This window comes from Balaenoptera physalus (genome assembly GCF_965194825.1).
Source record: "Balaenoptera physalus genome assembly, chromosome: 3".
In the NCBI taxonomy this organism is placed as follows: Eukaryota; Metazoa; Chordata; class Mammalia; order Artiodactyla; family Balaenopteridae; genus Balaenoptera; species Balaenoptera physalus.
The window spans coordinates 81,737,199-81,809,287 of NC_138890.1; the positions used below are offsets into that span (position 1 = coordinate 81,737,199).

Consider the following 72,089-nt stretch of genomic DNA (forward strand, 5'->3'; position numbering starts at 1 on the left):
ACCACTCCATACCCACTAAGACAGCTGCAATTTTAAAAAATTACAAAATAAAAGTTGTTGGCAAGGATACATTAAAATTGTAACCTTAGTATAAGTGAAAATCTGTACTAGTACAGACACTTAAACAATTTTGCATTACTTCAAAAAATTAAACATAAAGTTATCATAACCCCCAGCAGTGCTATTCTTATGTATATACCCAAAAGATTCTAAAATACAATGAGGTATCACCTTCACACCAGTCAGAATAGCCATCATCAAAATCTACAAACAATAAATGCTGGAGAGAGTGTGGAGAAAAGGGACCCCTCCTAGGCAAACAGGCCTAGGCAAATCCACAGATAGGTGGTAATGTAAGTTGGTGCAGCCACTATGGAGAATAGTAGAGAGATTCCTTAAAAAACTAAAAATAGAGCTACCATATGATCCACCAATCCCACTCCTGGGCATATGTCTGGAGAAAACCCTAATTCGAAAAGATACATGCTCCCCAAAGTTCACTGCAGCACTATTTACAATAGCCAAGACATGGAAGCAACCTAAATGTCCATCGACAGAGGAATGGATAAAGAAAATGTGGTACATATATACAATGGAATATTACTCAGCCATAAAAAGGAATGAAATAATGCCATTTGCAGCAACATGGATGGACCTAGAGATGATCATACTAAATGAAGTCAGACAGAGAGAGACAAATATCATATACCACTTATATGTGGACTCTAAAAAGATGATACAAAGGAACTTATTTATATAACAGAAACAGACACAAGACAGAGAAAAAAATGTCTATGCTTATGCTTACCAAAGGAGAAAGATGGGTGGGGAGGACAAATTAGGAGTTTGGAATTAACATATATATACTACCATATATAAAATAGATCAACAAGGATGTACTGTATAGCATGGGGAACCCTACTCAATATTCTATAATAACCTATATGGGAAAAGAATCTAAAAAAGAACTGATATATGTATAACTGAATCACTTTGCTGTACACCTGGAACTAATACAACATTGTATATCAACTATACCAGAATATAAAATAAATTAAAAAAAAAAGATGGTCATAAAAGCAAGTATACATGGATATTCATAGCAGCATTATTTATGATAGCCGAACACTGAAAATAGTCCATTATAGAAAAATAGACAATATGTAGTACATTTAGTGGAATGTTATACAGCCATAAAGAATAAAGTACTGACACATGTTGTTACAACATGGATGCATCCTGAGAATATTATGCTAACTGAAAGCAGATAAAATCCATCTACAGTATGGTTTCATTTATATGAAATGTCCAGTAGAATAGGCAAATCCATAGAGAAAAACTAGTGGTTGACAGGAGACGAAGAGACCTGCTATTTCTTTTGAGGGTGATAGAAATATCCTGGAGTTAAACAGTGATGTTTGTGCAATATTATGAAAATAATAAGAAAGCCAGTTTTATCAAGTATTTATTTATTAAATATTTATGTATTAAAAAATGACACTTTTATTAATTTTATCTATTTTTTAAAGGCTAAGACATTATATTTTTTCCCTACAACCTAGCACAGTGCCTAGTATATAGGATGTACTCAAATATAAATATACTGATAAATGAATCAAAGATAAAGTCCAAAGAAGTAGAACAATTTAGATTGAGTTCTACACATACTGAAGTTGTACCTGCCAAAAAAACAGTCCTGGGAGACTAGATTAGACAGAAAGAACCCAGTGGCGTGCTAGTAAAGGTTTAACAGCCGGTCTTCTTTGGGGGGAAGAGCCCTATTTGCAAATACTCCCAACTTGGCGGCCACCTGCCATCACTGAACATGGCGTTAGGAGATGTGCACAGCGTTGTCTTTTGTGAGCCACCTCCAACACACCCCTGGAAAAACTCAAAGTCAGGGAGTGGAAAGAGAAGCACTGGTGAGCAGTGTTTGGTGAGCTTACCTCCTAGGACTGAGGCACTGTTTGCACAGGTGTGAATTATAATGAGAAAAACATCAGACTCCTACAGGCATGTGCTGTTCCTGATTAAGATGCTAGGACTTCCTCACAAAGAGAGCATGGGAAAAAAAGAACAGCCACTACACCTTCGGTCACTGCTGCCTTGATCCACATAGACACCTGCTGGCGGACACCTACAGATACATCACAGACAGTTAATACAAATTAGAGCTCTGCTTTCAGAAGAGCAAACTCACTTGTAGAACACTGTGGAAGGAGCTCAGGTCTCAGGGTACAAGTGAAATTTCTCTGTTGTGTTTCAAGTTAATTTTATACTCGTCTGTCCTGAGCCAGTGGGTTCAAGCTGCCTATTCCACACCTGCTCATTTATGGCTCCAGGTGGTTAGGCTTCCAGATCACCATCTGAACTAGCTTGGAGAAAGCAGTTTAAATGCCTGTGTAACATCTTCTGAATGTATTAAAATTAATACATTCTCTCTAAGTCTCATAAACGTCTCCAGAAACTACCAAACGTGAACAGGGAACTGTTGGCTCAGAGTAGAAGGGTAACGTGTATCCCAGAGTCATTGAGTGAATCAGTGGTTTGGGATGAATCAGTCTGGGCAGTACAATCACAGTTCTAAGCACAGTAAGTGATTTGTGATTAGGAAAAAAGTCCTTTTGGAGGCTAAGTCCCCATAACCTCCAAAACACACACACACACACACACACACACACACACAGAGCGAGAGACCCTTGCTCAAGCATATTTATCATGAATTCACGCCGCTGATGAATTTCAAGATATACCTCCTAATACAGCCAAAAAACACTGCATGGGATATAAGCTTCTTCTCCACGTTTGTGTCACACCACTTCCTCCACCCACACACACAAGGGAAGGTGGGAAAAAAAAACAACGCTTTTTGTATATAATGCACATTTTTTATAAGACCACAAACACTGCAGTAAAATTCTTCCTTAGTTATTAATGAACTAAACAAAGTTGACAATGGGATAAGAAGGGAAGAAGGACAATGATAAGTTAGAAGACACGTTAATTAATGGCACATCTTTCTTAGGATGTATTGCTGTTCTGCATCAGCATCTTAAATAATTGACCCAGCTCTGGAGGCAGTCTTTGGAGGCTGCTTTTTTAAACAGCACCAGTGTTGAAAACAATTAAAATGAGCAGTTCTACTCAGTGGAATGGTGTGAATGTAGACTTCGAAGCCACAAATTAATAGTGTTTCAACAAGGTGAGCAGAGCTGCAACTAAGTGGATGGAATTTCCTGACCCAACTGTGCAGAAAGACAAATCCTGCTTATTTAGAATTATTTAGAACCATGTTGTAGCAAAATAAAGCAGGGGCTTAACTTACGCCAGCATGTCCCAATTCATGCTCCCACAAAAGTCATTATTCCTCAAAAACCATTTGGGTTAAAAAAGTTTGGAAAACACTCCATGCTGTATTTTCTTTTTAGAAATGGAGGATATTAAATCTGAGAGATTGTATAGAATTACGAGTCTATTACATCATTTACCAAACTTATTTTTTTATATACACAGTCATATCTAAAGGTATACTAGCATTTCTCAGAGTACAGTTTGCAAAACCGTGGTGTAAGACACTTTGAGGCATTACACAATAGCAAGTTTTTGTAACCTATTGCAAGTGTACTTTAAATGTAGCTCCGCGACGCTTACGCCCAAGGGAATCCAGTAGAATACTCAACCAGTGAGTGATCCCAATTCTCCAGACAGGCCAATAGGAAATATAATGCCCCACAGGGACAAATTTTATTTACACTCGTGTGTATTCCACGTGGGCAGTGACCACAGAAATGGTCCATCATATCATGTAGAGCCGGTGAAGGCGAACTCTACTGTGGAGGACCAGGTAGTATGTATTTCAGGCTTTGTGGACCACAGAGCCTTTGTTAAAACTACTCTGCCTTTGTAACACAGAAGCGGTCATAGATGATACGTAAACAAATGGACTTGGCTGTGTTTTGATAAACAGGCCGTAGACGGGACTTAGCCTGTAGGTCATACTTTGCCCATCTCTAAAGTAATATATAGTATTAGCTACTGCCACGGACGGACTGGAATCAAACTTGCTAAACTTAGACTGCCCATTCATTTTTTATCATGTACAGTATAATGTATATTTATATATATGTATATACATATAGACACAGAAACAGCTTTTTGATTGATCGATAATAATCATTTCCTAAGAACTGGGCCACCCAAAAGCATACCATTCTAGTTATTTAAACAAAAACTCATTAATTGCCACCTAAGGGGTGCTTAATGGTGTTATGACCATGTGTAACAGGGAGATTTCTAAATTAGGACTCCTACCAAAAGTTATGCTTCTTGTAGAACACACATTTTTTTTATTTTACCTTTGTGTACCAAAATGAACACATGAGGATAAAGAGATCACAGGCAGGAGAGGACATCAGGTAAGAGAGACGCTTTGAGACCAGTTAAGTGGCAAAAGCTATTCTTGGTGTTTAACCAACAAAGTAAGCAACCGCTATTTTATATGAGTAAAGCTTTGGCAAAGGCTGTACTCAAAATACACAAATGCAAAAAGTAAAGCAACTAGGGACTTCCCTGGTGGCGCAGTGGTTAAGAATCCATCTGCCAATGCAGGGCACAGGTTCAATCCCTGGTCCGGGAAGATTCCACATGCCATGGAGCAACTAAGCCCATGCGCCACAACTACTGAGCCCACATGTCACTACTACTGAAACCTGCGCGCCTAGAGCCCGTGCTCTGCAACAAGAAGCCACCTGAATGAGAAGCCTGCACACCGCAACAAAGAGTGGCCCCCGCTCGCAGCAACTAGAGAAAGCCTATGCGCAGCAATGAAGACCGAACACAGCCAATAAATAAATAAAATTATTTTTAAAAAAAAGAATTTCAAGAGAGTATGTATATACCCACTCATCTTTGCAAGTTGGTATCTAATTTTAAGTCATATATTACAAATAATATATGACCGTGCACAGCAATGAAAGACCCAACGCAGCCAAAAATAAATAAATTTAAAAAAATAAATGAAATTTAAAAAATAAAGCAACTAATGTTTCTCAAAGTGTGGTCCACATGCATTTGAATGATCTAGGCATATCGGTTAAAAACACAGCAATTTGGGCCCCTCCCAGACCTATTAAACCTGCATCTCTGCAGCTGGGGCCAGGAAGCTGAAATTGTTGGGTTTTTTTTTTTTAAATCAAGATCTCTAGATCATTCCAAGGAACACTATCACTTGAGAACCACCAAACTAACAGGGAGGCAGTAATAAAAATTCTACATCATCTTACAGAGCAGCATAGAGCAACAATGACCTCAGCTATAGAAGGGGAAACCCAAATCTCAGACAAAAAAGAAAAACGTACAGATGATATATAGGAGAGCAGCAACTATGCTTCTTATCACCTTAAGGTATCTGAAGGCTTTTTTTTTTTTTTTTAACAATTTTTTTTTTTAATTAAGTACACTCATTTTTTTTAATTAATTTATTTATTTATTTATTTTTGGCTGTGTTGGGTCTTCGTTTCTGTGCAAGGGCTTCCTCTACTTGCGGCAAGCGGGGGCCACGCTTCATCACAGTGTGCGGGCCTCTCACTATCATGGCCTCTCTTGTTGCGGAGCACAGGCTCCAGATGCACAGGCTCAGTAGTTGTGGCTCACGGGCCTAGTTGCTCCGCGGCCTGTGGGATCTTCCCAGGCCAGGGCTCGAACCCGTGCCCCCTGCATTAGCAGGCAGATTCTCAACCACTGCGCCGCCAGGGAAGCCCCTGAAGGCTTTTTCATAGGGAAAACCTGAAGTTGCTCAATGTCCACTACTACACATGTGGGTGTGTTTATAGATGTATACATGAAATGTTAATTAAATGTATACTATGCTAATGTTGATGCCCTGTAAAATGCACAGAGTTTGGACTCTCAATTGCTTCGTCCTCATCTTCAAAGACAAAAACATTCCTACTGTTTGATGTAGATGCCCGAACTGAGGGCCCAAATGAGAATCAAGAACTCTCTCTACCTCCTAGAATGGGCTTGTTGCGCTAAGGGCCGGGGCAAACACCAGCAGTGTCACCTGGTGCAAGCTGGAACTCGAAGGAGAGCCCTGAGAAGGCGCACAGGTCTCCCTGTAGGGAGGGGTGCCCGGCCAGTAGAGGTGCGCCCACACAGGGCCACCCTCGAGGTATGCTCCGTGAGAGGAGCCCACCCCACTGCTGCTCTCCCTTTCCCTAAGACCAGTGGGAGAGTAGCCTTGCAAGCGGCGGACAGGCAGCCTGGGCCAGGCACCTGCTTTTCAGGGAGCTACTTGGGAATGCCAGGTGCTGGCACTTGCTGTGAAGTTGAGTTAACTGTACCCCTTCCATTCAGGGAGGAAAGCTTCTTGTCCCGTGGAAAGCTGAGTTGAGGTGTAGCCCCTCCCTGAGGTGAGCCTCTGTTCCCAGCTAACTCATGACCTAACATATGCAAAAAAGGTGACCGTTCCTACTCCAGGGCATTCACTGGTCACCCTCTCCACAGGGCAAAAAGTCCAATAAACTTACAGAATGCTGTCTAAGCACGAAAGAATCCTATCTCAAGGTTAGATATGTGTTCAGAAGCATACACACCTGTGCTTACACACCCACACTCCTTTCAGGATTTATCTGTATAAAACGTAACAACAGGGGCTTCCCTGGTGGCGCAGTGGTTGAGAATCTGCCTGCCAATGCAGGGGACACGGGTTCGAGCCCTGGTCTAGGAAGATCCCACATGCCGCGGAGCAACTAGGCCCGTGAGCCACAGCTACTGAGCCTGCGCTCCGCAACAAGAGAGGCCGCGACAGTGAGAGGCCCGCGCACCGCGATGAAGAGTGGCCCCCGCTTGCCGCAGCTAGAGAAAGCCCTCGCACAGAAACGAAGACCCAACACAGCCATAAATAAATAAATAAATAAATAAAATTAATTTTAAAAAATACTTTAAAAAAAAAAAAGTAACAACATATCTTTCCCCAATTCCCACTTTTTTCTTGTGTTTTGAACAGGTTAGGTTGACGCAAGGGCTAGACTTGGTTGTCCAAGTTTAAGATGTGGCGACAGGAAAAAGCATGACCCCAAGGTCAGGAGACCGAATGAGTCTTCCGCCCTTCACTTCACTGCACCCAGCCTCAGGGCTGCAGGCTAATGACTCTGCTGGCTCCTATCACTCAGTTTTCTCATCTAGAAATGGGGGTGATGGGGTGTGTGATAAGCATTAATTAACGTTTGTGAAGCATTCTGAGATCCACTGATGAAAGGGACGAAGCATTATTTTTCTCAGCATGAGCAAACAACCACTCGGTACAAATCCAGCTAAATCCAGCTAAATCGTGCTGAGTTAATTACCTGTAAGACTTAAAACTGTTGTCTCAAATCTGTTTTGCACTTTCCTGCCCCAGGCAGATTTGCACCTGTTGTGTCTTACTGTGAAATCACCAAGAGAAGTAAGCAGACAAATTGGGTCAAAGGATATGACTGTAGTTCATGTAGACTCCTGTTTGCCCGAGATAACTCTTTGAGTAGCAACAACAAGAACAACAAATTTTAATGTGTGATTAATTTGGGGTTATATAGGCAACCTGAAGCAACCAATAGCAAGCCTATTATTTCAAGTAATAAAAGTGAAAGTAAAGATGTCAAACCATAAAAAATGCATTCTTTTACTTATCCCAAAGATTATTAGGTTGTTAACTTAAAAACATTTCTTAAAAGTCCCAGACCAGCTAGCTATTTGATACAACAAACACAACTTCCCAAGTAACGCTGACTTGTATTTCACTTCCTACAGAGATGAAAGCAACGCATTGCAGCCTCTGAGTAAGGCTGTTTAAATATCATTTGTTAGCCAGTGGACAGCAACACTGGAATTCAGACAGCGCAACAAGAAAACCCAAGCAAAAGAAAAAGAATTCTGGGGTAGAGGAGTAGCAGGCTACCAGTTACCCTTCAGAGCTGCGATAAAACAAGTCATAGTTACCCCTCCAATTAAAAGTGATTCAAAGCACAATTCGAGACTAAAACATTTAACCAAAAACACTTACCAGCTCAAGAAGAACTTCAGTTTTGTCTTACAGAAGGTGGGCAGATATCTCTTCACGTCCTTTGGGGGGGTCAGAGAACGCTGGTTTTGATGTAAGACGATGGGAGAGAACGCCCGCCGGAGAAAGACTCAGGCACCTTAGTAGAGGGCAAGGCAGTGGTTTTTAAAGTGCGTGGACCCGGATGCGAAATCAACATCACGTGAAACTTGTTAGAAGTGCAAATAATCAGGGCGGCTCCAACCTACTAAATAGGAAACTCCTGGGACTGAGGCCTGGCAATTTGCGCATTAACAAGCCCTCCAGGTGATTCTCATCTGAAGTCTAAAAAATTCTGATTTTAGCCTGCTGAAGTTTGAGAATCAGTGGTTAATAATTGCAAATTGGTATCACCCTGAATGTGAATAAGACCTATAATTCAACTGATATAAATTATGGGAAAGTTAATAAAGTGAGAAATGTAAGTCAAGCAAGCCGATACCCATGAGACTTGGCTTTCTTGAGTATGAATGTTTAGTGCACAGAATCTGTAGCAAATAAAGGGGGGATACTTTTTTGCTAATGGAATCATTCTCCCATCAGCATACCAAAAAACAATAAAAAGCTGTAAGCAGTTAAGGCAGAGCCCTCTAGCTGTCCATCAAAATACACTCTCCCCTTCTCTGGGGGCACAACTACATTTCCCGGCCTCCCTTGCAGTTAGGTGTGGCATGTGGCTGAACTCTCTCCCTGGACATATTAGTGGAAGTGATGTGTGCTCCTTCCAGACCAGACCCATAAACAACATCCAAGCGTGCTCCGCCACGCTCTTTCCCCATTCAGACAGACTGCAGTGGCAACACTCAGGACCACCTGGAAGCCACACGTTAAAGACGTCAAAGCAGCCAGCAGCCTTGATTTCTGAATCAAAGCATGGAGGAGAGCTTCCCTACATCTGAATTCCCAGCCTGAACCTAAGATGAGAAAGAGATCGACTTTTTGTTCTTTAAGTGACTGAGCTTTAGAGATTTTTTTTTTTTTTTTTTGGCCATGCCACGCGGCATTTGAAAGCTTAGTTCCCCAACCAGGGATCGAACCCGCGTCCCCTGCAGTGGAAACACAGAGTCTGAACCACTGAACTGCCAGGGGAGTCCCCTAGAGACCTTTTTTTTTTTTTTTTTTTTTAAACCTCAGTTTACCTGTCCTAAATAATATATTGGTTCTCAGGTCCATGATCTATCTTCCCACAACTAATACTGAACATGAACATGTTCTTACATTTTAAAAGTATATTCTGAAAGTTTGATACTTATATAAATCTTTCCCTAGAGAACATGCACACATCAGTAGAGAGGATGTAAATATTGCAGGCCTTACTTTAAGCTTATGTATATTCACACTTACATTAACAAAACAAGACATTCAGTCTAACACATGACTTTTCTTTAACAATCGTGATGTAAAAACATCTCTGAAAAGAAAAATGTGTTATATCAGTAGCTTTATATTTACTTTTTCAAAAAAGAGAGAACCAGCTATAAGTATCTTGCATAACTGATGTAATATTTACTCATCTAATTTCAATGCACCTCCAATTTAAAACACCAAACTTGGACTTCCCTGGTGGTGCAGTGGTTAAGAACCCACCTGCCAATGCAGGGGACACAGGTTCGAGCCCTGGTCCGGGAAGATCCCACTTGCTATGGAGCAGCTAAGCCCGTGCGCCACAACTACTGAGACTGCACTCTGGAGCCCGTGAGCCACAACTACTGAGCCCACGTGCCACAACTACTGAGACCCGTGCGCCTAGAGCCTGTGCTCACAACGAGAAGCCACTGCAATGAGAAGCCCACGCACCGCAATGAAGAGTAGCCCCCGCTCGCCGCAACTAGAGAAAGTTCGCACGCAGCAACAAAGACCCAGCGCAGCCATAACTAAATAAATAAATGTATTTAAAAAATAAATTAAAAAAAAATTAAACACCAAATTTAAGTTTGTTCAACATAACTGTTTTTACATGTAGCTCTAACTCCTGAAAAAAGGGCCTAACATATTCCTGTCGACTGGGTACATTCATGGTGTATCTTTATTTGAGGTTGTTTGGTCTTGTTCTCACACAGGTCTGGGAGTGACTTGCCAGGTGACTTCAGTGAAGTCAATATACCTATAACACCATGTATTCAACTACTAAAAGGGAGATATATTACAGCCACTTCTGCCTGTAATGTAAACGTTAGTAAAATAACTGGTGACATAAATTTTGGGTTCCTTGGAAAAGTAGAGAGCTAGGCAAAGTGGATTCTGCACCTCCCAAAGACAAGGCAGGTAACCACTGACCAGGTTTCCCTAACCAGAACAGCACCCACTTCACAAAGTTAACTGCTCTGCAGTAACTAACATCACACCCTTACATATGTAGGGGGAGTTCTGGTGTCATCAAGGTTCAGAGGTCAGGCAAGCTTGGGCTTGAGTCTTGGACCCACCACTTAGTAGCTCTGTGGCCCTCTCCTGGAAGTTTCTTACCTTCTCAGGAGCCTCAATTTTCTTACCTATAAAAACACACTCCCTCTTAAATCCCTCAGGGCCTCCACACCATCTTCAAGAAGTGAAATGTTCTTCTAGTGGTAAGCAAGGCTCTTGATGATCTGACCCCAGTTCACCTTTCTAACCCATCACCTCCTTTGTCCCCTTTAGGCACCAGGCAAAGCTCCTCTTTCTTCCTGAATGTGCAGTGCTCCACTGACCTACTCCTCTGCCTCTGGCAGCCCTCCCCATCCTCCTGAATACTTCCTGTATTTAAGGAAAGGAATGAAAACACCACCTGCTCAGCAAGGCTCTTCCAAATGCCCCTGGGCACTCAGTTCCTTTGCTTCTGTGATCTCATCGCATGAGGCACACCTTCTCTTTAAGATTACCCTCAACGACAATGATTTATAATTACTTTGTTTGTTTATTAGTTTTTTTGCCACAAGAGTGTGAACTCCTGGAAGGCATTGTCCTTACTCCACCTTAAGGCCTTTGGACCAGCTGTTCCTTTGACCTGGAACATTCTTCTCTGAGAGATCCTCATGGCTCACTCCCTGCTTCCTCACATCTTTGCTCAAATGTCAGTTTGTTGCTGAGGTCTCATCTGAAATCCCTGTTTACGTGTACAACCTGGCTTTCCTCCTTCCTTGAGCCCCTTGGCCAGGCCCCTTGACCTTTGTTTTTCCATTTCAATTAACACCTCTTAAAACACAATATAATTTACTTATTATTTTGTTTATTGATGATGGTTTATCTCCCTACCTAAAATATAAATTTTATGAGTGTAGGAGTCTTTAACTGTAACTTACTGATAAAGTATAAGCACCTAGAACTGTACCTGGCACGTAATGGGGTGTTCAGGAACTATTTGACCAGGTGAATGAGTGAATTTTTTGTATCTTAAAGGACCTAGATGTTCAATAACTATTGATGGATTGAATGAATGCATAAATGCCTGTCCCAAAGTTGTCTTCATGCACAAGAAAGGGAACCAAATGAAATTAATCAGGAGAATATTTTTATTTCCTTTCTCTTTTCCTTGAGAGAGGCATGGGCTAGGAGCATGCACTCTTAGAGCAAGACCTGGGTTCAAATCCCAGCACAGATGCTTTGGTACCCTTTAGCCCCTCCTGATCCTGAGGGGCTAAAGGAATGGAAAATGGGTTTGGTAATATTATCTACCTCTTGGGGCTGCTGTTCAGATATTACACTGTAGAAGTCCTTAGCCACAGGCTGCAGCACATTGCAAGTGCTCTGTAGGCAGTAACTGCTATTACGACTGCATGCTCGGTAACGAGGAACTCTTCTTATGACACACTTGACTCCCAAAGACCTACCTGTGAGAACAAGAAGCCCGAGATCGGGATGGCCACAGCCTCACTCTCTGCTCCTCGAAGCGTGGACTCGCATCTCTAGGGTAGCAGAGAAGGAGGATGGTCACACACACAGTTCTTCCACATCTGCTTCCCTGACCGCCCTTTTCTCTTCTGTCTACCATACCACCTCCCAAACAACAGCAAAAACAACACCCCAAAACTATGTGCTTCCAACTAATGCACCAAATCAAACTGAAACCTTCTAATTTTATTCAGGCAGTGATATTTATTCATTTATTTTTTATTTCACTCCTTCACTTAGTCATCCACTCAACAGTATTTACAGATGCTGGCCCTTACCGCTAAGCACAGGGTGTTAATATCAGCGGATCAATGGGACGAGGCACCTGCTATCAGAGCTTCTGATCTAATGGGGGTAGCAGGCAATAAGCAAGCATACAAATATAGAATCACAGGCTATGATAGATGCTCTGAGGGTTATAAGCAAGGTGTGCTAAGAGATAATAACAGATGGTGAGGACAGAGCTAATTAAAATAGGGTGGAGAAGGGGAGATTACCTTTAATCCTGAGTAATGTAGCATATAATATACTGCTAGATTTGCAGTTGACTATTTCATACCAGTCTCTCTGCTTCTCAGCCAGACTGCAAGCTCTTCAATGGCAGGGAAGGGTCTTAAACTAGATCTACAAGTTCTACACTATCTGACCAGGGTTGCACATACCTTAGGGGCATTAAATAGTGTTTACCGAGTTGGCTTTTACTGAGCTTTAGTATGTTCAGGAGAGAATGGAAAAACGAGATGCCTAAAATCTGTAATGTTATAAATGCTATGAAATTTTAAATATAGTAGCTCATCTGATTAATTTCTTTAAAACCTCTTAACTTTTAGCTCAATTGTTATAATTTTGCTTCTCATACTGAAAATAGAGCCATCATTTCTTTTATGTCTATGACTGTGGTTAGTTATTAAGAGTGTTAAATAGATTGAACAGGGAGGAATATGCTCCAAAAGAAATATAAACTCCTAAGCTTTGAGGAAACTGACCTTAAATGAAGTTGACATAATAAAATACTTTCCTATGACTATTGTTATTTTACGTAACAGATAGACTTGCGTTTATAGTTGATGTTTTATGAAATGAGACAGGGATCTTGGCAAGGTTTGACAATGTTTTTAAGATCAGCTTCCACAAAAAGAGAAGAAAAGAACAAAGCCCAAGAAATAGGACAATATGACCACTGGCATCTTTTGTCTTTTTTTTCTCTACTGAAAATAAAGACAAAGACAATTGGGATCCACTGGAAAGAAAAACTGCCTCATACTGTTCATTCATGAGTTTTTAACTGTAATTAAACATCGAATGCTTCAGATGGCTAAGTATTCAAAATTAGTACATTTCAGCTCCACTGAAACAGTTTATTTTGAAATGTTCAAAATACTATCCAGCGGTGCTTAACAATTGAGCAAAGGAATCTTTCAAAACTCTGAAAGGTATGTTAGAATTTCTCATGGAGAAATTCATAATTCAATAATACTTCCTTACCATTTTCTTCTTTTTCTCCTATTGATCTATCAGTGAAAATTCTTTAAAATTAGATGTGCATGTTCTTATCTTGCACATAAATCCCATCCTACTTTTAGAATCCCTAATATTTGTCAGCTGAGAAAGCAGTGTCTTGGTCTCAAGAAGTAGAGTGTATTTCCTTGCCTCTTGATTTTGGATCTGGTTGTGTGATTTGTTTTGGCCAAACAGCCTATGGGCAGAAGTAACAGCATGCCAGTGCTGGCCTAGGCTTTCACTACATCATGTATTTCTGCTTGCAATCTCATGCCTCTGCAAGTGCCATGAAAAAGGTCCCTCACAGAGTAGCTGATGTCCCTTCATGCTGTGCCCCAAAATGAATATTCAGGCAGCAAAAGTAAGCACAACCCATATCAAAAACTCATGTCCAGCTGGACCCTCAGTTTGAAGCAGAGTTGCCTAGCTGACTGCGCTCAGCCCCTATCAGCAGATCCCCAGTTTGACAGCAGACACATGAGTGGAAATAATTATTATATTAAGTCACTGAGTTTGGGGGTAGTTTGTTAGGCAGCACTACCTAACTGATACACTGTCACAGCCCTATTCTCTGAGGTTGTGGGGGAAGGAAACTGGAAAGAAAAATATGCAGGCTACATAAAAGAAATATCAAAAATTATTATTTTGAGAATATTTGTCTTACAGCAACCCCCTCAACCAATTTTAGACTTCTTGGGTCCAAAAAAGCTTGTTATTCATCTTTGACACATCAACAGTAGCCGCTTAAAATTCTGTTGACTTGGTTTTATTAAAAATTCTTTGGTGCAAGTATCAGTACAACTATTTTCTTAAACAGAGACCCATGGTCTACCATTTTTCTCTTCCCTGCAAATCCTTTTTGGACCCAAAATTTTAGAGAGGGTCACTTTTTTTTTTTAACATCTTTATTGGAGTATAATTGCTTTACAATGGTGTGTTAGTTTCTGCTTTATAACAAAGTCAATCAGCTATACATATACATACATCCCCATATCTCCTCCCTCTTGCATCTCCCTCCCACCCTCCCTATCCCACCCCTCTAGGTGGTCACAAAGCACTGAGCTGATCTCCCTGTGCTATGCGGCTGCTTCCCACTAGCTACCTATTTTACATTTGCTAGCATATGTTTCTGCTAAATGAAAAATTTGGTTATGTGACTAAGCACTGTGACTGTTTTGTCAAACATTCATTTATGGTATTACCTACCACTTTTCTACTGGACACTTCATAAATGATTTCATTATGTATTTAGAACAATATCGTGAGGTAGGTTGTTGTCACTTTCAAATTAGTGAGTGGATTCATAATGTTAAATAACATGCTCAAGGCAACATAGGTAGGTAGAGTTAGGAGTCATACCAGGACAATTGAGCACTTGTATTGTGGCATCTTAATGTTAATTCTGAAACCAACAGACACCTTCTCATGTCCTTTGGAGAGAGGTAAGTTTCTTTGAGATGTATGTTGTCTTCCAAATGGTCAGAATCACTTTCTGTGTGCAGAGTGAATAACTCTGCAATTACATACTTTATTTGTAGCCCATTTATTTAATGTCGATCTTCATATCAAAGAGTAAGCTTCATAGAACAGGGCTGTGTCTATTACATGCACTGTGGTTTTGTTCAGTACACTACTGACACACATAAAAATTCAGTGAATATTTGTTGAATAAAAATGAAATGGATAGCTTCTCAAAGAATTCACCTAAATCTCTCCTTCTCTGCCTCTACTCATTCCCTAGCACCCCACGGATACAAGGACACTGCCCTAGAAACTCATTCCAGTGTACCCCAACCTAATTTAAGATCTGTTTTCTCTATTGATTATATCTTACCTCAATCTGCACATTGCTTCTTTCTCTATCCAATTAATTCATTCTGATTTGATCATTTTCAACCTCTCAGCCTACACCAAGAAAATGCATTTCACTGAACTCTTACAACCTGCCCTCAAACTTATCAACCTTCATGACAACCTATACAATTGAAGAGAACTGAAAGAAGAAACCACTTTCGAGTTAAAATTAGCAAAGCTTCTTATGCCATGGAAGCAAGTAGAAGAAAAAGGAGAGTGAGAAATCTGAATAGGGGAGCCACATATTTTATTCTTAAGCCACCTGCCTCTTTGGCTTTAGAATATAAGTTGAAATATAGAACATTAGGACAGTAGAGGACATTCAAGTTTGTTAGAAAAAGAGAACAAAGGCAGAAATCCTTGAATGGAAAGAAGTCTTGGTTCAGTACCTAATAGCAGTTGCCTGAGGGGTAAAGAGCAAAAGAAGGATTTGGATGTTGAGAAGAATCACATGGGGTACAAGAGCTCAGTGGAAGAGAATTCCTGGACAGGCATTGACTGATCTCTGTAGCAACTGCCCACTGGAACAATTGGGGGGAAATGTGGACAGGAATCCTGCTTTTTATTACTTTGTAAGTTTTAACCACACATTGATACTGCTGTTCATCTCTCCCTCTGGGGACTCAACCACTCTGGAGCTGTGCCTTGTCTTTTCTCTCTCTGCAGTTTCTACCTCTGCCTCATTATGTAGAGATGGGTGTGTGTGTCTCTCTGGGTAAACTACATGTATGTAGTGGTCACAACAAAGAATGGTCAGGGGGACCATTACAGATTATAGGTGAAGGCTGAAGGGTGGCATGGGGTGGGGAACCACAAGACTTCTCTAGGGTAGAAAATAAGGTAGATTCTTTCGTGAAAGAGGCAAGGAGAGAAGAAATATTGAAAATTATTAATTACAAAGAGCACTGCATCAGAGGTTATCTAGCCCAACATCCTCATTTTATTGATTATGGAAGGATAAAAGGGGAGTGAATTCTAAATGTAAAACATCACTTTGAAATGTTATTTTTAAAATACTAGCTTGAGACCCTTAGAGTAAATCAATGAATTAAACACATCTTACATTACTCACACAGTAGCAGTAGACAATTTTAATTATATTGGGTCAGATTTGATGTGGTTTTCTAATAAAGCAGATTCTTGCTTAGAATGGCTGTGCATTAAATCCATTAAATATGTGAAAACACTGTGCATTTGGGCAAAATTAATTTGAAATTTGTCACGTTACTTTCCTCTGTTTTGACTTTGGCTATTCATTTACATTGAGAAATAGAGCTTCAAGGATGGGCAGCGAGTTCTTCCAGTGTTCGGATAATTTAATCTGCAACTATGTTTTAAAAGTAAGATCATCTCATTCATGTCATTAAGAGACTGCTGATTTAAATTTAAACACCTTGGGCTCAAGTCACCAATCAATCTTATAAAAAAGACATAGGGGAGCTGGATTCTTCTCTCTTTGGAAATAACGACTATTGTAACCTGATACAATCATTTGTTAGACCCTGTTTTCTAAAGTGCCTAAGTATATTGTTTTTACTGTGAGCTACTTCAAATCTTCTCTGGGAGTAAGAAGAAAATAAGTCCATAAATAGAGGCAAAGTGAGTCATGTATTAGTCAATAGAGAAATTGTCAAAGGATTGTGCTTATCTATGTGGCCAGAACAGTTCTGCTGGTTAAGATTTAGGATGAAATACAAAAGTACCACCCACTTCACAAACTGAAAAAAGAATACAGAAAAGCTGTAACACCTGGTGGCTTCCTAATTTGAAAGAGAAAAAGAGCCAATTATGCCTTGCTGATTATGACTCACAAAATCTAAAGATTGGAGTGGACTTTCTGGGTCATCTAAATCTATTTTTCCATCTGATGCTGGAATGCCCTAGATTCTGTACTCAATCTGTAGTTGAACATGTCCAGTGAGAGACCCTGGGCCCACCTAAGGCAATGCATACCTTCATGGTCTGGCTCTGATTTTTACAAGGTCCTTCTGGAAAATAGGTCCAAATCTTTTTCCCCTTCATCAGCATCCATTCATAGGGCAAGTCAAATTTCTCTTTTACAACCTAAAATCCAATGATGTATATCTGCTATCAGACACCTCCTGCCTTAGGATGAGTTCTGGCGTAAAAGGCAGGGAAATATACCTCCAATGAGCTATCAGCTATTAAGTACCATTACTTTATGGATATGTGCTTCTCAACCTCTTTTTCTTTTTCTGTTTTTCTCTTACTTTTCCCTTGTAACAAAACTACACAAAACGTATTGAGGCAGAAAGCTTCTATAAGTTATTTCTAGTTATTTTTTCAGCCCCTAGTTAAGGGATTAAGGGCTTGCTTCTCTTTAGACCTTGACCTTGGAGTAAAAGTCAGGCCATTCAGACTGTAGCTTGTAGAGCTGCTCTGTCAATATGGTAGTCACCAGAAACATGTGGCAATTGAACACTTACAATATAGTCAGTGTGACTGAAGAACTGAATTTTTATTTAATGTTTAAATTAAAAAATTAAAGCAGTGTAAACTGTTTCCATTAAACACTACTGTTTTAGCAGATTACATTTTGCTTTAATCACTGCATTTTGTAGGATATAATTATTGTATGGTAGTGCGTGTTTCTGGCTCATGCGCCATTTCGAGCATACATGGAAATGCACGACCAATCTCCTAGGTGTCAACAGTTTGGTTCAGTTTGAATAATTTTTTTTTTCCTATGGACTGATGTAACATTGTAATATGTTTATTTGAATATTTTATATAGACAGCATAAATTACAGTGATATCTATGGAAGTCCACTTGATAATTAAATTACTTTTTTAAAAAAACATAATAGAATTAAATCACATTTCTAGTACAAAAAAATAAGTATGGAAAATTTTTCAAATTTAAAATGAAGACATACTACTCATACAAAATCAAGTGGAAATTAGGAGTTAGTATTATGACTGTAACAGTAGGAAGGAAAAAGAGACTGGAAGAATATGTCAGAGTTTTCACAAAGAATGACAATTACAATTTGCTGCAGCAGAGCAAAATGAAAAATCCGCTTCTTTGCTGTCTTAAAAAAATTCTACAAAATTAAGCAGGCAAAGTTGAGAGCCATTTTCAGCAAATACGTTGTTAATTTGATAAAAAATTTGAAACTGTCAAAAAGTATTCAGTGAGATTAGTTTACTGACATCAGATTTAATGTCCAATAAAGTTTTAAATGATTTTTCAGTGGCATCTGAGTTTGTAAGTGAGTGAGTGAGTTTGTGTAAGTGAGTGAGTGTAAGTGAGTTTGTAAGTCTGACCAGCTACATATCCATTTGGATCCTTATACAAAATAGAACACCATTTTTAGATGAAGACATAGTAAAATAAATTATTATTTGTTATTAAAATTTTATCAGAAAACTATGAGGAAAAAAATCTGTGGTTATCACATACAAACTATTATATATAGAATGGATAAACAACAAGGTACTACTGTATAGCACTGGGAACTACAGTCAATATCCTGTGATAAACCATAATGGAAAAAAATATGAAAAAGAATGTATATATATGTATAACAATCACTTTGCTGTATAGCAGAAATTAACACAACACTGTAAATCAACTATACTTCAATAAATAAGTAAATAAATAAAACTATGAGGAACAAGGTTTAAAGGATGTTTTACAAAAAGTGAAAGATCTTCAGTTAAGCCACCAAATGATTGCACATAGAATCCAAGATCTTACAAACAATATTAAAGATTAACTGATTCAAAATTTTTTAAATTGCAAGCTTTCATTACTTATTGAGTTATATAATATGTCACTGCCTGATTAATATTTTGGTTGTATTTTATCTCCAAGGACTTCCAAAAATACAAAAAAAATTGTTATTTCCCAGCCTAAAAAACCCAATTCATGGCATAGGTATTTTTTAATCTTTTAAAATTATCTAAGAATTTTAGCTGGATATGAAAAAAATTAGTTCCTATTATGACAGACATTGTTCTAGCTATATTATAGGTCAAAACAATCTGGATTTATGGGAATTTTAAAACAAGAGACTGGTGTTTCCTTTACTGTTTTATACTAACGTATGATACACATTGAAAGTATCTGTCATCAGTTTTCCGAGGCAGACTTCATGAAAAATGTCATCTATAGAGTTCTTAAAATCATTCTGTACATAGCAAATGAAAAATCATCCATTTGTGAAACTGTTAAAAGAAATAGAAAACAATTTAATGATCTTTATTCTTTGCAAATGCTCATGGATTGAGTTGTGGAAGAGTTTTACAGAGATTTGCTATAATGTTAATTCTAATTCAAGATTTTCTTGAAACAAAAGAAATGCTTGCCAAATATTCAATAATCAAAGACAAAAAAATGGCAATATGCTTCATGCTACAAAAAATAAGTGTGATTTATGTTTCCTCACTGATATTACACTGCATATAAATGAGCTAAATTTGATGCTCCAAAGAAAGTAAAACTAATTTGCGACCTAGCAGTACAGTATAGGAATTTGTGGTGAAATAGAAGCTTTTCATAGTAAAATTCAATAATACTTACTTTGCAGTTATTTCCAATATGAATCGATTTAGTAAAGATTTTAATCATAACCAACAGTGTTAGATAAATTGCTGCCAAAACTAAAAGAAAAATTGAATAGTTGAATAATGCTTTGTTAATTGTGATAAATTTAAAGATGCTTTTCATTTTATGCAATATTGTAGAATTTGATGGCGATAATACTGAGCTGACACAGGAGTTAGTGAATTTAATTAACTTGGACATAGTTTTGAAACTATGTCAAATCAATTCTTCTTTAAGAAAAATAATTTTGTCAAATAGATGCAAATATTAAAGGAAAATGACTTTTGTGCACCTGCTTTAATTACTGAAAAAATTTTAGGTATGTTTAGATACTTGGGTGTGTGAATCTACTTTTTCAACTGCAAATTTTATGAAATCTAAATCTAGATCAAGAATTGCTGATGAAAATTTAACATCCAAATTTGATGTGCTATAAGTGTAAGTTACATGCCAGATTTTGAAGACTTTTTATGAAAACAAAATGAAAAATATCTCATAAATGTTTCATATTGATTACGAATTGAAACGATAATTTTTTATCTATGGGGTTAAACAAAATATATATCTAAACTAATTTTATTAAATAGTCATGTATCTATACTGCTATAGATAAATGATGCTTTTATTTATTTTCAATAAAGAAAGAAATGAAGGACAATTGATAAATTTCTCACATGGAATTCCAAATGGTTTATGTAAATACTCCCCCCTCAAGGAAACAGAACGTAACTCCCCACCCCTTAAGCCTTCCTTCCAAAGAGTACAGTATAGAAAGGGCTGGGGGAGTAACTGTACAGTGGAGAAACCTGACAGGTGATCAACGTTAAGATCATCTGTGGTAAGTCATGTAGGTAGCATATACCTTTGATAGGATGTGATGAGAATGGCAATATACTTCAGTGGTCTTCTCCCCAACACCCACAACCCCTATGACACGTGTGCTTTGCAACACTGCCCTCAAGCAATTAACTCGATTCTAATACTATCTACCTGGAGATAGCATCAGATCTGACAGATTAAGGGCACAGTTTTATAAGATTGAGCCCTCCCCCACCCCACTTCAGACACCAATCACAAGTCCCCACTGTTACCTGTGCTTCTGACCAACCGGCTATAGATCTGAGATTCCAACTACCCTCTTCTTGGGTTCGATTAATTTGCTAGAGGAGCTCACAAAACTCAAGAGAAACATTTTACTTACTAGATTACCAATTTATTACAAAATATATTAAAGGACAGGACTGAACAGCCAGATTCTTCAGTCCTCGCGGAGTTTGGGGCAAGTGGATGAGTTCTGCTGCACCAACCTCGAAGCTCTTTGAACCACTTCCTTTGGGTTTTTATGGAGGCTCATTGTAAGGCATGATTGAGTAAATCATTGGACATTGGAGATCAACATCCAGCCCCCTCCCCTCCTTAGAGGTCGGGGGTGGGACTGAAATTCCAACCCTCCAATCACATGGTTGGTTCCCCTGGCAACAAGCCCCCACCCTTAGATGCTTTCCCAAAGTCACCTCATTAACATAAACGGAGGTGTGGTAGAAAGGGGTTTGTTACCACGAGACACCTCTATTGCTCTTATCACTTAGGAAATTCCAAGGGTTTTAGGAGCTCTGCCAGAAATGGGACGAAGATCAAATATATATATATATCTTATTACAGACAATAATATCACAATCCCTGTATAATCAGGAGAAAAACATCACACAAACTTCAATTCAGGAACTTTCTACAAGATGTCTGACCAGTATCCTCAAAATTGTCAAAATCATCAAAGCAAAGAAAGTCTGAGAAACTGTCATAAAGGAAGCTAAGGAGACATGATGAATATCCTGGATAGGCTCCTGGAACAGAAAAAGGACACTAGGTAAAAACAAAGGAAATCTGAATAAAGCACAGATATTCCTTAATAATAATATATCAGTATGGATTTATTAGTTGTCACAAATATACCACACTCATGTAAGGTGTTAGTGTTGGGGAAATTGGGTACAGGGTATACAGGAATCTCTACCTATATTCACAACTTTTCTGTAACTCTAAAACTATTCTAAAATGGAATATTATTACAAAAATTTAATTTCACCCATTTCATTTTTTTAACACGGCTACTAAAAATGTTTACATTTCACACGTGTCTAAAATTCTCCTATTATAAAGCACTGCTCGAGAGAGTGGAGCTGCTATGGCGGAAACAGCAGTGAACCTGTTGTCTGGAGACCTCTGGTTTGAAGCCTTTCCCTCTTACCACACATATCACACTTAGCTCAAGGTCCTCGTATGTATGATGAGAATGAAGAGGTTGCTGCAAGGATTGCATAAGATGCTTTATTTGAAAGAAACTAGCACAGTTCCTGGCCTATAATGAACAAGCATTGATTGACTGCTAACATATGCTAGATTCTTGCTCTTGCAAAAGGAGGAATATAATTGCAAGGCAGTACGAAGCCCTGGGGATTGCAGAGAAAGGAATGACTACACAGTCAGGAAGGTTTCCCAGAGAAAACAGCATCTGACCTGGATCTTCAAAGACTGAAGAGCGGCTCCCACACAGACCCAGAACGCTGTGGACTCCCATATGCGTATCTCCAGTCTAAACGTTAAACATGTCCTGTAGACTTATTTTCTCCTCCCATCTTTAGGGCTCAGTTCCTATCCTCTTGGTCACTGCTTTCTCTGTTGCCAACCTACCTTGTTCTCCTTAGACTTATATAAAACTGGTACTCTAAAATTTCCACATTTGATATAATTTCTATATCACAGCATAAATTTTTGCCCACACCTTAGATAAGGATAATTTTAATGCATAGGAATATAGAGGCTTAGTCATCATACACTGCCTAATCTATTCACATAATACCTACATTTGTTCAAATTTAGCTGTACGACTAAGAAATATGGCCCACGGTGTTCTTCCCAGCGGGAGATGGACAATTAATTCCATTTCGGCAGAATACTTCAGTGATGACAGTGTTTGCTGCTGAAGTACTTGACTTTCTACCCATCCATCCATCTTCGCTCTACCCATTCATTCCTGTACTTCACGAATGTTGTTTGAGTGCCTGACCTGTATCAAGTACTTCTGACACATTCTTCTGCATGAATATGGTTTCATGTCTTTTTCATGTGTTTGTCCTATTTTCCAAGTACAGTATAAACAATTTAAAGACCTGACTGATGGCTCCTCTCTCTTCTGCAATCATCGTACTTGCTGGCCGTCCTTCCCACTCTAATCATTCCCCACACTCGCAGTCACCACCATCATTACCAATATCCATACCTCGTATGCTTTCCTACATAGAAAAGGGAGTATGACGTGTTTTAACTGAATTGCAGATAAAAGAGAAAAGGAGTGAAGTGTAAGATGACCTCTTTTTTTTTTCTTCAGTCAGGCCTTCTACTCTCACCTTCTGCCTGATTCTAGACTACAACTTTTCTTGTTACACTTTGACGATGAAATCCAGCTTTCAGAAATTGTGACTAAATTCAGACTTACTCTTGGCAAGCTATTCTCCTTTATTTGGTAAATCGCAAAAAGTTTCTCCTAAATATGGGCCAAAGCAAGTTTACCAATCTTGAGAAAGAGAGGCACATTCTCAATCACAGGAAATGAGGTTTGGGAGGGGTTTCAGGACCTCCCCATCCAACACTTGCCCTGGTACTAAACCCCACTGTGGTTCCAAGGCAGGGCCCGAGGTAAGTTCAAGGCACCGATCAACAAACCTGAACTAGTGGTTGATTTGAGTTTGACACAAACCAGATCTCAGGCACTGAGAGCTCTCTAACTTAATTACTCTTCCAGTAAGGAGCAAAAGGGGAAACTAGGCACTGCAATCAGGGCCAGTCTTCTTGACTGATCTGATTGTTAAACTGCAAAGGAAATCAGTTACGGAGCGGGAGGGGGTGTTACTTGGGTTCCTTCCTACTCCTTGGTTGTTATTCTGAGGAATGCATTTAATTATAGAGAGAACTCGGTTACTTGCTCTCTAGTCACTGGCTCTTTTTTGTGGATATTCCTAATGGCGGCGCCTTTCCTTTGCTGAAAAACAAAGGCCTGTTTACAGCTAGACCACATCTTTTGGCTTCCATTGCCGAACTCTCACCCACACCAAAGGAAAGCAAGGTAGTGTGATGCAAATAGCCCCACAGTAGGCTACCTTTGCCAACCAGGGACCTATTTTCAACTGCCATGCAAACTAGAACTCTCCGAAGACCTGTGAACTGTAAATAACTCGGGCTGTGAAAGGGGTCAGCTTGGTTTAATTTAGAGTTTCACAGAGCTTTTCTATAGAAATTCAAACGCCAGTGAACAAACTCTTCTGGGGCCTTTAAAAAAAGATTCCAGGGCCAGCACGTCTATTTACTCTTTAGACCCCTGCCTGTCTGCTGGAGGTCTGCTCTTAAAAGCTAATCAGCTCTTCTACGGTCGTAGCCCGGGCTCTCAGTGGCAGGCCGCCTCCTCCACACAACCCCTGAATTAGGCTGTCCCAGCACAGGGCCAAGTGGGGAATGGGGTGGAGGAAACAGTCGCAAGAAAAGCAGCGCTGAGGTTAACACTGAGGCCAGGCCGAGGCTGGGGACCCACGGATAGTGGCCGAGCTGAGCCAACCTCGTCTGTCCCCCGGCACAGCGCTCTCCTTCTGCAGTGGAGGAGCATGCCCAGTCCTTCCCCATGACACAGCGGATCCACCCAGGGCCCCTGAGGATTACCTTCACTGTCTTCTTTTCCTAAAAAGCTATCCTCAATTCTACAATGGCCAGAAAAGCCAAAAGGATTACTGAGCAACTTTACTGCTGTCTGTCTCCTCTTCAGAAGTCACTGATGGGGAGACCCAGAATCCCGAAGGACCACAAGGAAAAGTCATCCAAATGGATAGATGGTAGGACCAGAAAGGTTTTAAGGACACTTCGCATTCTGCTCAGGTCTCTGCAGACATATTGGTCTCCCTCAAGCTGTAGAAAAAATCTTAAGTTCTGGACGCTCACTTTAGCCATGCTCAGAAAATGGCTGAAATTGTGGCCCAAAAAGATTTGAGTTACCTCTTAGGCGGGACACTTTTACTGCAAGAATGTGTGGCATGGAATACTAAATAAGATTTTAACATGTCTTGTTCTAAGGATATTTAAGAGAGAGCAGAGGATTTTGAAAATTTTTCCTGAGGTTATAAGAACAGTTCTGCTTTGAACCAGATGACTCCTCAAAAGTGGCAAACTTTGCAAGATTTACTGGTAAAGACAGACGCCTGCTCTGGCAGGAGAAAGAAAAGTATCCCAGCGTACACCATAAAGCAAATTAATACCCCATTATGATCACAAACCTAGAACGGCTTTCCCATGAAAGAAAGCTGAACTCTTTGGTGCACATGGCTTAATTCTGTGATCTTCCTTTATCGATTTATCCTGCAAGGAGACACCCTGACAGGTTTCTGAGCATCAGTGTTGATTCATCTGATGAGGGCAGGAGGTCCTGTATAATTCAAAAGCAGCATAATCTCCCACTTGATCAGGCAAGTATCTGCTGGGTTGATTTCAATCATGGACCACTGAGCCTTTATGGTGTGGTATCAGAAGCCATGGAAAGGCGGTCTGCCTCAAATGTCTGTTCTCTCCAGCCCCAACACATTACAGTGTCAGATTCTTCAAAAGGTCCATCTTTGAACCAGTCTTTGGTTAAAACATTGCATCTATAGTTAAGCAAAGACATTACCTGGAAAGGGAAATGTTTAACCTGTTAATATCTATTCTCACTATGCAGAGGTGATGAATACCTACCCTCCAGAGCTACCTAGGACTACCTAGCAGAAATCAAAAGCCAGAAAGCACTGAACTAGGAAAGTGGTGTGCGTTGGGGGCGGGGGAGAATGAAGAGAGAGGGAAGAAGAGAAAGAATGAGAATATCGGTGAGAAGCATGAAGACTGAGTGAGGTGTGTGGAGGGAGGAGAGCAACACAGAAAACAAACTTATTCCATGTTGTAGCATCGTTTTGTTTAGGACAGTCTTGCCCTGCTCTGCCATGTGCTTGCTTTGACTTTTGCACAAGAAGATGAGGACCTAGAAACACCGAGGTATGAGAAGGTAAACCTGGACGGGCAAAAAGAAAAGCTATCGCAGTTTAGGGACTCCAGCAGGGCAGGGAGGCAGGGCCAAATGTTTCTCTAAGGAGGATCATAGAAATCTGTCACCAGCATGACTGAACAAAAAAAGAAGCTCTGAAAAGCAGCTGTTCTTTACTATGATATGCACAGCCCTGCACATATGATGCCTCCGCCTGCCCACACAAAAATGAGTGTACTTACAAGAATGCACACATATGTGTGTATATATTTACAGTAATATATTGAGCAAGGAAAGCTATGTGTGCAAACAGTTGGCTCTTTTTCCTATAAAGAACAAAAGAATACACACAGTGATAAAGACAAAAAAAAACTGAGTTCTAAATCACTTCTGGAAACATGTAATCTCAATATTTCCATGATTCCTTTCTCCTGCTAAGTTTGACTTCCCTCAGTTGGTTTCACAGCCTTTGGATTTGATTCCTTGATGGTAAAGACTGCCAAATGCCCACAGTGGAGCTCTGTTTACTTTGGTCTCACTGTACTGGCCTCCCACCATGTATGTGAGGGTTTGAGACCTGGGCGCATTGGGTTCACAGACCCCTAATGAGATTGCAGATCCTGCCCTCCAGGGGCAGGTGACTCATTCTCATTCAACAGTTAGCTGCGCTCCTGAACTCAGTAGCCCTCCTGAGAACCCAAAGTGACTAAAAGCCAGACCTCCATGTCTGCATTTTATCCATGAGACTACCTTAGCTTCCAATCCTAACTTCCCTTGTAGCCTGATGTGAACCAGGTTTTTTCTTAAAATTCGTTTATGTTGAATGTGCATCCTATTCCCAATTCCTTTCTTTCAAACTCAACAGTTCGATACCCTTTGACACCCTCCCTTGACTTTGCCTTTCCCCCTCGTCACCCACGTGTGCAGTTCCAGCTCACACTTTTGACCCATCAGCCACTATGCTCCCATCTCCAAGTAAGTTCCTCTGTCTTTAGAATCTCCTCCCTCAACAAAAACTTGACCTTGCAGAATTCTTGACTATCCCAGGTAAGACTCTATCTTGCCCATTTCTATTCCTCAGGAAGTAAACAGAGAATAAACTGGAGGAGGAAAGCAAACCAAGATTAGTTGGAAATGGAGAGGAAAGAAGGAGATGTGGCTGAGTAAGGTAACCTTCAGGAGAACAGAGCAGACGTGTTAGGGAGGAAAAGAAAAGAATGAAGGAAAGCAGGAATGCACGGGACGGGAGAGTAATCAGCTAAACTAGTTAAAAGATTACACCAAGGCAGGCTACCTAAAAGGGGACGTGAACAAAACCTTGGCCTAAGCAACAGCGACTTGGATTTATTTAACCCTAGGAAGCTGTCATTTACTTCAAGCAACTAAGGGCGGGGGGAAAAAAGGTGTGGAAATAAAAGACTTAGCAGACAGAGGCATGAGAGAAATCAAATTTCCTAAATGCCTAGAAAAAAAGGAAATGTGAGAATCTGAAGACCATCAGGGGGAAAAATCCATGATGGGGAAAGACTGGGAGAATGTTTGGAGAAGCGTCAGAAGGGCAGCAGTCATCCAACCTCTCTCAGGGCACAGCCCCTTCACAACAGAGCCTCTGCGCTTCATCCGTCATTCATTAAAAGTGCACCAAATGAGCCTTCAGAGAGACAGATGGCCTTTCATATTTGTTCATGAATAATGTTAGTGATGGTGCCTTTCATCAGCACAGACCCACTCAAGGCCTCAAATAATTTGCAACTCTCTCTGTCCTTAATAGAGAATGGGCCTCATGGCAGGAGCACCAAGAATGCTAAGCATCGGTTTACTGGTTAATTTTACCAGGGCACCCAGTCTTTACAAGTCGCTGTCTACTGTAAAATCTCTCTGGTGAGTCAGCATGTTGCTAAATTCTTATCTTAAGCCTTAGAACAGCTGTGGCATGGACGTAAAAATATAGCTTCTTAAACTATACAAGTAGAGTCCATGCTCCTATTGAGAAATAGCTCAAGAGGCTAAGATTTTTTTTCTCTGCAGTATCAGAGTACTGTCAGTAAAATTAAACATCAGCCACTAAACAAGATTCTTGGAACTTGACAACGAATAAATGGAATTTTAAAAGTGGTGAAAGGGCATAACTCAGATGATTAGGAAGCTCTGGGCAATAGTGTGCTACATAGATACTAAATATTAATACTGTAATGGAATTTTAAGTTAATTTCAAGTTCAGATCTCCTAGAATTGGTTCAGGCTATATTCAGTATTCCCTTTCTGATTAGTTCTTAGTAAAGTTATTTTCTCTTCTTAATCTAAGCAAAAGAAAATACTTAGAAAAGGTTGTAGTTGGGGTTAGTTTTTCTTTCAAACCAAGTGTGAAGAGTAAAAATCTGAACCTTGAAACCTCAAATAATCACTATACTTGTTCTTTGTTGTTTTATGCAGAGATAACATCTTCCCGTCACATTGTTTGAGTACTTATCTTTAGTTTATCAACCTAAAAGCACCTGCATTACTGAATTTGCTATGGATGAGAAGATCCATCCATGAACAAGGTATATTTTTATATAAAATAATTAATAAACAGACAGTTATCCAACTTTGGACCACCTCATTCCCCAATATGTCAACAATTTCTCAGTGTTTAGACAGGAAAAGATGATAAAGCCATAGTAATAGAAAAAAGAAATGAAGGAAAAAGGATAAAAGAAATGAAGAGAGGAAGGGAGGGACCAAGGGGTGGAGGGATGAAGAGACAGAGGAAGAAAAAGAAAATAAGTTAATTTGAGGCCTCTGATGAAGCCTATTTATGACCCATTCATTCATGCTTTCTCCTCCTGGAGTCAATCTCTAAAGTGCTTTGTGCCCAAAATAACTGAAGTGTGCACACAGTGGGTCTTCAAGAACAAAGACAGAAGAAGTACCGCTGTCCCCATCAAGAAGGCAATTATTCACATCTTTCACACATCATAAGCCTGTCCAGAAGCATTTTTTTCTTTCACGAGTGCAACTGAGGAGATGGGAAGGAAAAAAGCTAGAGATTAATGGTAGTAGTAAAGGTCCAGCCACATTGATGTTTGCCATAAAAGGGCATAATTCAAAGAGACTGAAATAGCTGTCTATATCTCCACACATACGTCCCAGCGTTTAAGTTCTGTCTTTAGAAATTGCTCTGCCTCATAAACATTTCTTAGTAAAGACTTCTTACTGTACATCTTCCTCATTAAAAGTAGATTTATTAAGGTTTAATTCAAGTACAAAAGAATATTTAAGCATATAAATTGATCAGTTTTGATATATATGTACATATGCGAAACCATCACTACAATTAAAGATAATGAACATATCTAGAACTCTAAAAAGTTTCCTTGTGCCCTTTTGAAATCATTCTTGAAGAAAAAGCAATTTACATTTTTATAATGATGTTTTTAACGTTGTTCTGGTTATTTTAGAGCCTTTGCACTTCTATGTGAATTTTAAATCAGTTTGTCAATTTCCACAAAGAAGCCTGCTGGGATTTTGATGGGCATTTCACTTAATCGATAGATCAATCTGGGTAGATTGACATCTTAACAATATTGAGTCTTCCAACTCATGAACATGGTCTATCTTCCCATTTTTGTGGATCTTCTTTAATTTCACTAAGCAGTATTTTGTAGTTTTTAGGGAATAAGTCTTTCATATCTTTTGTCAGATTTATCCCTGAGTACTTCATATATTGATGTTATTGTAAGTGGCATTTTTAATTTCACTTTCTTGATTTCTGTTCTTTGCTAGTACACAGAAATATAATTAATTTTTATGTTAATCTTGTATCCTGCAAATTTGCCAAACTCAATTATTAGCTCCAGTAGCTTTTTTGTACACTCCATCATATTTCCCACATAGACTATCATATCATCTGAATGTAAAGATAGTTTTACTTCTTTCTTTCCCATGTAGATGCCTTTTATTTCTTTTTTCAGCCTGAGTACATTGGCCACAGTTTCTGGTACAATGTTGAGTAGCACTGTTGAGGGTGGACATCCTTGTCTTGTTAGGGATCTCAGGGGGGAAATTATTCGGTCTTCACAATTAAGTATGATATTAGCTGTAGATTTTTTATAGATGCCCTTTATCAGATTTGTCATAAATGCCTCTATGGTTTTAGCATAGAGGAATTTTGTTTCTATTTCTAGTTTGCTGAAACTATTTATCAGGAGTAGATGGTGGATTTAGTCAATTTTCTTTTCTACATTTATTGAGATTATGACATGATTTTTCATTTTTACTTTGATAATACATTGAATTACATTGATTTTTTTTAAATGTTGAACCACCCTTGCATTCCTAGGAGAAACCCTACTAGTCATAATGTGTCACACTTTTTATTTAATTTCTTAACGTTTTATTTAGAATTTTTGTTTCTATGTTCATAAGGGATATTATTTTTTAGTTTTCTTTTTTTAATAATATCTTTATTTGGCTTTTAGTGTCAGGGCAATGATGGTCTAACAGAATGAGTTGGAAAGTGTAATATTCAAGGTCGAATGAGGACACATATTTAAACAGGGAAGTTTAATATAAAGCATAATTAGGGCTTCCCTGGTGGTGCAGTGGTTCAGAATCCGCCTGCCAATGCAGGGGACATGGGTTCGAGCCCTGGTCCGGGAAGATCCCACATGCCGCGGAGCAACTAAGCCCGTGCACCACAACTACTGAGCCTGTGCTCTAGAGCCCACGAGCCACGACTACTGAGCCCGCGTGCCGCAACTACTGAAGCCCGCGTGCCTAGAGCCCGTGCTCTACAACAAGAGAAGCCACCACAATGAGAAGCTTGTGCACCGCAAGGAAGAGTAGCCCCCGCTCGCTGCAACTAGAGAAAGCCTGCGCGCAGCACTGAAGACCCAATGCAGCCAAAAATAAATAAATTAATTAATTAAGTAATTAAATTAGGAATAATTACCTAAAACAGGGGAATGGAGTAATGAGGTACTGGCAGATAAGAAGTAAAGGAAGTCTAGATAGGGATAGCAGGCATTAGGAGCAACCAACAATCCTTAGCGCTGAAATAGAGCACCCAAGGAAGATTCACCCCTGCTTTGTGGCTGAAATCCAGACGCTGGTGGAGAAGGCGTGGTGTAGCTCATCAATGACAGACTAGTCACGATGGTACACATTAGTAAAAGTTGAGAGAGATCTACCCTCCAGGGAAAACCGTTCATGGAGACACGTCTCCCGAAGGGTATGCTACTATAAAACTGCTGAGGGGGAATCTGCTGGCCACAGAGTGCTGCTGACCACTGTGTACTGCGGGAGCCAGGAATGAGAGAAGACCGCCCTGCTTCAGGAGCCTGCTGCAGGAGGAACCCCTGCACTGGGCACCGGGGAAGCAGTGCCCGCCCACTCCAAGGGCCAGATGCTTGAAGCTGTTTCACAGCTCAGGGTTTTTTTTAATTCTCTTTTCTCTCCATTTCATTTTCAATAGTCTCTATTGCTATTTGTTCAAGTTCACTAATCTTTTCTTCTGCAATATTTATCTTCCATTAATCTCATCCAGTATATTTTTCATCTCACACATTCTATTTTTCATTTAGAAGTTCAATTTTGGTCTTTTTTAATATCTTCCATGCCTTGATGACTTTTGAACATAGGGAATATAGGACTTCTATGTTCATGTCTATTAAGTCTATCATCTGTGTCATGTCTGAGTCAGTTTTGATTGATTTTTCTTTTCATTATGGGCTGTCTGTTCTTGCTGCTTTGCTTGTCTGGTGATTTTTATTGGATATTATGAATTGTGACTTTCACAGTTTTAGGTGTTAGAAAATTTTTTTTTCCATAAAGATTCTTGAGCTTTGTTCTGGAACACAGTTAAGATACTTGGAAACAGTTTGATCCTTTCAGGTCTTGCTTTTAAGGACCAGATAGATCAGTGTTTAGTACAGAACAATATTTGTTCCCCTACTACGACAAGACCCTTCTAAATACTCAAACTTGAAGCCTCATGAATTATGAGATTTTCTGCTTTGGCTAGTGATAACAGGAACTATATGCCCTGCCCTGGGTGAAAACCAGAGATTTTTCCTTTTATGCCTTCCACATGGTTCTTTCCCTGGCATGCACTGAGTAATACTCAGCTGAAGACTCAAGTTGGACCTTCAACCGTTCTCTGAAGCTATCTCTTTCTGTACAGTGTTCTCCTCCCGACTGCTATTCCCTGCAAACTCTACCTGCTTTGGCCTCCCTGGACTTCTAGCTCTGTCTCCTCAAATCAAGGAGACTGCCAGGCTTTACCTGCATTCTCCATGCCTGTGCTGTGTCCTGTAAACTCTCTCCAGGCAGTGAGCTGGGGCAATTACAAGACTTCTCTCAAAGGGATCACTGTCCTTCACTGCTTGATAGCCAATGTTTTGTAAACTGTTGTCTGAGATATTTTGTCTTTTTTTTAGTTCTTTCAGGCAGCATTATAAATTCAATCCCCGTTATTCCATCTTTGCCAGAAGCACACATCGCAGCATACCCTTTCTTAGAACAAAAATATCTGCATGGTAATACCCAAAGCCTCAATCAACCAACATTTAATATATTAGATTAAAGCATCATTAAGAACAAGGTTCTGCTGAAATGAGACCCAGAAATAGATATTCACTGGTGTATTGGGCCTGGGGGCCGGAAAGCTGAACACCAGAATTAGAGGTGACAGTGGTGTGGGAGGTGAGATAGGGGCTTTACCAGTAACCCTTTGTGCATTTCAAGTCTCCTTGACTTGACTCATTCCACACAGTCGTCCCCTTTTCACAGTTGAAAACTGACAATGTGTTGTTGTAGGACTAAACTGCTGGCCTCTTACTTCCTGCTCAAGGGCTTCTGTGATACCAGGGGAGGGGGCACCCCCAGAGGCCAGCTCAGCACTCATACATGTGCAACCCAGAAGGAACTATGGAGAGACCCTTTCCCTTTCTTTCACTTGAGCAAATGGTTCTAAGGCATCTTTTACAGTACTTCTCAGGAGGTCCTGTAGAATTTCATACCGACTGCTTACAGCAATGGCCAACTTAGGAATAGGTTATTACATTAGCCTTCTCTCACTTCCTATTTCACTCCCTGTGGTAGATTGAGCTATTGGTTTCAATTCTTCACTCCTCTTTAGTAGTTTTGTATATCCACATCCATGCTGGTACTCATCGCGGGTAGATTATCTTTTCCGCACTTTGATTTTCAACTTGGCCATGTGACTTGGTTTGGCCAGTGGGATATTGGTGATCATAACACCAGCAGAAGCTTGAAATATTCCCTCTTGTGCTTCAGCCATCCCCATGAGAAAAAACATACCCATTTACCTGTTTCCTTTTCAACTCGGGTCCTAGAATGAGACACACGAAGCAGAACTATCCTAACTGGATCCAAAGATATGTGAGAAAAAATACATGCTGGTTGCTGTATGCCACTGGAGCTCTGTAGTTGTTAAAATGCTGTAAAAGCTGGATGTCATAAAGAATGGTATCTATAAGTAGGGGGCTGCTGGGACAAAACCTAAAATATGTGGCATTGATTTTAAGATGGGATAGAAAGCAACAAAGATGCTGCTTTAGGACCCATATCTGGCGATAATGGTGCATGGGCATTTTAGTGATCACAGCCCAATAAGACCAAGGCAGCTAAAGCCTCATACCCTCAGGGATGAAGTTCTGGGTCAATCTAACAGACAAGCAATTTAGACCAGTCAAACTGTTGGTTAAAAGTAAAGGAAATCTAGAATGTGGGTGAAGGAGCAGAGACTGTAGTCATTTTACTTGTTTTAATTAAGTCTCTGCTGATATTGTAACTGCTCACCAATGTGAAGGGACTTACTGTAGAACATGGTGAATCTGAGGGAATGGACTATATTGAACACCTCTTACGTATCACTTCAAATCCTCCTGGCCTTACCTCTTATTCCAGTCATTGCTCCAGCAACTAGTTCTGGGCTATGACCAAGTTTGTGCACGAGTAACTTACCAGCACCTCACCTTGGCCTGTGACATGTACTTCTGGCTTCTTACCTCAGGGCTTCCCTGATATCATCATGTGAAAATCTAGTGCTTACTCACTTGGCACACATATGCAAATGACCCAGAAGTTCAGGGGAGTTAATGCCTCAGAGACTGTGCCAAACCAGTTGGGGATGGATCTTACTCAGAAGGTCCTGTGGGACGGTACCATCAGATGCTGGTAGCTGTGGATAAGTTATCCTTATAACAGCTTTCCCTCCTTCACTGCTTAGTGTCCGCACCCCTCACTCCTGCTCCCAAGATCGCGTTCCCAGTAAGCTGTCTATACACAGTCTTTATCTGAGACTCTGCTTTGGAGAGAACCCAGACTAAGACTGTTTCACAATTTAAGAATACGTAGTACCAGCGGTTGGATTACCAAAGCCTCTGAAAAGAAGTATAGGTATTCACGCATTCATTTAGTCACTCAACAAAAAGGCTACTGTATCTCTGATACAGCTGTAAACAGACTATTTTTTATCAAACATACATTCTAGTAAGAGAAGGCCAACAATAAACATACATATATTATGCCAAGTAGTGCTAAATGCTAAGAAAAATAAAGCCAAGTAGTAAGAGAAAGAGAAAGATGGGAGACTGATTTTTTTTACAGTACGGTCAATAAGTCCTCTTCAGTAAGGTCACATTTGAGCAGAGAAGTGAAAAAAGTGAAAAAAACTGGTCACGAATGTGTATAGGTGAACCACATTCTAGGAAGACGGACCGGTAAGTGAAAAAGCTCTGAGGTAGAGACATATGCAGCAAAGAAAGAAAGAAAGAAAGAAAACATGCGGATTGGCTGGAGAAGACACAGTGAAGAGGAGAGTGAAAGGAGGTAAGTGAGAAAGATGGTGCTGGGCTATATTGCACAGGACCTTGTGGCCTACGAGGGGAGGGTCTGGAGTACAAGAGTACTATTTAGAAGGGAGAAAGAGGAGGAAGCTGTCAGCAGCCCATGGCAATAATGTAGGTAAATGAGGATGGAGACCTGCTCTGTGGCATCAGTAGCAGAGCTGGTGAGAGGCAGTTGAATTCTGGAAACATTTCAAATATGGAACAGTCTGGATTTCCTAGTGGGTTGGATGTGGGTTGAGAGAAAGAAAGCAGTCATGAACCCTCTCTGATTTTTGGCTAGAGCAACTTGAAAAGTAGAGTTGTCTCCTAGTGAGATGGACAATTTCATTCTTCAGACTCAGATGGGCAAGGAATAGGTGGCATTCTCCTCAACCTGTGCACAAGTCCTCCCCTGGCATGGCTCTTCCTCTCATCTATTTTCTTTCTCTTCCCTCACCTTTCTTAACAAGGCCTGCCCTCAAAGGAAACTATTTTACCAGAACCTAATTGACCTGGGGGGAGGGAAATAACCAATTCAGACTCACTAAAAGCCTGAGAGTCATGGGACTACAGATGCTTTCTCTCATGCATGTCTTTCCACCATATCAATAGGGCTTCTTTATCATAATAGGGGATTACAGCTAAAAGTACTCCAAGATCCAGACTCTGTTTAAGATCTCTCTAGTGATACCCAAGGGAAACAGAGAAGACAAAACCAAGGACATTAGGGGAAATTTTAGCCTCTGACTCTGCAGGTACAACAAACAATAAACATGGCCTAACTCCTAGCAGGATCACGTCTGGTTTTCAACCCAAAATTACAAAACCTGCTAAAAGGCAAAAAACACAGTCTAAAGGGTCAAAGCAAGCATCAGAAGCAGACTCAGATATGTCAGAGGTGTTGGAATTATCAGACCAGGAATTTAAAATAACTTCGATTAAGGGCTATAATGGAAAAAGTGGACAGTACGCAAGATGAAATGAATAATGTAAGCAAGGAGATGGAAACTGTAAGAAAGAACCAAAAGGAAATGCTAGGCAAAAATACTGCAACAGAAATGAAGACTGTCTTTGATGGGCTCATCAGACTCGAATTGGTTATGGAAATGTAAATCAGACCATGTCCTTCTCAGTTTGAAATTATTCAGTGGTTCTCCTCACTTAGAACAAAAGTGGAAGGCTTACAGTGGTCTGTAAAGCCATACATGATTTTCCCCCACCCCACGCCTTACATCTCTGCCTCATCTCCTATTGCTCTCCTCTTCACCTACTCACTCCACTACACTGGCCTTCTTGCTATTTCTCAAACACGCCAGGAATAGCTCAACATTGGATGTTGCTACCTCTGTCTGGAATGTTCATTCCCCCTGATATCTGCACAGCCATCCCCTCTCCTCATCTTAATATGCTACACAATGTACTTGCTAATTTTGTTCAGCACTAATTGTCTTTCTCTTTCCCAAATCCCCTGCCAAACCCACTCCCCACTAGTATATAAATTCCACTAGAGAAATTTGTATTTTTCTGTTTTGTTCTTTGATGCATCCCAAGAACCTAAAATAATACCTGGCATGTAATAGAGGCTTAATACATATATTTAAATGAAAGAGCAATGTATCAGAGCAACTAAAGATATCAAGCAAATATTAATAGAACAGAGGGGAAAAATAGATAGCAACACAATGATAGCAGAGGACTTCAATACACCACTTCCAACAATGGATAGATCATCCAGACACAAAATCAATAAGAAAACAGTAGACTTAAACAACACTATAGGTAAAATAGAACTAATAGACATATATAGAACATTCCATCCAATAGCAACAGAATATGCATTCTTTTCAAGTGTACATGGAACATTCTCCAGGATAGATCACATGTTAGACCCTAAAACAAATCTTAACAAATTTAAGAAGATGGAAATCACATCAAGAATCTTTTATCACCACAATGGTATGAAACCAGAAATCAATAACAGAAGGGAAATTGGAAAATTCACAAGTATGTGGAATTAAACAAACACACCTGAACAAGCAATGGGTGAGAGAAGAAATCAGAAATCAAAAGGAAATAAAAAATATCTGGAGACTAACGAAAATGGAAACAGAACTTACCAAAACTGATGATATGCAGCAAAAGCAGTTCTAAGGTGGAAGTTCAGAGCAATAGACACCTATACTAAGAAAAGAAGAAAGATCTTAAATAAATAACCTAATTTTACACCTCAAGGAACTAGAAAAAGAACAACAAACTAAACCTAAATTTAGCACAAGGAAGGAAGAATGATCAGAGAAGAAATAAATAAAATAGAGACTAGAAAAGCAGTAAAATAGATCAATGAAAATAAGACACAGAGTTTTTGAAAAGATAAACAAAACGGACAGACTTTGGGCTAGCCTAAGAAAAAAGAGAGAAGATCCAAATAAATAAAAGTACAAGCATACCTCAGAGATACTGCAGATTTGGTTCCAGACCACTGAAATAAAGCAAATATTGCAATAAAGTGAGTCACACAAATTTTGCATATAAAAGTTATGTTTACACTATACTCTAGGCTATTAACTGTGCAATAGCATCATGTCTTAAAAAAACAATGTATATACCTTAATTAAAAAATACTATATGGCTAAAAAATGCTAACCATCACCTGAGCCTTCAGCGAGTTGTAATCTTGTTGCTGGGGGAGGGTCTGGCCTCGCTGTGGATGGCTGCTGACTGATCAGGGTGCTCGTTGCTGAAGGTGGGGAGTGGGGGTGGGCGGCGGCAATATCTTAAAGTAAGACGACAACGAAGTTTGCCACATCGATTGACTCTGCCTTTCACGAGAACACTTAGAGCCCACTGTAAGGTCATTAACTGGCCTGACTTCAGTATTCTTGTGTCTCAGGGAATAGACAGGTCTGAGGAGAGGGAGAGAGATTGGGGAACAGCCAGTCAGTGGGGCAGTCAGAACTCACACTACATTTATTAAGTTCATCATTTTATATGAACATGCTTTGTGGCGCCCCAAAACAATTACAACAGTAACATCAAAGATCACTGACCACAGAGCACCATAACAAATACAGTACTAGTGAAAGAGCTTGAAATACTGTGGGAATTACCATAATGTGACACAGGGACACAAAGTGAGCAGATGCTATTGAAAAAGTGGGAACAATAGACTTGCTTGATGCAGGTTTGCCACTAACCTTCAATTTGTAAAAAAAACAAAACAAAACAAAACTAATATCTGTGAAGTGCAATAAAATGAAGTATGCCTGTATAAATAAGGAGGAGTCATTACAACTGACATCAAAGAAATACAAAGGATCATAAGAGACTACCATGAACATTTATATACCAACAAGTTGGATAATCTAGAACAAATGGATAAGTTCCTAGAAACATACAACCTACCAAGTCTGAATTATGAAGAAATAGAAAATCTGAACAAACCAATAATGACTAAGAGACTGAATCAGTAATCAAAACATTCCCAACAAATAAAAGCCCAGGACCTGATGGCATCACTGGTAAATTTTACCAAACATTTAAAGATGAATTAATGCAAATCCTTCTCAAACTCTCTCAAAAATTGAAGAGGAGGGAACACTACCAAACTCATTTTACAAGGGCAGTATCATTTGCATACCAAATCCACATAAGGATACTATAAGAAAAGAAAACTACAGACTAATATCCCTGATGAACACAGATGCAAAACTCCTCAACAAAATACTAATTCAACAGCACATTAAAAGAATCATACACCACGACCAAGTGAGATTTAACCATAGGATGCAAGAATGGTTCAACATACATAAATAATGTGATACAACACATTAACAAAATGAAAGATAAAAACTATATGATCATCTCAACAGATTCCAAAAAAAAATTTGACAAAATTCAACACTCTTTCATGAGAAAATCTCTCAACAAATTAAGTATAGAAGGAATGTACCTCAACAAATAAACACAATATATGGCAAACCCATAACTGCTAATATCATACTCAACTGTGAAACCTAGAAGCTTTTCCTCTGAGATCAGGAATAAGACAAGGATGTCCACTCTCACCACTTCTATTCAGCATAGTACTGGATGTCCTAGCCAGAGCAATTAGGCAAGAACAAGAAATAAAAGGCATCCAAATTGGAAAGGAAGAAGTGAAACTGTCTCTGTTTGCAGATGACATAATCTTATATACAGAAAGCCCTAAAGATTCCACAAAAAAAACAGTTGAAACTAATAAATGAATTCAGTAAAGCTGCAGGATACAAGATCAATGTGTGAAATTTATTTGCATTTCTACACACTAACAATGTACTATCTGAAAAAGAAATTAAGAAAACAATCCCATTTACAGTAGCATAAAATAAAATAAAATAAAATATTTAAAATAAATTTAACCAAGCAGGTTAAATCTGTACACTGAAAACTATAAAACATTGAGGAAAGAGATTGAAGAAAATACAAATAAATGGAAAGATATCCTGTGTCCATGGGTTAGAAGAATTAATATTGTTAATCTGATTATACTACCTAAAGCCATCTACAGATTCAATGAAATCCTTATCAAAATGCCAATGCATTTTTCACAGAAAGAGAAAAAAATCCCAAAATTCATATGGAACCACAAAAGACTAAAATAGCCAAAGTAATCATGAGCAAAAAAGACAAAGTTGGAGGCATCACATTACCTGATTTCAAAATATACTGTAAAGCTAAAGTAATCAAAACAGCATGGCACTGGTATAAAAATAGATACATACATCAATGGAACAGAATAATATAGAATCCAGGAATAAATCCACACATTTATGATCAATTGATATTCCACAACGGTGCCAAGAACATACAGTGGGAAAAGGACAGTCTCTTCAAAAAACGGTGCTGGGAAAATTGGCTCTCCACATGCAGAAAATGAAATTTGACCCTTATCTCACTTCATATACAAAAATCAATGCAAAATGGATTAAAGACTTAAATGTAAGACCTGAAACCATAAAACTATTAGAATAAAACAGAGGTGAAAAGCTTCTTGATATTGGCCTGGGCAATGATTTTTTTGGATATGACCCCAAAGCACAGGCAACAAAAGCAAAAATAGACAAATGGGACTTCATCAAACTAAAAAGCTTCTGCACGGCAGAGGAAACAAAGTAAAGAAGCAACCTATGGAATGAATGAGAGTAAATATTTGCAAACCATACATCTGATAAGGGGTTAATATCCAAAATATGTAAGGAACTCAAAAACTCAATAGCAAGAATCGAGTTTAAGAATTTAAAAAACAGGCCAAAAAAACCTGGGTAGACATTTCTCAAAGAAAATACACAAATGGCCAACAGATATATGAAAAGATGCTCAACCTCACTAATCACCAGGGAAATGCAAATCAAAACAACAATGAGATATTACTTCACAACTGTTAGAATGGCTATTATCAAAAAGACAAAAGATAACAAGTGTTAGTGAGGATGTGGAGAAAAGGGAACCCTCCTACACTGTTGTTGGAAATGTAAATTGGTACAGCCATTATGGAAAACAGTAGGAAGATTCCTCAAAAAAACAAAAATAGAATTACCAATCTCACTTTAAGGTATTTATCTAAAAGAAATGAAATCAGTATAAAGAAGAGCTATCTGCAGTCTCATGTTCATTGCAGCATTTTTCATAATAGCAAGATATGGAAACAACTGAAGTGCCCATCAATGGATGAATGGATAAAAAAGATGTGGTATATGTATACATGGGAATACTGTATAGCCAAGAGAAAAAGGGAAATCCTGCCATTTGCAACATGGATGAACCTGTAGGGCATTACTGAAGTGAAATAAGCCTGACAGAGAAAGACAAGTACTGTATGATCTCACTTATATGTGGAATCTAAAAAAAAAAGTTGAACTCATAGAAGCAGAGAGTAGAATGGTTACTGGGGACTGGGGATATGTGGGAAATGGGGAGATGTTGGTCAAAAGGTACAAAGTTACAGTCAGTACACAGAATGAATATGTCTAGAGAATTACATGCATGATGACTATAGTTAAATTAATACTGTATTGAACACTGGAAATACGCTAAGAGAATAGATTTCAGATGCACTTACCACCAAAAAAAAAAAAAGGCAATTGTGTGAGAATATATGTAAATTAGCTTTACTGTAGTAATCATTTCACTATGTATATGTATATTAAATCATGCTGTGCATCTTAAATACGTACAATTTTTTTTTAAAGAAGAGAATAATGTGAAGGTCAAAGTGGAAACCAGATATATCTAGCATGGTAAAATAGAGAAGGTGAATTTCAAGGAAACAAAGTCAGTTCTCTTTCCCTTTGCAAAACCAATAAAGGCTCAGTGCAACAAGCACATGATAAACTCAACTGAAAAAGGAGTATATCGGGCTTCCCTGATGGCGCAGTGGTTGAGAATCTGCCTGCCAGTGCAGGGGACACGGGTTCGAGCCCTGGTCTGGGAAGATCCCACATGCCACGGAGCAACTAAGCCCATGAGCCACAATTACTGAGCCTGTGCGTCTGGAGCCTGTGCTCCGCAACAAGAGAAGCCGCGACGGTGAGAGGCCCGCGCACCACGATGAAGAGTGGCCCCCGCTTGCCACAACTAGAGAAAGCCCTCGCACAGAAACGAAGACCCAACACAGCCATAAATAAATAAATAAATGAATAAATGAATGAATAAATGAGTATATCCACTGAAGTACTCAAGGTCCCAAAAGGCAGAGAAAGGTGGATCACAGAAGGGTGAGAAAAAGCACTAATACAGAAGCCAACAGAAAGAGAATTGGAAAAAACCATTTTGAGGAGTTTGAGTACAAGGATTCTCCCAAACACACACATGTTATCCATAGGCAACCCTGGCCATAGGCGCTGACTTATACCCAGGATCAGAAATTTGGCCTCATGGAAATGATAAAGGAAAAGGGTAGCTGGTTTTATGTACCAACAGCTCAACTGGTCGTTTTAAAATAAACTGTTAATATAATATAGCTCTGAGGTAATAGATGCCACAGCCCCCCACTTATCTAATATTTACAGACTGTTGGGTAAGAAAGTACAATCTGCCACCTCAATACATTCTATGACGTTAACTGCATGAGTCAGTTGTGAAGACCCATCCTGCCTCTGGTGCTAAGTAAAACTGCAGTGGTGTTCCTACTGTATGAGGTTTAGCGCTGCTGAGAAAAGATCAATATAGAAACGGTCCTGACCACACCGCACGAACATAAACCCCCAAAGCAATTTGTTCTAACTCCACAAGGGGGGTTACATGTTTCCACACCCATATAACACTTTCATTTCGTATTTTCACTACCAAATTCAGGCAGGAAATTATGTATAAATCAACTCCATTATACAGCTGGGATCTAGAAATCTAGTAGGATAGGGTGAAGGGCAACATTTACGCAAAATGATTGTACTTCTGAATTTTAATATATAGAAGTCATTCCCTGGTTTAAAAAGAACATTACCATTTATAGGACAAAAGAATGTTTTTCTTAATAAGGAATAAGGTAGCAAATATACTGCAGCAGAACAATCTCTGGACTGGGAATTAGAAGATCTCTGTTCTATTCCTCAATCCACCACTCATAAACTGTGTCATTGGGTAAGTCGCTCAGCCTATTTGAATCTCATTTCCCTCCTTTGTAGCATAAAGATGATTATATCTGCCTTGTATATTTCATATTGCAATTATATTCATATTATAATCAACTGAGACAATGTACATGAACATGTTTGGGAAACTATATAGTTGATATTTTTCTATTTTTGCAAAACATTCTGCACCCACTATTACATTTAATTATGAAACCACCACAAATAGACAAGTTATTATTTTATACAGTCTTTAACACTGTGAACAGAAGTCATGACATGATTCAATATATCACATGTGATTGGCACATAAATTCCCCAACATACGGAATACAGTCATTTAAGCTGCATTTAAAGAAAATCATATTTTAAGGCATCATTTTTTTCCTTTCAAAGAAGACACCCAAAGTGGTCTTCAAAAACACACTAAGCAAGGAATAAATAGAGGTAGGACATAAATTGCTTCATAGAACTCTAATGTCATGGAGTGCAGTCATAAGTAGTGAATATATTTTCTCTAGCTATCTACACTGCTGTAAAGACACAGTGAAATATATCTTTATCTTCTTTGATAGCACTTGGTAAATATTGTTCACTTAACAGACGTTATAAATTACTCACTGCCACGTAGGAAAAAGAAAGTCAGCCTTTACAACGATGAAGTAATCAAACGGCTGTATTTAAAAACTTGGAGGCCATAGTCATAAAAATGTAATTTAACTGAAGATTTTATGGTATACTCATGAACAAGTAAATCAGATTCTGCAGTGTTTATCTCTGATAACTTCTGGTTTCACAACCCATCACCCAGGAATGGGCTGCTATAATTAACCTCTAATACAGAGATACCATAAGCAGCCCACAGATAATAAAAACGATAATAGATTCCCCATCTTTTGGTGTCAGTGAGGGGACACTTTTGAACTTTCTTTCCTTGATCAAATATCAGATCTTGAAGGGGGAAAAAAGGGACAATATCTGAAATATTGTGGATCTTTTTAAGATTCTTGTTTATGTAAGAAAAATTATTTTTCTGAAAAAATTGTCAAAAGTTATTCATGGGGGGGGGAATAAAAAAAAAAACGTTATTCATGGAGTCAAAGTATAACTAGATCTTAATCCACTTAGGGTTCTGCTATTAAATAAAAATACTTACGTTATCTAAGGAGTATTCTAAAACAATTGTTGGCAGACTTTTTCCATAAAGGGCCACATAAGAATATTCTAGGCTTTGGGAGGGCCGTTCAGTCTTTGTCACAACTACTCAACAGCCACAGACAATACGTAAATGAACAAGCATGGCCGGGTTCCAACAGAACTTCATTCATGTGCACTGAAATTTGAATTTGCTTTTGAATTTGACTTTTCATGTCCTATGAAATAGTTTTGTTTTGATTTTTACCTACCATTAAAATGTAAAAAATATTCTAAGCTCTGGGGTTCTACAAAGACAGGAAGCATGCAGGATTTGGCTTGAGGGCTATTGGTTGCTAACCCCTGGTCTAAGATAACATGGACAGTACTACCCCAGTGGACAAAGACCATTTTTCCTGAAGCCTGTGGGTTTCTCTCCATTTATTCAATTTTTGGAAGATAGAAAAAGAAAACTTATGCCCTGCTTCTATTATAAGCTCTGATAATGAAATCATCGAATCATCACTGCAGCTGACTTAATCTATGTGGGGAAAGCATGTATAAACTACAGTTTACAGAGCAATCCCATCACCCCCAAAACCTCTTCATGTTTTCCTTTTATAGGGTTACATCCTCTCCACCCCAACACATACACCACTACTCTGTTCTCTATCACTATAGGGTTGTCTTTTTGAGAATGTCATATAAATGGAATCACAGAGTATGTAACCTTTTGAGATTGACTTTTTTCACCAAGCAAAATGCCTTTGAAATTCATCCTAGTTTTGTGTGCATCAATTGTTTCTTCCTTTTTACTGCTGAGATGTTTAGTGTTCCATTATATGAAGGCACCATGCACGGTGTGTTTATCCAGTCACCCACTGAAGGACACTTGGGTTATTTCCAGTTATTAGTGATTACAAACAGAGCTTCTGTAAATATTCATGTACAGGATTTTATGTGAACATACGTTTTCAGTTCACTTGGAAAATTATCTAAGAATAGAATTGCTGGGTCATATGGTAAGTATATGTTTAACTTTATCAGGAACTGCCAAACAGTTTTCCAGAGTGGCTGTACCATTTTGTATTCTAGTTACTTTACATTCTCACCAACACTTGATATTATCAGGGTTTTTTTTTAGTCATTGTAACAGGTATGCCATGATTTTAATTTGCACTTCTCCAATGGCTAATGACATTGGGTATCTTTTCCTGTTTATTTATCACCCATATTTCCTCTTTAAGTGATGTGTCTGTTCAAGTCTCAGACCCACTTTTAAACTGGATTGTTTGTTTTCTTCATGTTGAGCTTTGAGAGCTTTTGATATGCTCTTGATACAAGCTATTTGTTGGATATGTGATTTGCAAGTATTTCCTCCCTATCTCTAGCCTGTCTTTTCATTCTCTTAAAGTTTTTGGTTTTGATAAATTTTAATTTATGGGTTTTTTTCTCTTATGGATCTGTTTTTGGTACCATCTCTAAGAACTCTTTGTCTAACTCCAGGTCATAAAGATTTCTAATGTTTTCTTCTAAATATCATACAGTTTTATATTTTACATTTACATGTTAGATCCATCGTGTGTTAATTTTTGAATAATATGAGAGATTTAGATCAAAGGTTTTCTTTTTACAGACAGAGGTCCAACACCAAGAGACTATGCCTTCTCTATTGATTTGCTTGGCACCTCTGTCAAAAACAAATTAGCTATATTTGTGTGTGTGTCTATTTCTAGACTCCCTGTTTTGTTCCACTGGCCTAGTTGTTCATAAATACCATGCTGTCTTTATGCTGAAGCGTTAGAGTAAGTCTTAAAATTGGGTAGTATGATTTTTCCACACACACAGTTCTCTGAGACTTTGTTTCTTTTCCTGTTTTTAATACTATTTATCCCTGATACTCTGATTGGGTAATTTTATCTGTCCTCAAGTTCACTGATTTCTCTGTTATTGCCATTCTGCTCTTATGCCAACAGGTAAGTTTTCAACTTTGGTTATTATATTTTTCAATTCTAAAATTTTCATCCAGTTCTTATTTGTATCTTCTATTTGCTTAAACTTTCTGCATTTCCTTTCTTTTTGAGAGTATTCACCCTTACTTGTTGAAGCATTCTTATGATAGCTCCTTCAAAGTCTATGTCAGGTAATTCCAACATGTGTCACCTTGTCATTGGCATCTATTGATTGTCTTTTCCCATGTGAGTTGAGATTTTCCTGGCTATCTCTGTGCCAAGTAATTTTGATTGTATCCTATACATTTTGAATATTATAAGACTCTAGGTCTTACTTAAATTCTATGGAAAATGTTGAAGTTTTTGCTTCAGTAGACAATCAACCTGGTTCGATTCAAGTCTCAAGTTATGACCAGCCTTTCACTATGTTTGTGGTTCCAATGTCAGTTCTGTTTTCAAAGCCTCTGTAATGCTCTTTGGATCCATCCTCTGTCTGCTATCCAGTGACCAGTCTGGGATTTGGGCAGTGTTCTATCTTATAATTCAGTCTTCAAAATCTACAGTTCACTGTTTAGAGTAAGATACTCACATGTGTAGGTTAGACGTGATCCCCAGAGTTCATAGGAGTTCATAAACAACTTTATGGAGTCCCCTTCCCAAGCTCCATCCTCTCTTGAGATATCTTCAGTTCTCTTTGGTTCACTGAAACTCCCCTTTTGGACCCATTTATTAGAAAAGGGGGCTTTTTTTACACTGCTCTGCACTTCCTGAGACTATGTCACATCAGGGCCAAGCTGTAGGAAGACAGGGAAAGAAATAAAATCAATAAGTGTTTGTCCCACCCTCCTGAGACCACAGGAGGGAACTGCCCCTCCTTCGGAGCTCCACTGGGAAAGGACAACTGGAAGGTCCACCTTTGGAACCCTCCTGGACTTGGCCTCGGACATCTCTCCCCTCATCTGATTCTGATCCTTCCTTGCAATAAAGCAGAACTGGGAGTATAACAGAGTTCAGTGAATCCTGTGAGTCCTTCTGGTGAATTATCAAAATGCAGGGTGGTTTTGGGGACTCCCTAAATTTGAAATTGGTGTCAGAAGTGAGGATGGTAGACTGTTCCCTAACTTCACATTCTCTGTCCCCTAATTGGATATATTAAAATTGGGGTAGGCCAGAGAAGGGGTTGTCTTTGAATATAGTTTGTGGAACTATCCAGGCATCCTCAAGACTCTGGCATCGTCCCAGAGCCAGAGAAAGAGAGTGTAATTGAAAAGCCTTCCCAGGGAATCCTGATAGGCTCCTGGATTTAAAACCACTTCCACTGGGATTCTTGATATTTTCTAAATGAGTAACAAAACAGAAGACAGCAGGGAGTTGGACAGAGTTTATAAGTTGATTGCTTTATCACTGTCCTGCTTAAAAAAGCCTTCCCTGGCCTGCCATTACCTAAGTAATAAATCAAGTAAATTTCACATTCCATATTCTCTGCGATCTAACCCCAAACCAGTTTTACTTCCTGCTGCTTCCTTCCACACCATCCCAGAGGGTCCTATCCCACTACTCTGATTTGATCCTTTATGGTGGGGATCTGGCATCAATAGATTTTGAAAGTTTTCCAAACGATTCTACTAGGGATGCAGGATAGGTAAGCCTCTAATGTTTTATTTTATAGCCAGATAAGATCACTATTTATTATATAAACCTAGGATAACATCACATTTTTACCTCTGGAAATCCATACATTCTTGAAGGTCCAGCTCAAATGACAAATTCTTTCCTGATCACACTAGACCAGAATCAATGTCTATTTCACTGGGTTTCCATAGTGTTTTATTTGCACGACTCCACAGTACTTTTCACAGCCTGCATTGTAATATACCTAAGAAGCTGCAATGTAAGAAAAGTATGGTCCAAATATCAGCTCTGTGAATGACCCTGTGATTTTAGTGCAGTCAGTTTTTAGTTCTCAAAGCTTTAAATACTTCACCTGTAAAATCTGAAACAACAAATGGTTCTCTCACAGTGTTATCATAAGGTTTAAATGAGACATTTCTATGCTCCCCAACCTTCTCTACATCATAGTACATAGAAAATATATTTTAACAGCTTACTGGTGGAGAATGCTTGTGGCCAGAGCTAACAGGCTGTGGGCTCCATTTACTCCAGGCCTTGCACAACAGCTCAAAGAATTAACAAGATCAGTATCTGGACATATCTATAACTCATTCACGAAATACTGATTGGCTGCCCATTGAAATCACATGGAGAGCATTAAAAACTACTAATGCTTGGATATCACCCCCAGATTTATGATTTAATTTGTCTGGGGCACAGCCTGCGGCATTAAGAGTTTTTAAATCTCCCCAGGTGATTCTCATCTGCATCTAAGACCGAGGACCACCATTCATAAAAATATGGATCAGGAACATCATTAAGTAAACTTCTAGGTTGTAAATTTCTTGAGGATGGAGAATGTGCACTGTTCATTTCTATAGAACATCACCCAATCCCCACCAACATTACCACTTCAATAAAATAGATGTTCAATAAACATTTTTGGAATGCAATTTAATTCAACAGAGAAATACCATTTAAAAGTTCAATGTGGGTTGTGGAGGTCACTGGAGAAATCATTTCCACGTGGGGCGGATATTACCTAGTGGACTCAGGACCCTCAAAACTCCGATTCCCACACACTACGTACCTCTTCTGCACACAGTGTCAGCTCCCAGACTTAGTAAAGCAGACCCATATTGCCATATCATCAAGATGTCACTATTGTTTCTCAACCTAACTATAAAAAGTAAAGTAATAAAACAATGTTAAAGAAAGGAAACGTTTCATATAGCTAGGAATGTTTTCAGGCTTTGTTCTTTAAATGGAAGAAAGCTGAGCATCTGCAAGGCTTTAGAATGCATGCTTCTCAACTTGTTTATGTTCTTGGGTTTCATGGTAAACAGGAGTCTCTCTTAAGGAATTTGCCTCCAATGTTTGGGAACCTTGAAATAAAGAGGCAAGAAACTTCTCAGTGATTCTGATTCTGGTTACTGAAATTACTTAATGTAAGGGGTCCATCTTTTTTCAATCATCAGAAATTCTAAAACTCATAATGAATTTCATTTATATTCAAAGATCCTAAATACATGTCTACGGAATATGTTTACGTAAGATAACAGGCTCAACTAACCATTAGCCAACCTCACCAAGAATAACAGAGAAGCAATTGATCCCAAAAAAGGCATTCTAGGGAAGAGATATGGGAACATATGTATATGTATAACTGATTCACTTTGTTATAAAGCAGAAACTAACACAGCATTGTAAAGCAATTATACTCCAAAAAAGATGTTTAAAAAAAAAAAAAAAAAGAAGCATTCTATCTCTGTTCAAAAGCTTGAAATGCATCTGGGCAGGTCATGGAAACAAAATTATGTAAAATATGTAAACCACTGTCCCTCCCCTGTCCTCGCCATACACACTCATACACACAAACCTCAGTTCTTATTTGTGTCACGCAGTTGGTAGGCGAAGTACTTGGGTTTAAATTTGACTCTTCTGTTAGCTCTCATGTAATACTGGACATATCATTCAAACACGTTTCTGGGACTCAGTTTCCATACCTGAATAATGAGGGGGCCATGACCTTACTCATGCCCTTTAAGCCCTGTTTATGATTTTATGTAACTTTTAAAGTAAATGAAAAGGAAACTAGCATTTGGTGAGTGCTTGCTTTCGGAAGTTAATCATGCGATTGCAGCAAAGGAAAACATACCTAAGCTAGCTTAACAAAAAAGAAACTTCTTCGGCAAGTGTAAGGAATACCCAAAGGCAAGCATCAGAGTAGGGCCTGATAAGGCACTAGGTCCAAAAAATGGGCACTGCAGAGCCAATATGACACTGATCAAATTCTAGTTCACACAGGCTCTTGTTGCTCTTACTTTTCTCTGGGTGTTGCCTTTATCTGTCCTTTCTCTACCCAATGGTTTTCTTTGCACTACTGAAAAGTGGCCTCGATGGTAAAAAATAGCCAGCACATCCCTGGCTGACCACTGACCTCTTACCTTCAGAGCCCAAGGCCAATAGAGTCTCTGTGTCCCAATTACAAATGACCAGAAAAGAGAGTCTGATTGGTCTAGCTTGGATCAGCCACCCAACCATGGTTGAGTCACCAAGGGAAGGAAAGGGTCCCATGGTTCTGATGGGGAGGCTGAGGCCCATCCCTACCCCAAGGGTTGTGAATTACAGATACTCTTGCAGAAAGTACCGAGAGGTATCTATTCCAACTTCTGGTTGCTAGGCCTTTTCACCTGTTGTCTCAATCTTTGCAGCAACCTTATGACACAGGATTTTAGCCCCATTTTGAAAAAATAAATGATGCTCAAAGATTTTGAATGACTTTTTCAAGACCATACAGCAAGAGGCAGGTTTGGAGCCCATGTACTTTCCAGTGAAAGATCAGCATCTTTGGTGGAAGTTATATAGCTTGGTTGTATTTGTTATATATTTCAGTTAATAAAGCAAAGACTTTGAAATGATATGGCTTTTCAATGGTTTTGTTTGGGCATTCTAGGCATCATAAACAATATCTTGATTATTAATTTTTTTTTTTTTTGGCTGAGTTGGGTCTATGTTGCTGCACGTGGGCTCTCTCCAGTTGCGGCAAGCAGGGGCCACACTTCGCTGTGGTGCGTGGGCCCCCCATCGCGGTGGCCCCTCTCGCTGCAGAGCACGGGCTCTAGACAAGCAGGCCTCAGCAGCTGTGGCCCGCGGGCTCCAGAGCACAGGCTCAGCAGTTGTGGCACACGGGCCTAGTTGCTCCGCAGCATGCGGGATATTCCCGGACCAGGGCTCGAACCCATGTCCCCTGCATTGGCAGGCAGATTCCCAACCACTGCACCACCAGGGAAGCCCTTAATTTTTTAAAATGAGAAGCAATGGTGAGTATTATTGTAAAAGCTGATAGTTTCCTTTCCTTAGCACAGACTTTCTGGGAAGTAACAAATGTTCTGTATTCAGGAAGAATAATAATAGTTCCAGTTGTCTACCACTGCTATGTGTCAGGCAGAGTGCTAAATGCTTTACCTACATATCTCACTGAGGCCTCAAAACAAGACAATGATGGAGCTACTATTCTTATCCCCATTACCCAGATGAAAAAACAGACTTGAGAGAGGCTAAGTAACTTAGGTCTCCTGCTATATGGTGGTCAAGCTCGCATTTGAACTCAGGTCCACTTGACTCCATAGCTCTTAATCATTAGGCTTTGCAGCTTCCCAGCCTTGGGCTGGGAAGTATATGAGAATGAAATCTGAGTACATACAGATGATCACTAATACAGATGTATTTCAAATTTTACTTTCTTTTATATCTGTCTCTTTTGCATGTTATGTATACAAATATGGCATTTATGACAGCACACATTAAATCTATAGCTAATATTTGGCATATATTCAAAAACACCAGGAATAACATTTTGCCAGAAGTTTTTCATCCAAAATTTATTGGCAGTCTGTTCTGTATCAAATACTGAGCTAGGTAATTTATATTTTGATTTCTTGTAGACAGCTAGAGTCAACTGATCATTTTTTTTCCCAAGATAGTGATCTGATTTCCTAGGAAAAAATTAACATATCTTTCAAAGGAAACAATCTACTTTCTTTTTCTTTGTCTCCTATGAGAAAAGGGAGTGAAAGTCTGTCAGTTGTCAGCAGATGTGCCCAGCTTCTTCTGGAACAATTTATAAAGGACTATAGCCCAGCCTTTGTCCTGATACAGAGGCATCTCGAACTCTTCCCTGGTTTCTTTCTTCAGTAATACCTAAACTAGGCATATATAAATCAGCAAAATAGAGTAGGAAGACGAATGAACACATCAGTAAAAAAAGCAACCTAATTTAACTTTTGTCATATTTAAAGAAAGAGAAACAGCAGATGTTTCACCTATCTGTGTTTAAAATTAAGAAAAGACCATTAAACTGGCATGTATTTAGTAAATATTATTTATAATAAATTCTGTGGAACATTCTGCTAAGGTAAAATGACAGAAAAGAGAAAAGAAAAAAAGGGAGGAAATCAGAGTAAACACAATCTAAGAAGGATTACGTTAAGAGACAGAATAAAGCGTTAGAAAAAAGGGAAAAATTATACTCTCACAGATATTAGGAAAATTCTAAATTAAAATAGAAAAGAAATAAACAGAGATCAAGTGCTAGAGGCAAATTAAAAGACAGAAAAGAATACTGAAAAAAAAAAAAAAAAAAGATGGACCAAGAGACTCATCACTTCAAATGAGCGTTATTCAGCTTGTGCTCAGAGGAGCATGAAAATTGCCTGCAGCACTTGTTCAGACCCAGACTGTTGGACCCGCCCTAAACCTTCAAGTCAGACTCTCTGGGGGCTTGGACCCAGAAATCTGTAACCCAGATAATCTCCTCAGTTAGTTCTCAGGCACGCTAACAATTATGAAGCCCCACTTGATGATTGACGTAAGTGGACCCCATGGTGCCAAGACGCAACTTCAGAGTTTTACTAAACCCACAGTCAAAACTCTGATTGCTTTCATAATACTTTCCATCTTGAATAGGGATAAAGATTCTATTTTTTTAAATAGCACAAATTCATGAATTTATAACACAAATATTTTATTCCCCCCTAATTTTCAGAGCATTTTGGAGTCATTTTTAAGAGGGAAACTCCCACTTCCTGGCTGGACAATGTCAAACATTAAATTTCATTTTCACAACTAAGATTATTTATTTCCTAATCATTTACAACAGAAAACAGCTGTGAACATCCTAAATCATATGTGAAATTTTATGATAACATTTTTTTGTTTTACTTTTTAATTGTTAAATAATGAGTATATCGACATGTGCACAGAGTGCACAATTCAACAATTTATCACAAGGTGAACATCAAAGCAGCGTAACCCAGGTCAAAACCAGAAAACTGTCAGTACCTACAAAAGGCCCCTTTTGCTCTCTCCCAATCACTGGTCTGTCTTGCTTCCAAAAAGCCACTATTGCAATATAATATGATCACTTTTTTGCTCTTCTGACATCACCAAGTTTTGGCAAGAAAATGAGTCAAAAGGATATCTTATATTCTATTGATGGGAGTATAAATTTTCACAAGTCTGAACGTCAGTTTGGCATCATTTACTAAAGTTAAAGATTTGCATATGCAGTGATTTCAGTCTTAAGCATATACCTAACAGAAATGCATGCATTCATGTATGTTGTTCATATAACAAACATATAACCACCTAAATGTTCAACCAACAGAAGAACGCATAATTAAATTGTGATATAGTCAAACATAGGAAAGAATAAAGCATTGTAAATGAGTGCAACCACATAAAACAATGATGAATTTCACAAACATGTCACTGAAAGCAAAACCAGACACACAAAATAATCCATACTATATGATTCAATTTACAGAAATTTAAAAAATATATATATATATAGTTTCCAGAAACATGTTTATTTTTATGAATAAAATGTTCAGAGGATTTATCAGATTTTCAGATTCTGTTATTGACTCTCCCCCAAATCAAGAACACTTCTTAAAGTTAATACCAAGATTTTTAAAAGTCAGGTTGCATTTTTGCTACTATGGTCATGAAGAATATCTTGGTTAATCCAATTGTTTTCTCTGACTGGTTAGCCAAGAATTTCCTCTTCCTTGCCTCAAACAGGAAGTAAGATCTGAAAACCAAACTTCGATATTTGGTAGATCTGGATATTTGAACCTGAATTTGAACTTGAAATCAGATAATTTTGCCAGTTTAATTAATCTTTGTTTTGCTCCTATGTTCCAGTGTCAGTTCATGTCTACAATCTCCTCCTGCTGTAAAGAGCTCGAACCCTTTCCTTTCATGTACCCATGTTTACATCACTGTCTAGAATTTTCTTTTGACACTGGAGGAAATGAGTATTTTTTAAACACTCAAAGTCCAATGGCTCAAAGTGCATGCGGCAAAGCCAGCCAATTTCCATGTATGTTTAAAGTTCACAGATTTTCCATTCTTAACACAGATTCATAAAAGGAAATTTCATCAATTGTAAGTAGCATCATTTATCAAGTTTATTGCACCAGCAAGTCTGATTTCAGAATCTACGTGGCTGAATGACTTTTACGTGGTTTTATTCTTCTGGCAAAAAATCATTTTTAAAATTTTGGCACAAGATAAGGGTGGAAGAAATTGTATTTATTCAATATGTGCAGTTCTCAGTATATCACTTATACCTCAATAAAGCTGTTTTAAAAATAAAAAGCTAAGGAAAAAAAGATGAGAGGGCAAGATACCCCAACAAGCACACATTTACTCCGCAAATGTATTTAGGCTGTGAAACAGTAGATGGCAGAGATCAATCCCTTGTTTTCTTTACCAAGTCACTCCTCCTCCCCCTTTAGATATAAGAATATACTGCAAATCATATATTCCAGCCACCCTACAAATTAACCAGAGCCCTTACGAAAACTGGAAATCAGTTCATATTTCATGCTCCCAGAGAATACCCAATTAATCACACAAACAAAAGGATTTTTAATGTACCTGCCATACCTTTGCAGCCAACACCTGCTCACCGCTAAGTTCCCTGAGCACCTTTCACAGACACAAGTTGTGTTTTAGAGTTGGCCTCAGCTTAATATACGTTTTTATAATAAAAAAAATAGTATAATCAGTCCAGTATGTGGTTTTTTGTTGTTTTTTTAAATTTGTTTATTTTATTTATTGATTTTTGGCTGCGTTGGGTCTTCGTTGCTGTGCGCGGGCTTTCTCTAGTTGGCAGCAAGCGGGGGCTACTCTTTGTTGCAGTGCGCGGGCTTCTCATTGCGGTGGCTTCTCTTGTTGTGGAGCACAGGCTCTAGGCACTCGGGTTTCAGCAGCTGTCGCATTCGGGCTTCAGTAGTTGTGGCTTGCGGGCTCTGGAGCGCAGGCTCAGTAGTTGTGGCGCATGGGCTTAGTTGCTCTGCAGCATGTGGAATCCTCCCGGACCAGGGATCGAACCCACGTCCCCTGCAATAGCAGGCGGATTCTTAACCACTGCACCACCAGGGAAGTCCCCCAGTATGTGTTTTGTGTGTCTTTTATTTGCAGTGACAGCAGTAATGCTTATTTACAGTTGGCCTTTTCACAATGCAGAAAACATATGTTTATTACTGATATAAGCAGTTTCAAAATATTTCATTTCCCTTTTCTTCTCCCTGCAAAACAAAACTTTACCAATACTTGGGGTTTTATCAACATTTCCTTTCTGGGGATGTCTTCATCATCTCAGGGACCATGCTCAGGCTGATACTTTGACTTCATAAAGAGCCATTGGGACGCCCAAGGATATGACTATGTAGCTGCATCTGACAGTGCTTTTCCATTCTAAAGCCAGAATTTACAGCTGTAGCAGAGGACAGATTCTCATCATTCTAAGAAAAATTTGCATGGCCTTCCAGAAAACAGGAGGAAAACGTACCATCAGTCTCCCAGATGCTGGTCTGACAGCACCATCCACGGCTAATGATCCCCCTTCCCATCCCCAGCCTCAGCCCCCAGCATGAAGATTCCCCTTCAGGAGCTCTGAGGTAGGGCTCAAGAATCGGGATTTTTAGAACACCTCTCAGTGACACTGATAAGCAGCACATCTGGGGACCCCATGAATTAAATGACCCTTGAGAGTTTTCAAAATCCTCGTCTTCATTGTTTGCACTTACTGAACAAATCATAGAAATAAATGTGTTCCAACGTAGAGGTTGGAAGGAAGGATTGCCCCGTTCCCACTTCTGCACGTGCAACGGCAGTGTGCTAGGACACAGGGTGGGACAGTGCCTGCTGGATGTTGTTTGTGGCATTCTGTGTCTTCCTTGCCTTCATTGCTCTCATCTATCCCTCAGGAGCAGAAAGCTTGGCAGTTACGTTTCTCAGCCTTCCATACCAGCAGGGCTCCAGCGAGACTCCATCAATGTCTGGCAGTTATGCTCAATTTGGAGGGATGAGAAAGAAAAGAAGAAGCCATGTTTCTCCAGCAGCAGTTCCTGGCAGGTGTGTAGATATGGGTAGATAGGTGACTATGGTGTTTGCCTCCAACTTCTAGGAGCTAAAGATACCCAAGACCTCTATGGCGGCGTTCTTAATGTTACTGGTCGCAAGTTCGTGTACCCGATGCACAGTGACGCCAAATAGACCAAAACATCGGAGCTTGGAACAAGGAAAGGTTTACTGCAGGGCCAAGCAAGGAAAACAGGTGGCTTGTAATAAAAAAAAACCCTTAACTCCCAGAAAGGGTTGCAGCAAATTACTTTTAAAGGCTACGTGGGGGGATGGGGGCAGAGTGGGGGAGTGGTCTCATCATGGACAATTCTCTGACTGGTTAATGGTGAGGTAACAGGGCGGTTAACATTATTAATCCTTAGGCAGCAGTAGGCCTGGGGACTCAGGATCATCAAGTAGTTAATTTCTTCCATTTGGTGCTGGGTTTAGCATCCATAAAACAACTCAGTAAGTGTGCATCAGATCCTAGTATCTAGGTACTTCAGAGAGGAGTTAGAGCAGAGGATAGGGGGGAAGGGTCTGTCCTGGGAAGGCCCCATAGGGTCCTGCTCAGTTACATTAAGATTTCCCAAAAGCGACCTTCCTAACCTAAACCCCTCCCCACTCCCCACATTTGCAATGGTTGTGTCAGCCCCTTACTCTCTGTATTCAATTTCTTTCTCCCTGAACCTGAAGTGGCCACTGTTTTCTTGACATGGTCATATCAGTCATGGTTATACCTATTATCCTACAGATTCTCTTGGAGCTGAAGATATTAGCCCAGGAATTCGCACTCTGAGCTCACGACAGTTACAACTAGGCAAAGATAGAATTTCCTAGAAAATGCACAACAAAACTTCACAAACCCCAAAGCTCCAGTGGGACAATGCACATGAATCAACTCACTGAAAATCTGTAGGTCCCCTAGTGTGGGCCACAAGAGCAAAGGTGGCAAATCTCTCCCACCGGCGGCTGGTTGCTTTCCATATTAATAAAGTTTCAGGAAATTTGGTGAACTCCATCATGGTGCAAAGGGGACTCTAATACTATGCCCAACCCTCACTTGGGGCACTTCAGGGTTCTCCTATGAAAGTCTGGGGCAACTTTAAAGAAAGGTTTGACTCAAACAAACACTGGAAATATGAGTATCTCCAAATACTAAATTTTCATGGGTTTGAGAAAAAAATTTTCTTCTATTAACTTAAGAAATGTTAGATGATGATAGATGTAAATATATGGATTTTTCCCTTTCATTGGTCAGAGTTAATACATTTTATGTTTTCAAAAGCAACCCACAGGGGCTTCTCTGGTGGCGCAGTGGTTAAGAATCTGCCTCCCAATGCAGGGGACACGGGTTCAAGCCCTGGTCTAGGAAGATCCCACATGCCAAGGAGCAACTAAGCCCGTACACCACAACTACTGAAGCCTGCGCTCTAGAGCCTGCGAGCCACAACTACTGAAGCCCATGCACCACAACTACTGAAGCCTGCACGCCTAGAGCCCGTGCTCCACAACAAGAGAAACCACCGCAATGAGAAGCCCGCACACCACCATGAAGAGTAGCCCCCGTTCTCCGTAACTAGAGAAAGCCCACGTGCAGCAACAAAGACCCAATGCAGCCAAAAAGAAAATAAATAAATTTATTTAAAAAAAAAAAAAAGCAATTTCAAAGGGCAGGAGAGAACCTGGAAAATAAAATCGTTTGGACAATCACTGTTCAATAGAACTTTCTGTGATGATGGAAACATTCTATATCTGTGTTCTCCAGTACAGTAGCTCTTAATCACATGAGGTTGCTGAGTATTTGAAATATGGCTAGTGCAACTGAAAAAATAAATGTTTAATTTTATATAATTTTAATTAATCTAAATTTAAATTTAAATAGTCACATGTGGCTACTGTATTGAAGAGCACAGATTTTTCACACCTCTTGGACATACGTCTTACAATGATACAAAAATTATATTTAATTAAATATATTTATGAAAAGAATAAAATTACATCAAAAAATAAAGTTCTTTATGCAGAATCAGTAATAAATGGATTGCTTGCAGAAAGTCAGTATGTATTTTACTCATAGCTATATGTATCTCTCCAATTTAAAAATTAATTGGATTTCAATTTTGAAACTGTACATGACAGCATTCTCATAAACTCTTCAAACAATGCAGGGTAACATGAAGCCTCCCCACTCCCACCCCATCAGCCAATTCCATTCCTTACATCCTCTGGGGGGCCAGCAGAAACACTATTATATTTAGGTTGGATGTGTCTATTTTCAGAATTTTTTCTATGTATTTAAAAACATATTTGTATATAGATACAATATAATCTATATATTTATATATCCATGTTAGATTAAATTAGAGCATATTTTATTGTTCTCAATATGCTTACATATATACCAAATTCTTTTTCATGGCTGTGTAACATTCCTAAGCATGGACTCTTTTTCTTTAGCCTATTTGACCATTTTGACCATTTTTCCCTTGCTAGAATTTTAGTTTATGTACAGCTTTTTTCTATCACAAACAATACCACAATAAGCTTTCTTTTATGTGAATCCTTGTGTATAATTTAAATTTTAATAGATTGCAAAATTTCCCTCTATGATGACTGTATAATTTATATTTACCATTTCTCCCCTGATATTATCAACATTGATGAGCCAGGAAGGAAACTGATTTAAGTTTTTATTTCTCTATTTACTACTGAGGTTAAGCAATTTTCCATATGCCTGCTAAATTTCATTTTTGTTAATTGACTATATAACTCATGTCATTTTTTTCAATCAGGAAAACATATACTAAAATACAGCAAGACCATGGCTAAATTATTTTTCCTGGAATATACAGTGCCTTGTATATATATCTCCATAAATAATTATTGAACAAATGAATAAAACAGCCGACATCATGAAAATCTCTCTCTCAAAAAAGAAAAGACAAATTGAGTCCACATAATTTTTAACATGGGTTCCAAATTTCAGAGTATCAGGGGTAGACAGATAAATGATAAGTTTATATCACTACTCCTAGAACTTCCATTATTCTATTAGACAAATAAAACTTAAAAATCCAACTAAATATTCATTCTGTAACCCCTTCAAGACGTATTTCTGATAGGACTGTTATTCTAACTCCAAGCAATTTTTTCTCTTGACCTCAATCTCCCTAACATTCCCATAGCAAAATAAGAATGATATTTTAATTGATGTGCTTTTCATATTTTATAGTATTGATTGCCATCTAGTCAATCAGGATAATTCAAGCTTCTTTCTATCACAAATACCTTCAGAATGTTTCCACTTCTGCCTTGCCAACATTTGCTCTTTTTCTCGTAAGAGTACCCTTATTTTCTTTGTGAATGCTCGCCTCCCCCATCTCAATTCACATGTCATCTATGAGGCTGACTCCAATCCCAGCCCTAAGGGTGAGTTTAGAACCAAAAACTGGCCTGAGCAGCCAAGTAGAGCCAATCATACCTAACCCCGTATCTTTTGCAGGAACCGTAGTGAGAAACAGTCTCTCTCTAATGTAAATTCAAAGTGACTAGCAGATATTTTGCTATTTGGTCTGGAAATCTGTTGGAGAATGAAACCAATGCAAAGGAAAGCAAAGTCCAGATGGAGAGGGAGGGGAGGGGAGGGGAGGGGAGGGGAGGGGAGGGGAGGGAAGGGAAGAACCACGTCCTGATACTGACACTTAAACCATTAGATAAAGTTACACTTGAAGCCATATCTACCCCTGAACTTTTCAGGTATCCTAAATGAAAAATAAAATCAGAGCCCTTTTTAGCTTGAGATCATTTGAATTAGGTTTCTGGTCACTTGCAATGGAGAGAAACTCAACTAAAACACTGGGACAAGAGGCATTTTTAAGGGACTGTTCTGAATTATCCAATATCCAAATTACCTTAACTTTACTCTGGCTCTCTGGTTGTTACAGACATTGCCTGAATCTGCATTTCTATGGTTGACAACAAACAGCATCATTTCTTCCATGTGAAACATTTTCCCCATTTTACATTCTCTCATGGAATTAATTACACAGAAGCTATATAGCTCAAATGCTATTATCCTTGTTTTATTAATGAGAAAAACGGAGACAGAAAAGGTAATGATGTTCAAGGGCTGGGACAATATTCAAGACTTCCCACTGCTTGCTCTTGTTTGAGCCCATGCATTTCCAACATGATACTAAAGGTGAAGTGGATAAATGTAAGACCCAAGACACTGTGGACAGTGTGTGATGCCACCCTGGACATTTCCTGGCCTCATGCAGAGGAAATCGGCTTTCAGTTTACACTCTAAATGAAGTCACTTTGCTGTGAATGGTGTATGAAACCTCTCTCATCCGTAGTAATGGCACAGAGCAGAGACTGTCACCAATCACAGTCAATGCTGATCCCACCAAATGACTCCGTGAAGAGACACTGGAGACTGATAAACAACTCATTACCTAGAACAATTAGCAGTTACTGTGGACCTCTGGCATGCAGCTTTTTAAAGGAAACAGGGTAAACGGTGTAGTGGAGAACTTAGGAACACAATTGGGAATTAGACAAAGTGGTGTTTGAATGTGGGCTTTGTCACTTATTAGTTTTGTGTCCATCAGTATGTCATGTATGCTCTCTATTTGATCCTTACTACCTCCTTTGCGTTGGCTCAACCCTCCCAAGTTCTGGGAAGTGGCAGGGATGAGAGCCATGTGAGCAACTGCTCCAGCCTCGAGACAACCCACCAGAGCACCAAGAAAACGTGCCTGTGTCATATCCCTGTCCTACCTAGCTTCCTTCCAGGCAGTGATGACATAACAAAGGGTAACTACACAGTCTGTCAACTATCTTAACTTGTATTAGAGTCAGAGATGCAAGAGCAATCTGCACCACGCCCAGAAGCTGTCTTGACTATAGGCTCAAAATAACCTCACTCTTTATCTGCATCACAAACCCTTCCAGAGCTCCTCCCCAGGTTTTCACATTAGGTGAAACTAAGAAGAAAAATGAATGCGGCTCTAAGCACCATTTGTAGTTTGTGCATTTGTTTTCACTGGAATGCCATGCATTTGGAGAGGGGTTCCCATTGTCAGGAATCAGTTGCAGGGCACAAACAGTCATTTTGGATCCTTTGCCTCATTTGCCCAGACCTCAAATGGGTCAAATGTAAACATTCTGCAGTCCTCTTCCACTCATTATTTCGTTAGTTTCTCCACAAGGCTCTGGAGCTGCAGACATCTTTCAGTGACTTCACTCACCTCATGCATTTTGTTTCCACTAACTAACTCAGAAATCTCCTCCTTCTCACAATATGGTGATTTTTTCCTACTAATGAACATTACCCATTCAAAAACCCGTCCCCTCTGAACCTTGATATCACCATCTATAAAATGGGCATGTATATGTATAACTGAATCACTTTGCTGTACACCTGAACTAACACAACACTGTGAATCAACAACAATATAAAATAAAAATTAAAATAAAAACATTAATTCTTCCAATCCATGAGCACACGCACACACACACACACACACAGATGGGCATGGAGGGGAAATTATGTGCTTAAGTGGAAAACTGTGCATTATCTAGGGGATATCCCTCCAGGGGGCTGTTCTACAACTCTGTACGTCATAAATAACTGACAGCAATGCAGTATATTTGTCTGTAGACATGCAAATTCTGTTCAGTTAAGTACAAGTTCAATGGACTTTCTTCACCCTGCTATGGAAAAAAAATGTTCTGCTTCCATTTGTACACTCATTTCAATGGTTCTGATCTGCAAATGTGTTTGTAGTTTGGATTCTCTTTTGCATCACCTGTAACATCTGCCTGGTTCTCTCATTGATTAATGAATAGAATAAAATCTTTAATAGACGTTCTTTTTTATATGTGTATGATAATCATGACTTTACCTTTTTTGAAAATGATTCTTAACAGAAATAAGAACATTACCAATCTCAGAAGGCTAATTGAAGATTGAGCAGAGTTGGAAATATCAAAGAGAGGCAGCCACTCTGTCAGTGAAGTGATGTTTATCAAACTTAGCATGCATTAAGCACTCAATAAATGTTACCTATTACTGTTTCAAAAGAGCAGGTCAGTCATTTTTCAACCAGTCCTTTTTTACATTTAAATAAAACTTTAGATAAAGGACCTCATATTAGAATTGCTAACTATAGACATCTGGGGAAAAGTGGACATTCCCTAAAAATTATTAATAATGTTGACTCTCAGCCTGGCAAACTCAGGATTAGCAGCCCACACCTTAGGGAATAAGGCCTTAGTAAAGCTTTTTCCCATCTGAACACATTCCTCGTAACACACTGCAATCAAAACACCGTAACAGAAATTTTACAACTGGCAACAATAGGGAATCAGTGCGAAAAGTGGAAGTAATTACTGCTAAGTACAAAATGAGAACGTGCCTCTAAAAACAAATAGAAAAAGGTTAATTCTCTGGCTTCCGGCAGATCGGTACTGTATTTTTCCAAGGTACAACAACCTAACTGAAACCCCAACGATAATGATTTGTTCAAGTTTTAATTCATAAATTTCCAGCTAAAAAGACATCCCCAGACATTCGTGGTTGCTTATTACCAACTGCAAGCTTTTGTTTAACCGAGGACAGAAGTTACTTCTGAAGGCCAAGGTAACAGTGAACAATTTGAATGATTTTATTACTTTTTATTCGTAACAAAACAACCTTGTATGTGATGAATGATTATTTTCCCTGCCACTGATGTAATGTAAAAGTTGTATTTCACCTTATTTTCCTAAGTGTTAATATTTTCAGTATTTGAATTTCTGTCTCATTTCTCATTTATCTAAGGGGCTATTGTTAAATCTTTATCTTTCACAGTAACCTCAGCCAAAGAAAACTTCACTACAAGAATAACAGTCACTCAAATGTTTTATACGTAAGGTCCCAACATTACAAAAATTCCAAAGAGATTTTGTGCTTCTCTCACTTTTATTTTTGTTCTCCAACAAACATATCCTGACTCAAAAAAATACCTTAAATTTTTACATTATTGATTTAAAACTTTTCTATTAACACGATTTGCTTTTCAATGATGATGTCCAGTCTTTATGACCAAATCTATTTTTGGCTTGTCAGTGTAGACGTTTGGGTTCTAACAGCAGCCAGTAAATAGAATGGCCATGTGTTTAATTCAATTAAATGTTTTAAATGTCACAATACCCTGTCACATTATGCAGTTACTCTAATCCTACTGAATCAAATGCACTATGCACATTTCATTGATTGCTTCCCTGATTAGTCATTATTATGGCCTAGAAATGTCATCAAAAAGAAAATCATCAATTCAAGCACACCGTGCAGACCATTGACAGGATAGATAATCTGGAACCAAGTTTAGCCTGGTGAAATTCAGTATAGTTGGAAATATCAAAAAGTTTGCAGCCACTCTGTCAGAGATTTATAAGAACATTCTCAGTTCAGCCTTACAGTAGCTTGTACTAGATGTCTTTGCCTCCCCGCTACCCCTTTAGACACGACTCACCATATCCATCCCCCATAGAAATGGCACCACCAAAGCAGAGCGTTTCAGTGATACACACTATATGCAACAATTAACTCTAACTTACAATGTTTTCTAATAAACCTTAATTTGATAGAAGTGACTTTGTTCTCATTTCCTTATCATTCATATGAAGCATATTTGAAATAACCATACACGAGAAGAGAAAGATTAGTGTGAACTGTGTTGATCAAGGAAAGCTTCTTTAAACACACAAATTAGTCCTTGGTTCTCTTATACTGCTTTGTATGTATTTTTTTAAAAATTATACATATACATGTATATGTGTGTGTGTGTGTGTGTGTGTGTGTGTATTTGATACTTAATTGGCCTCTTGCACTATCCCATAAAAGCATCTTATTCCCCTTTGTTTTCTCACCTCCTAAAACCTGTGACACCCATAGTCGAAGCTCCCTTAACGGAGTGACTCATGCCAGAGCACACGGCATGTTCCAGGCAGGTGGTACTCCTCTTAGACTTTGGTAGACTTTTGCCCTCTGCACCTGTTTGTACCAATTGCACATTTTATTATCCTTAATAAAGAAATAAAAGTGGGATAAGAGAAATCATTGTCGTTCTCATGAACATCAAAGGCATGCTTAGAAAAACTTGATAAAGATGAGTCACCAAGAAAAAAAATGCTGTTAAGTTAGTTATGGGCCAGACAAATGTAAATGATCAGGGAAAAATACAGATTTCTGCACTCAAACTGCTTTGCATGTATACTTGAGCTCTCGCTCCATTTTAAACAAATCCCTGATAATGGAAATCAATGAAATGCATTATGGTCTAGTTTAGATGAGCAAAGCTATGGAAAACTCCAAAGAGGGGCCCGTGGGCCAATATCAAAGATTATAAATGAACGTATATTTATATATGTCAGATTAAAATAAAATATTCAAGTTAAAAAGGATATTTTTGTGTGATTCCCTGCTTTGACTTTAATTCACTGACCCACTGCCAGTCCCCACTGCTTCAGATAAAAAGCTTCTATTGTGGGCAGTATTCCAAAAACTGTTACATGAGGCTCTCTGATTAAATTAATCTAGACCATGAAGGACATGTAGACATAGGAAGGTAGAGTAGTAGGATGTCACAGTGCTCAGGATGAGACTCAGTGAAGTTTCACAGCAATAACCCTTGCCTTTTCAACACGCGTGGCTCCAAGGGTTTTGCTGTGCTCGGCTGGCCTCATTTCAAGGGACAAAATCACATGTCATTTTCTTCTACTCTCGTTTTCCTCCTGGGGCATTACTTATCCTGGCCTCACTTTAAATTACTTGTTCATTCAAACTTGAGCCAGTTAGAGGGATTTTAAAATTTTTCTTAGTCATTTTATGTCAAAATATGCCAAAATGTCGATATGGGGCACATCTGGATCCAGCATTTGGTGACACACTGTATATTTTTAACACTTTATATTACTTATTAAGAGGGAAAGATTTGGTTTTGCTCATTAGTCGTCTTTTCCAAAAATGTTCCATTTTGATTTTTTTATGAGAAATAATTCTTTCAACATTTCTTAACTGGAAATGTTTTAGGAAATTCCAGACCACAGTATCATATAAAAACTTTTTTGTAAAACTGTGTCTTTCCAACGTTTGCTCTGAGAAAAAGAAAAATGCAGTAACAAAGGCTTTGATAATATTAAATAACTGAATTAATTAAAATCATCTTTTACCTCATTATGAAGTTTACCTTTCCAAAATATAAGGGGATCTATCATAGTGCTCAGAACTGAGATTTAACTCCCCCCAAAGTCCACAGATCAGAGATGCCTGCAAAGATCCTAGATATGTATCTTTCCCACCCACTTTCTATTTGTTCACTGCTCAAAAACTTTTTCTTTAATGATCACTATGGGTCAGGCCTGGGAGATGCAAGTAGATCTTCCCCAAAACATTTGGATGTTGACTCTCAAGACTGCATATGTGAGCCCAATCTCTGCCGCAATATCTGTCGAGGAGACAGAAAAAGGCAGGCTGGAAAGAGGGCCACAGTCACACACATTCATTCGTGACCATAAGTGCAACGGACTTTTTATATTCCACATTTTTAAATGTTGGTAACCCTGTTTAATATGATGCCTTTATCTCCTTCAAAAATATTTGATCTTGGGGACTTCCCTGGTGGCACAATGGTTAAGAATCCACCTGCCAATGCAGGGGACACGCGTTTGATCCCTGGTTCGGGAAAATCCCACATGCCGCGGAGCAGCTAGGCCTGTGCGCCACAACTACTGAGCCTGCGCTCTAGAGCCCACGAGCCACAACTGCTGAAGCCCGCGTGCCACAACTACTGAAGCCCGCACGCCTAGAGCCCGTGCTCCGCAACAAGAGAAGCCACCGCAATGAGAAGCCCGCGCACCGCAACGAAGAGTAGCCCCTGCTCGCCCCAACTAGAGAAAGCCAGCATGCAGCAACGAAGACTCAATGCAGCCAAAAATAAATAAATTAATTAATTTTTAAAAAAAATTTGATTTTTACTTTGGGTGTAGCATGCATAGAGTTTTAGTTGGTCTTTAAGCAATCCTTAGGAAGTGGTCAGCTCCACTACTTTGGGAAACAAGTAGATGATAGGTAGATAGATAGATGATTCGAAATAAAGATAGAGATCCATAATTTGTTTTGGGAAAAAAATAAATAGATGATAAATGATAGATAGATAGATGATTAGAAATAAAGATAGAGATCTATAATTGGTTGTTTTTGTTTATAAGAAACACCTACCTAAGGCATGAAGTCGAACCACAGGTGTATTCCAAACATAAGTAATATAGATGCCATTAGTTCTTAAAAAACTGCTCTTCTCAAATTATTAAAGTTTCCATATTACCCAACTCTCCCAACAATGGTAGGTTGATCAAAGAATTTGAAATTGAAGTACCAATATTTTGATAATGATTTCCATAAACAGTTCTGGGTAAAGAACTCATAGGGAGGAGCTAGCATCTTTTTTTGTTATATCTGTAGCTGTACTAAGCATCCTACAGCAGTTCGAGTGTTCTCGCCTTTTCCCCTATTAATAGAAGGGCAAAGCATACACTGAAGCCTGCAAGACATTGGGTCCCACACAAGCCTTCTATTTCAAAGGCACTGGGCTCCTGTCTTTTTGTCTGGTTCAAACTGTCTGCTCTTATATTCGGTTCTTCTCATAGACATTTGGGGGGATTAATTTAACGCTAACATTTTATTATTTGTCATCAGCTACAGGTCATTTACCTTTAAAATTTGTCTACATTGTCTTTAACAAACCATATCTACCACATTTTTGATGCTGAATTGTAGACGATGGTTCAAGCAATAACTCAGTATGACTGAGGCTAACATCATCCAAACTTCATTGGATTATATTTACTTGGTCTAATTGGTCTGGATATAATGTGATAATATATATTCACAAGAATGCGAGGAGTGGAAACTACATTTTCAGTAAAGCTTAATAAATATTTTAGAGTTTACATAGTGTATAATAAATGGTTTTTTTGCTCCAAGCAAATAGCTAATAAGGTTTTATTCAACAGGTTTTTCAGAAAAAGACAGCCCAAAACATAATTCCTCTTGCATAATAAATAGATGAACATGCCTTGAATGTGTGCAGTGGTTCACTGACTGTACTTGTGTGAATGAAGTTTAGAGCTAGAATCCAAGGCTCTTGCCCTTTTGGTTCTAATAGTCCCTGCCCTAAAAGCAGCACCTCCACTGGACAGAGCCCCAGCTGGTGGGCCTGCAGCCAACTAGAGAGCTTCTATGGTAGTTTCTGACCTTCCAACTTATGTGAAATCAAGAGTATCTTACACTCAGTCAAATTGCAGTTGGAATCTCCAGGATTTCCAAATAGGGTAGGCTATGGATGTATTTATGAGCGATGTTTGAAAGACTCGGAAAGGGTTGAGAACAAGAGCAGGGATGGCAAATCCATATACATCCATCACCACTATCCCTCTCTTTCCTTCTAACCAGAGCCAGCACTCCAAGCCCTTCTTAGAATAACTGCAGGAAGTCTCTGCCGACTGATCAAATGTGGCACTCAAGAAAATACCTATTTGCTATACTCTGCCCAATTGCATTTAATGACACAATCATTCCACACAATACTGGCGGCCCAGAGGAGAAAAGCTTTCATGATCAAGAAAAGTAAGCAGTGTTGCATCCCCCATCCCACTTTTGGGGACTTACGCTTTTGGAAACTGGCATTTTAAAGACCTAGAGAAGTCCTACAGTAAGGAAGCCTGTTTCCTGTGCTTAACTCAGCACTTCCCACACTTTCAAAGTAACAGAAGGTCCCTTAGAACGTACACTGCAAAATCCTCTTTTAGCAACTCCTTATCCTACATGGGTGAGGCCAGTCTGCACACACAGCCTCTTGAGCGGGGTGATTATGGAAAGAAAAACACCGTGGTAGCCTCTGTGCCTCGCACATTCAACAAGCAGTTCCCCAGGACTCCCAAAGTCCTCTGGAGACTTTTGCATATAAAAAGGAGTGTACAGAAGCCCCAGGACAGTCAGCAAGCACTATACGGTAATAGCTATACAGCTTCTGGCCTATTGGCTTCCTGCCCTGGCAAGTGCAGTGAACGTCATTGTGCTGACTCCCTCAATACATGCTGTGCTTCCTATTTACTCAAAATCTTTAAGTGACTATGGTTGTTTTTGAATTGTTGGTCAAATACCATAAAATTATATTCAAATACACCAAAGCCTTAGTCATCTAAATTAAACTGGATAAATTGCAGGTTGAATTAGTGAAATTAAATAACAATTAAATCAGAATTTTCTGCCTGATAAAGATCTCAAAGGTCTAAACCCTTCATTTTACAGGTGACAGAATGGAAAGCCAAGGAAATGAAATATTAAATGTCAAAAGAAATTGATTTAAGGACGAAGAATAACACGAACTAGATGGTGACAAATCATTAGCACATAGAATGGGTTTTTAGTATATTGAATATTAGATTAAAGGACCCTTGGTGTTGAGAAAAATCTTAAAAACCGATTAATTATCAAACAAGCGTATAACTCTCCTTCAGATATATTTAATTATATTGATAACCTTTTTATCCCTTTACATTCAATATATGTATATGGGTATGTATAATCTTGGTAAACATATATCTACAAAAGTAAGCTTTTTGGTGTTTAGCACCTCAATTTCTTTTCATATAACAAATCCTGAGCCTCTCCCATTGAGTACATGTATTTACCCAGGTTATGGGTTTGCTTTATGATGACAGAATTATAGATAGATAGACAGATAGACAGAAAGAAAGACAGATTTGTCAGGTTGATAGACAAATAGATATAGATAATTTGTCAATTGTAAATACTAACGCTCAGAGATAATTTAAGCCTTTCTTAAATTATGAACATTACATGGGTTCCTAGCTTTATAATTTGTAAGTGGTTATAAAAATCCCCAGTATTGCCTATGAAAATATCAAGACAAATATCAAAACTCATTGCAATAATAACATAGAAGCTACAACAGCAAGTTGCAAAGCAGAACCTCATCTATAGTTTTTACACATTGCATTCAAACCTATGATTTTTCTGTGTTGAAGAGTGAAAAGGCATCAGAAGGTCGGGTTTTCAAGGATCAAACTTTCCATTGTTCTTTGAATCAGAGATTGTATGCAAGTACAGAGCTTTGCATAAGAATTAGTCCTCTTCCGTGTATCAAGTCAGCTATTTTCAGCTCAGCCTAGCAATCTTTGATTTCTTGGTTTGTAACTATGACAATAAGATTAAATGGCATTCAGTAAAATTCATCTTACAAATTAGCTTGGGAGGGTGTCCATGACTGTGATGAAGGAGCAATGCAAAAATACTAGGAAACAAGAGGGAAATTAAATTGGGTTTGTAATATTCTTCAAAATAATCCTCAAAATCATCTAGTGCCATATGGCAGTTTGCGAGCGATGTATGGTGACTTGAGATAAAAACGAGCAAATAACTGCTTGATAGATTCCTTGGCTCAGCTTAAGCCACCACACCTCTCCACTTCCCCCTCGACCATCATACGACATCCTTTGTCTGTGGACGCCTATGTGTCTGTGGGCTTGCCAGAGTCTTTGCTCTGGGACTTTTTATACTAAATAACAGTCAAATCAATTTCAAACACCTTCATTACAGTACACAGCTCATTATGTTCTAGAAAAATGTTTAGCTCCAAGCCCCAGGCCACGTTATAATGAGGACAGGAATGCACACTAGTACACATGCTCTACAGAGTGTCTCTGCATTTCTAGGTGATACACAATCACCACTGGCCTAAGCGAAAAGCAGGCATTCATTTGCAGCCTTTAAAGATGGTTTCCTAAAGTTTTAAACCGTTTGCCATAAAACATAGTTTTAATCTTGCAATGCTGTTAATGTTTTCCCTTTCTGTCGGTAGCCTTTTGAAAAAGTACATAGGCAGACATGGGAAAGAAAAACCTGCATAAATATGTTCTCAAATCCTTAATAAGTGACATACAAATTTGTTATATTATATGTATACTTTATATATTTTATACATATATATGTATACATACATAAGTATATATATATTTTATACATATATAAATATATAAAGTAATTCTCTTAATCCATTTTTTAAAGATTATATATATATATATAGACATAGGAGTATTGTATATACAGACAACTTCTTTAAAAAAAAGAACAGATTTAAGAGATTTACTTTATTTGAAAAAATCTGAGGGTAGATTTCCATCTTATCAATTGTTCATTTACAAAGAAACTCAAGTGCCTTGTTAAGCAAATAGTTTTATTTATGTTTACCCTTCTTATTTTGGGAAGGCAGGAAAATGAATATAAACCCTCATGGCCTCATTTCTGTTCTCTAATCTTTGTGCTTTTTCAATGCCTCAACGACCATCCACGAAATTTTTGACATTACACTTGAACTAAATGTGACACAATGTTGGCTGTCAGTGTTTTTTCACTGATTTAATTATAAGGTCTTGCTAAAAACCAGTAATAGGGAAATTACTTCACTGGACACACAAGACATTATCAAAATTACTTTTGTTCCTCTGTTGTTGGAAAGATAAGCTAGTGTGGTAGAAATTCTTTTTGCCGTCACGATTGAGTATCATAAATTAATTGTATATAACTAGATGGAAACAAATGCATACTGGCATATAAATAATCACAACCTGTTTTCTTGCCAGCAAGCCACAGTCTGCTTGGTATCTGAGAAAACACTAATGTAGCAGAGGAACGGCAATGGTTTTTTAAATAAAAGGATTATTACAAAGATAAAACGGATTTTTATGCAGCATAAGCAAGTGATAACTGTTCTCATGTTAACCTTGAAACTCTACTCAAGAACAAGATTCAGCAGTATTTTTAGTTAGCCATGAATATCTTAGAGGGATCACTGGGAAGAAGACAGTCCTTATGTAAAAGAAGTGTTTGAACCATCGGTTATAATGTAGTATGACAGCCAAGGTCTGGCACAGGGGGCCAGATTACTAAAAGCAGGATATTATCTGCATAATCCAGGGTCAGCAAACGGAGATGAAACAAGCCAAAGGGAAACCTGCAATCAAGCCTTGTCCTTCAACACATGTCATTAGGAACCTTGGTTTCAAGTTGCAGGGGTGATAGTATCTAGGGAAAGCTCCCTGCTCATTAAGGATGCTCCTCCAAATTGGTCCATGCAGATGAGCTGGACCCCTAACTTATTAGCAAATGTTGAAACTAAAATGCCAACTAATGTCTGAAACAGGAGAAAGATTAGTTCTTGAACTATCCTTCACATTAAGTAAGCACAATGAAGAAATGAATCTAAATGTACAGACAAATTTTTTTTTTATCTTAAAAATAGGTTTATCTTAGTAGCCTTATCTATTATGTTTATAAGAGAAGGGTTTTACCAGTGGAACAACATTTGAGTCACAAAAATTCATTCCATACCTAACACCTTCAGGTCAAGTATAAATAAAAGATAAATACACTTCAATTCCAAAGACTAAATGTTAGTCTGCTTACAGTAGCTGTTTTATAACTTGGCCTAAATGTTTCTATGGATGAAGAATCGAATTGCTTGGAATCGGCATGAAATAAACAGTATGTCTTGAAATGCAAACATGAACTTGCTTTTAAAACAGGCATTAATGACCTGTAATCAAGGTACAAATTAGTAAATAGCAAAACACTGAAGAATGTGCATTTTAAAAAGAAAGGAACATTAGTACTCTAGAACATATATACTTAGAAAGCTAAATACATACAGATTCTTCTGTAATTATTAAAGACGATTATAAATCAAAGAAGAAATTTGAAAAAAAAAAAAAAAGAAGAAGAAATTTGTATTCCTGCTTCATAGGCAATAGCACCTCCTCATTAGACCAACAGAAATGTTTGTATTTTGGGAAGAGAAAGGAGACTTCCTAAATAAGTGTCAAAATGAACTACCTGCTACATTTCTAACCTATCACAGGGCTTTAGATCCCTAGAAACAGGAGAAAATTGCAAAAAGATAGGTGTCACCCTCATACATTGCTGGTGGAGATGTAAAATGGACCAGCCATTTTGGAAAACAGTTTGGAAGTTCCTCAAAATATTAAACATCAAGTTACCATATGACCCAGCAATTTCACTCTTAGTTAAATACCAAATGGAAATGAAAATATATGTCAACACAAAAACATGTACACGTTATGTTCATGGCTGTGTTATTCCTAATAGCCCCAGAGGGGGGAAAATCCAAATGTCAATCAATTGATGAATGGATAAACAAAATGTGTTCTATCCACACAGTGGAATAGTATTTGGTGATTTAAAAAGAAATGAAGTACTGCTACAACAGGGATGAACCTCGAGAACATTATGCTAAGTGAAAGAAACCAGTCACCAAAACACGTGTACTGCATGTTCATGTATGAAAGATTCCATAGACAAATCTATAGAGACAGAAAGTAGATTAGTTGTTGCTTAGGGCTGGTGGGGGGAGGAGGGAACAGGGAGTGACAACAAATGGGTGCTGGGTTTCCTTTTGTAGTCATAAATACTTTCTAAAATTAGATTATAGTGATGGTTGTACAAATTCATAAATAAACTAAAACCT

At 38.7% G+C, this 72,089-nt stretch overlaps 2 long non-coding RNA genes across 2 annotated transcripts in view; one reads left to right on the plus strand and one right to left on the minus strand.

Annotated features, from left to right (window-relative positions):
* Positions 1-1,059: 1,059 nt before the first annotated feature.
* On the minus strand, positions 1,060-29,249 carry LOC309657862. The gene is made up of 2 exons (XR_014261929.1): positions 23,036-29,249; positions 1,060-22,845 (listed from the first exon to the last, which is right to left on the minus strand). It is a non-coding gene; the product is annotated as an uncharacterized lncRNA (long non-coding RNA).
* Positions 29,250-71,325: 42,076 nt separating this feature from the next.
* Positions 71,326-72,089, plus strand: part of LOC309657883 — a 15,413-nt gene continuing 14,649 nt past the window's right edge. The window contains exon 1 of the long non-coding RNA XR_014261949.1: positions 71,326-72,089. This exon is cut by the window's right edge and continues 3,454 nt beyond it. This is a non-coding gene — a long non-coding RNA (uncharacterized lncRNA).